This window comes from Centroberyx affinis, unplaced genomic scaffold, assembly GCF_046629955.1.
Source record: "Centroberyx affinis isolate AG114_WGS23_722 - 3 ecotype Tasmania unplaced genomic scaffold, CSIRO-AGI_Caff_v1 ptg004751l_1, whole genome shotgun sequence".
NCBI lineage: Eukaryota > Metazoa > Chordata > Actinopteri > Beryciformes > Berycidae > Centroberyx > Centroberyx affinis.
In genome coordinates, this window is record NW_027282300.1 from 249619 (window position 1) to 318333 (window position 68715).

A 68715-nucleotide genomic window follows, 5' to 3' on the forward strand; every position below is an offset into this window, starting at 1 on the left:
GTCCCTCTCTGATGATGTGGGGTTTCTTTTGTCTCGTGCCTCTGACCTCAGCAGGTTTGTTTCTCTCTCTCTAATCCCTCTCCTCTGGGCGCCAGCGTATAAAAGGGAGGGGCGCACTCCGAGCCGCACACACTCTCTGAGTGAGGCTCGGTATAGGCATCACACACACATTCAGGTAAGGTACACATACACACACATACACCTGCGGGTATGCACAGGTGGTAGTGGGGCAGATTACATCGAGATAGATCATTCAGTCTACTTAGTTTTTCATGTCTCCATTATTGGCCTTTCCTCCATTTCTGATTTCTTCTACTTTTCTTCTTCTACCTCTCATCCATTTCTTTACACCATCACGCCAGTTGAATTTGTCACAACTCACCCCTCTTTTGGTGTCTCTTTTTTTCTCTCTTTCCACCCAGCAATCATGTCTACTGGAGATAAGACCAAGGCTGCTTCCCAGACCGACGGGAAGGCTGCCCAGAGCAAGAAGTCCGAGATGGGCATGATGGCCTACAAGGTGGGTGGCTCTCACATGGGACTCCTGCTTCACAAAGAGATAAAAGTGGCTCTTACTACATCGACATATACTCTAATTCTACAATATCGTGGAGCCTTATCTTTGCTGTACTGACTCTCCTGTGTGCTTCTGCTCCCGCCAGATGTACGTGTTCGACCAGGAGAACTTCCAGGGTCGCATGATCGAGATCAGCAACGAGTGCATGAATGTGTGTGAGATGGGCATGGACCGCGTGCGCTCTCTGCGCGTTGAGTGTGGACCGTAAGTCTAAGGATATTCTAAATTTGGTTCAGAGGCTGTATTATTAGTGAATAAAAGTCACTTTCACATAAGGAAGGTGCTGTAGCATTATGCAAAAGCTCCACTGGCTGCTGTTGATCGTGAAGAGAACGTATGATGGAGTGGATAGAGTGCGTTCTCGCGTTACCCTGATGGCTTTGCATGGATAGTACGTAATACAAAATAATAACGCCGTCTCCTCTCACCTCCAGCTTCGTGGGCTTTGAGCAGATGAACTTCTGCGGTGAGATGTACATCCTGGAGAAGGGAGAGTATCCCCGCTGGGATTCCTGGAGCAACTGCCAGAAGAACGACTACCTGCTGTCCTTCAGGCCCGTCAGGATGGTAAAAACCACACTCCTCTGCTCCTGCTCTCTACACCATCCTTCTCAAATTCTCTCTTTCCCCTTCTCTTTCTTCCAAGCCCCTTCACTAAACCCAATGTTTCTTTCTCTCTCTGTCCCAGGATCCTGAGAAGCACAAGATCTGCCTGTACGAGGTCGGAGAGTTCAAGGGCCGCAAGATGGAGATCATGGACGATGACGTTCCCAGCATGTTCTCCTACGGCTTCACCGATAGAGTGGGCAGCATCATTGTCAGCTGCGGAACGTGAGTGGCTGCTATCATTGACACAGATAAAGTTTGCAATGGTGGAAGCTGAAGCATCAGCACAGAACTAGAATAAGTTCAATGTAAGTACACACAAAAAAGACTGACATGGTTCCTCTTTTCTGTCTGCAGCTGGGTGGGATACCAGTTCCCCGGATACCGTGGTAGCCAGTACCTGCTGGAGAAGGGCGACTACAGGCACTTCAACGAGTACGGTGCCCGCCATCCCCAGTTCCAGTCCGTGAGGCGTATCCGTGACATGCAGTGGCACCAGCAGGGCTGCTACACCATGGCCAGCAAGTGAGGCTCAGGGAAGGAGAGGAAGAGAAAGAGCGGAAGCGAGGGAGAGGGGCGGAGGAAGAGGGAAAGGGGGAGGATGTCTGAGGCCTTACCTCAATACTTTAAAGGGTCTTTGATCTGACACAGCGAGGGGGAAGGGGTGAGGATCTCGACCCACCTCTGATCTGAGAGAACACCTCAACGGAAGGAGCAGCTGGAGCAGGGAAACCACCACACAGCCCTCCATTCCTCTCTATCTCTACTTTTCTCTTTCTCCCCTACGGTCTGACCTTCGCCCCCCACCCCCTCCCCATTCTTCCTTTTTTCGTTCCTCACTTCTTTCCCCTCTGCAGTCCTTTGCAGCACCAAGGAGGGAACAAGACATCTCTTGCTGTTTTACACATGATTCTCGGCTCAGGGTACAATGCACCATGGGAAACTGAGTTTCTAGAGCCCCCTGCCCCCGACTTCCTACCCCTGTGCATTGCACACCCTCTCTGCTGTACAGAATCCTGGCCAAGTTTTCAATAAAAAGGAAAATTTTGATTTCAAGCATGTTGTCTTTGTTACTTATTACCATGATGGCTGAAAAGGGAGTGGAAAATGCTCTTAATCTTCGTGAAAAATCAAGGAATTTAATAAATTATTAAGATGGATGGATTTTGAAAAAGCATGACAGATTGGAATTATGGAAAAGAGGAAAGGAAATTAAAGTCATATCTACACTGCTCTCAGTGTCAGACCCTCCTTCAGCATGTCCCTTCACTCAAACTGAACCCAGACTTTATGGACCAAACTGTTCCTTTCATTGGACTTCTTGGATCAAAATGTATTTGTGAAAATGGTAGCTACAATAGCTACAAGCAAATAAGCGATCCTGTCCTGTCACCTCTGCCAACTGGGTTCTTGTACTAAACTTTGCATAGTCAGCTACTAAAATCCAGTGGGCAAAAAGGCAGAAAAAACGCTGCATATGTCAAATATTTCACTTGTTTCAAGAATTTTCTAGAAAGAATTTTGTAGAAAATCTGTGACATTATCTTGAAACTCAAACTAGAGATAACTCACTAGTATCACAATAATGTCACTTGATTCAAGAGAATTTTTGAAACTTGTTGATTTGCAGTGGAAACAAATGAAATTATCTTACCCCACCGGCAGATTCTTTCACCTGTTTTACAAAAATTCAGATTTTAAGACTCAATACTACAGACTTGATGACTTGTTATGATGTAATATTCTTGGAGGTCAACTCATGGCACGAAGCAACATCTCCAACCCCAAACAATGCCATCCATTAAACATGTTCATCAAACCAGTGTGGGTAGGTCTAGTCGAGTGAACAGCACCCAAATTCCCTTCAAGTTGCTTCATGCGTTCTCAGAGTGAAGATACGCAGCAGTAAACACACTCTTGTGCCAAGTTCGCTTGCTATAAATCCCAAACTTTATACAGATGTTTGTCTATAGGCGTCGTTAAACACATAGTTTATAGGCTACATGAGGCCCTGGATACTTGCTCTAGTAGTGAATGCATGAAAGAGTTATTTTTCTTTCTAATACAATAATGTAGGGACTGCTGTGTCTAAATATTGTCATTTACTGGTGATGAATTTGTTACCAATGTGATGCATTGTCAGCAACTTTCTTCGCATTGTTTACTTGGAATCATTTCACATTTTCAATTTTGCAGTTTTTATTAAAAAAGAGAAGAACATCACATTTTACAAACAAGGAGTTACACTCAAAAGACAAACATAAATATATCAAAAATACATCTAAAAAAACACAAGATCATAAATATTGTCTATGAAGCCTCTGATATGTTTTAGAGCTGCTCAAATGCCCGATCTCCGTGGCGCAGCTTGAGCCTAGATTTGTGCAATCATGTTTGTAAGTTAGTTTGTAAGCCCCAAACAAAGCAATTTTTTCCCCCCTTCTTTCTTTTATAAAAATATCATTATAAAATGCACGCTCCTGAGAGCAGATGAAGAATGTTCACTACAGTGTAGTGTGTCTTGTCCAGCAGGTACATCATGTCTGTCTGTCTCTGTCTGTCTGTCTGTCCGTCTGTCTGCCTGTCAGTCTGTCTGTCTGTCTGTCTGTCTGTCTGTCTGTCTGCCTGTCAGTCTGTCTGTCTGTCTGCCTGTCAGTCTGTCTGTCTGTCAGTCTGTCTGTCTGTCTGCCTGTCAGTCTGTCTGTCTGTCAGTCTGTCCGTCTGCCTGTCAGTCTGTCTGTCTGTCAGTCTGTCTGTCTGTCTGCCTGTCAGTCTGTCTGTCTGTCAGTCTGTCCGTCTGCCTGTCAGTCTGTCTGTCTGTCTGCCTGTCCGTCTGTCCGTCTGTCTGTCTGTCAGTCTGTCCGTCAGTCTGTCCGTCAGTCTGTCCGTCTCTCTGTCTGTCTGTCAGTCTGTCTGTCTATCTGTCTGTCAGTCCGTCTGTCTGTCTGTCTGTCTGTCTGTCAGTCTGTCTGTCTGTCAGTCTGTCTGTCTGTCTGTCTGTCTGTCAGTCTGCCTGCCAGTCTGTCTGTCTGTCTGTCTGTCTGTCAGTCTGCCTGCCAGTCTGTCTGTCTGTCTGTCTGTCTGTCTGTCTGTCTGTCAGTCTGCCTGCCAGTCTGTCTGTCTGTCTGTCTGTCTGTCTGTCCATCCTGACATCTGGACTGGTCAGCGTGACATCATCCGCACAAATTCTGTGAAAAAAGAAGAGAAAGGAGAGAGAGAGGGATTTATTTATAAAAGCACAAATGGGCGGACAGACACTCACTCTCTCTCTCTCTCCCTCTCTCTCTCTCTCTCACCCTCAAAGTCCACCAAGCCATCTCCGTTGAGGTCAACGTCTCGGAGGATCTCATCTATCTCTCTGTTGGTCAGCTGTTCCCCCATCAGCTTCTTCATGGCCTCCCGCAGCTCCGTTATACTGATCTGACCGTCCCCGTTAGAGTCAAACTGGGGGGAGGGAGAGAGAGAGAGAGAGAGAGAGAGAGAGAGAGAGAGAGCGCTTTAAAGAAATGCTTAAATAAAAAACAAGACTATTTTACAGTGAGTGAGATAAAAATACTTTGACAAAATCTCTCATTAAAGCTGGAATGCTTTAGAAGTCAGACTGGTGGACACACACACACACACACACACACACACACACACACACACGTACACACACACACTGAGCTTCCCACCTCTTTGAACGCGTCTCTGAGCTCTTTGACTCCGATCATATCTGCTGTCTCTGCCAGCATCTTGGGTCCCATCAGCTCCACGAAGTCCTCAAAGTCCACTTTACCGCCACCTGCAGGACACACGGATACACACACACCCACACACACACACACACACACCCACACACACACACACACACACACACACACACACACACACACACACACACACACAGACACAGTACACATGCTGTCAAGTCACTATTCAGGTGGGATGTGTTTTCCTGCTGCTAGATGGTAAATTTAATCACTGAATCTAAATTGATGAGTCATGAAGGTTGGTGGAAAATACACAGACAGCAAATTGGACAGAATTTTCCATGCTAATACAAATTCCCATGATGTCAGATGTTTGTTCCTGCTTTCTAATTTTCAGTCAATCCCCCCTGATGTGCACACCATCTCTATGAATTTAAAACACCCTCATTGGATGTTAATGTGCTGTTGTAAGTGCTGTTGTGCTCCTACTGTGCCCTTTAAATCCATAAACAGGACAGGACGGATTACAAAAGAACATTTTGACTGAGAAGCTATTCTATTCTATTCTATTCTATTCTTTGCAAAAAAGCCCAATGCTGTTTCACCTGTTCTCAAAATTATTGAAAGATATATTAAGATCATTTGAGAGATTTGTTGAATTGTTGAAACAAGTTATTTTGCATTGTAAAATCATTTCAAAGAGTCAAAGTCAAAGTGTTTTTATTTATCAAATGCACAGTATAACACAAGGTCATTCTGAACAATGAAATTCTTAGGACAATGGCAAGCAACAACTATGTAGTAGGCATAAAAAACAAATATATCAAATATTAAATTGTTAAAAAGGGTTACAAATAAAGACAAAAATAACAAAAATATACATAGTAGAAGAACATTAGCAGCAGTTCCAGAGCTAGTAAAGATAGTTAATATGGACAGTAAGAATAAGAGTAATAAAATATTATAAATATAAAGTGTAGGAGTGCCAATGGATATGTACAATATTTTTTGGTGTTGTACATTTAATGAACATAGGAAGTGTCAAGAGCATACATTGAGGTGATCATGTGATCAAAGTGATCACTGAGATTAATGTTGCTGGTTGAGAAGCCTGATGGCCTGGGGGAAAAAACTGTTTGTGAGTCTGGTAGTCTGTGCCTGGATGCTCCGGTAACGTCTACCAGACGGCAGCAGCGAGAACAGTCCATAGCCTGGGTGGCTGTAGTCTTTTATGATTTTCCGTGCTTTCCTGAGGCATTGTATATTGTATATGCTTTGCACGGAGGGGAGGTGGCAGCCAATGATGCGCTCCGCTGTCTTCACTACCCTCTGGAGGGCCTTACGATCAGCAGCGGAGCAGCTGCAGTACCAGGTAGTAATGCAACCAGTGAGAATGCTCTCAACAGTGCACCTGTAGAAGTTAGTGAGAGTTTTGACAGACATTCCAAACTTCTTGAGTCTCCTCAGGAAGTCTGTTCTTGAAAGGTGCTATATAAATAAACGTATTATTATTATTATTATAGGCGCTTTTGGGCAGTTTTTACTGCCGCGTCCAATTGCCTGGAGCAGGAGAGGTCATCATTGATGAACACACTGAGGAACTTGAAGCAGGAGACTCTCTCCACTTCAGCTCCATCGATGTGAATGGGGGTGTGACCTCCCCCCTGTCGCTTCCTGAAGTCCACGATCATTTCCTTAGTCTTGCAGATGTTGAGAGAGAGGTTGTTGTCCTGGCACCATGTTGTCAAGGCGCTGACCTCCTCTCTGTAGGTGGTCTCATAGTTGTTGGAGATGAGACCCAGGATGGTGGTGTCATCTGCAAACTTAAGGATGGCGTTGGAGCTGTGCGTGGCCACACAGTCATGCGTGAACAGGGCGGACACTAGGGGGCTGAGTACGCAGCCCTGAGGGGCTCCGGTGCTCAGGGTCAGTACAGAGGAGGAGAGGTTACCCATTCTCACCACCTGGGGTCTGCCCATCAGGAAGTCCAGGATCCAGTTGCAAAGGGAGGTGTTAAGACCCAGGACCCTGAGCTTGGGAGCGAGCTTAGCGGACACAATTGTGTTGAATGCCGAGCTGTAATTTATAAACAGCATCCTTACATATGTGTTACCCTTATCCAGGTGGGAGAGGGCGGTGTGCACTGTCAGGGCGATGGCGTCGTCCGTAGATCTGTTGGGGCAGTATGCGAAGGGGGTCCAAGGTGTCAGGAAGGGAGGAGCAGATGTGGGTTCTGACTAGCCGCTCAAAGCACTTCATGATGATAGAGGTCAGTGCTACAGGGCGGTAGTCATTCAGGCAGGTGATGGAAGGTTTCTTTGGTACGGGGACAATGGTTGTCTGTTTGAAGCAGGTGGGGACTGCAGACTGGTCCAGAGAGAGGTTGAATATAGAGGTGAATACCTCCGCTAGCTGGTTGGCACACTCTCTGAGGACACGGCCTGGAATGCCATCTGGCCCTGATGACTTCCGAGGGTTAACTCTTTTAAAAGCTCTCCTCACGTCAGCCGTAGATAGGGACAGAGTGCAGTCATCCTGGTCCTCAGCTAGCCTTACAATAGGGATGGTGTTGCTCGCCTCAAACCGTGCGTAGAAGGTGTTGAGCTCGTTGGGAAGAGAGGCGGCGGGATGGGCATCACTGCTATTTCTCCCTTTGTAGTCTGTGATGGAGCACAGTCCACACCACATGCGTCTGGGGTCAGAACTGTCGTAGTTAGACAACTTGTCTCTGTAGGCTCTTTTGGCATCCCTGATGGTTTTCCAGAGGTCGTATCTGGACTTTCTCAAGGCCTCCAGGTCCCCAGAGCTATAGGCAGAGGACCGTGCTCTGAGTTTAGCACGGACATCACCATTAACCCAGGGCTTTTGGTTGGGGAAAGTCCTAACATTGACTCTCGGGACGACATCATCAATGCACTTGGAGATGTAGGCTGAGACAGAGTCTGTGTATTCATCAATGTCCCCATCAGCTGCAACACAGAACATCTGCCAGTCTGTGGTTTCAAAGCAGTCCTGGAGAGTGGCAATGGATTCCTCACTCCAGTGTTGAAATGCCTGAAAAAATGATTTTTCCTGTTTTAGACATTGTCTGTAGGTTGGGAGGAGAGGAATGGAAGTGTGATCCGCCTTACCAAAGGCAGGGCGGGGGAGGGGTTTATAGCTGTCCCGTAGTTGAGAATAACAATGGTCCAGAGTCTGATCACCACGGGTAGGAAAGTTAATATGCTGGTGATATTTAGGCAAAACTTTCCTCATATTAGCCCTATTGAACTCGCCAACAACAATAGAAGCTGCCTCAGGGTGAGCGTTCTCCAGTCCATTAATCACTCTGTAAAGGTCCTCTAGCGCTAGCGTTTTATCCGCCTGCGGGGGTATGTAGACTGCTGTGATTATAGCGGAGCTGAATTCCCGAGGGAAGTAGAAGAGATGGACTTTTATAGTTAGGAGCTCCAGGACTGGTGAGCAGTGTTTTGTAAGTACTGCTATATCCGAACCCCAGCAAGAGTTAACCATCATGCAGACCCCACCGCCTCTGCGTTTACCTGACTCCGTAGTTCTGTCCTGCCGGTAGATGGAAAATCCAGTAGGGGTAACGGCCGAATCAGGTACCATCGGGTCCAGCCAGGTCTCAGTAAACGCTAGCACGCAGCAGTTCGCAATGTCCCGCTGGAAGTTAATCTGTGCGTGTAGTTCGTCTATTTTATTGTCTAGAGATTGAACATTTGCCAGTAAAATGCTCGGTAACGGCGGATTGCAGTATCTTGTCCGAGATCTGCATAGGATACCGGCACGTTTGCCTCTTCTCTTTCTCCTCCGTCGGCGTATTGGTAAACACAATGGTGGCAAGCCAAAGGAATCGCAGCACGTACTCCGGTAAGTTCAGGAAAAGTCTGTGTCCAGTGACGAGCAAATTTCCAAAAGTGCTTGTCGATCATACTGTATGAACGACAGTGCAGTACGTTCAAAAATAAAAACAATACAGATAATAATAAACAAAAAACTACGAGTTGAATGCGGAGCCATTGTCAGTGCGACCTTCCTACGGCGCACCGGTAAGGTCCCCTCACTAGCAGATTGTTTCATTTGTTTAAAGAAAAACTGGATTTCAAGATAAACTGGATTTCAAGACTCATCACACTTTGTTCTGTTCTGCTCTGTTCTGTTTTTCCAGGGGTTTTTGCTCTGTTCTGGCACAGCCCAGCCGAGGCCAATTCAGATCAGGCAGTCAGTCAGTCAGTCAGTCAGTCAGTCAGTCAGGTGACGCTTAGTGAGATGTCACTTCGTGAGATGGCCTCTAGAGGGCGTCTTTGTCTAAGAGATGGCCTTTTGCCTATGGACTAAACGCCCCATTCAGTCCCATACTGATAATGCCATTTTGGATCCCACACAGAGCCACAATCTTCGGCATCAATTTACAGACATCCATATCTTCTGCTGTCCTGCAAACCTTAACGGTAGGTCGTTAACGTTATTACCAGTGGTATTCAAGTGATGTTGGTGGAATAGGTAATTTAACCGCTAAATGTGTCACGCTATCTGAGCATTGCTCCCACACACAATGAGCCTCGCTCTCTACCGTTGATTTACATACATCAACATCTTTAGCTGCCCTACAAACCTTAACGGTAGGTAACATTATTACCTGTGGTATTTAAGTTACGTGAGTAGACTTAAATAATTCAGCCAACAACGGTGATGACCAAATTAGCATATTGACCAAAACCTATGTGATAATGGGAAGGGAAAAGACTGTAAGCCACATGGATATATGATATGATGGCTATTCTGTGCACTTAAAAGAAAGACAACAGGCTCATATTCAGTTAAACTTCATGGAACAATAACATCTACAGAGAGTGTTTCTCCAGGACCAATTGTAGCTTTTAGTATTAATATAATAATAACAAATCCACTTAATCCTGTCGCCACTGGATTTGCCCACCTGGTACCAAAACCTACACACATGCAGTTCTGCTTTTTTCTGTTCTGTTCTGTTCTGTTCTACTCTGTTCGGCTTTGCTCTGTTCTGTTCTGTTCTGTTCTGTTCTGTTCTGTTCTGTTCTGTTCTGTTCTACTCTGTTCTGCTTTGCTCTGTTCTGTTCTGTTCTGCTCTATTGTGTTCTGTTCTGTTCTGTTCTGTTCTGTTCTGTTCTGTTCTACTCTGTTCTGCTTTGCTCTGTTCTGTTCTGTTCTGCTCTATTGTGTTCTGTTCTGTTCTGTTCTGTTCTGCTCTATTGTGTTCTGTTCTGTTCTGCTCTATTATGTTCTGTTCTGTTCTGTTCTGCTCTATTGTGTTCTGTTCTGTTCTGTTCTGTTCTGCTCTATTATGTTCTGTTCTGTTCTGTTCTGCTCTATTGTGTTCTGTTCTGTTCTGTTCTGCTTTGTTCTGTTCTGTTCTGTTCTGTTCTGTTCTGTTCTGTTCTGTTCTGTTCTGTTCTGCTCTGTTCTGTTCTGCTTTGCTCTGTCCTGTTCTGTTCTGCTCTATTGTGTTCTGTTCTGTTCTGTTCTGCTCTATTATGTTCTGTTCTGTTCTGTTCTGTTCTGTTCTGTTCTGTTCTGCTCTGTTCTGTTCTGTTCTGTTCTGTTCTGCTTTATTCTGTTCTACTCTGTTCTGTTCTGTTCTGCTTTGTTCTGTTCTACTCTAGTCTGTTCTTTTCTCTCTCTGTTCCCAGGCTGCTGCTCCACTCACAGATCTGCTGGCTCAGTTCAATGAGCTCCATCTCAGTGGGCATGTAGCCCATCGTCCTCATACACTCCCCCAGGTCCTTATGGCTGATGTAGCCTTTCTTATTCTTATCAAACTCCACAAACGCCTCGCGAAGCTCTGGAAAAAACAAACACAGACACACACACACACACACACACAAACACACACACAGAGCAATATTTAACCATGAGAGGATTTACATTGTTAAATCAGTTCTGGTGCGGTGAAACAGAAACACAGTGAGGAAGTTATCTCACCGTCAATCTCCTCTGGTCTCAGCTCTCTGTCCTATTGGAGGGAACAGTGGGACACATTAGTTTCTCTCTTACAACGGCACAACACACACACACACACACACACACACACACACACAAACATATTCACACATGCATTTATCACACACACAAACACTCCTATCACAAATATTTAGACTGCTCAGTTGTCACGCTCTATGCACACACACTTAATCAGATTTACATACAACCAGCCAAGCATGTAGATTTTAAGGTACAAATAGGATGTTGAATCACAGATGCCATGTTATGAGGAAACACTGTACAGCACAGAAATTATATTCAACTATACACTTCTTTGAGAACTAGAGGAAATGAGAGAAAATGAATTATGAGTGGGAAACTGTTATTTACACATGTATTTGTACATGTAGCTGAGGTGTAAATAGGGCTGTGATGTCTGGCCAACTTTTTGGGTCAATGGAGTTTGGCTTTATATCCCGCAATGGGGATAGGGAATGGCAACTGGAGCCAAACAAATGCCAATAACTGTGAAATAATAGCAAAGTTGGCCAGTTAGTTTCAAAAAAATGCTCATGTATCATGGCTGGGATTTCATTTTTCAATATAATCTGAAAAATGTAATTTATAGTTATATCAGTTATATTAATTGAATAGTACATGCTCTCGTAGTTTTTAAGATAAGTATTAGAAAAACCAATGCAAACACAGTGTAGCTCGAGATGAAGAATCTAAATCTATATGGATTAAATTCTACGGGGCTTTCTGCATTATGATATGAATGGGCGGACAGTTCACCTAACATAAATCACCGTGGTAACCAGATTATTTGTGGGAGGTTGCCAGGCAACATCTGGAGATTAGGAGATTTGGGAGGTTTAGTTGGGAGCGAGACCCTTGGACACATGTCCACTGTTCACATACACGCACACGCACACACACAGTCATACACATATACATGTACTATGTACCTCGTTTGCACATGGTACATAGGTTTGCACGCAAGACCACCCACACCCACACCCACCCCACACACACACACACGCACACGCACACGCACACACACACACACACACACACACACACACACACACACAAACACAATGGTGGCCCCTGCACAGCACAGAGGATGGTTAGGCTAAGTGCTCTGGGGAGAGCACAATAATGGGGTGAAAGCAAATCCTCTTGGATAATTTTTATTTACTATGGCTGGCCTGTTGAAACCCTAGAGTGCACCATGCTACCACTATCCTCCCACTTCAAAGGAGGCACTCAGCTGCCAAAATACCCAATGCCAGTCTTTTTTAACTTGTAAACAGCAGATGTTTGAATGGGACACACCAGCTCACAAACAACCAGGCTAAATAACTAGAATTCATTCCAGTATGTTTCATATGAATGTGTATATATAAGTGCCAAAATAAATGAAATACTTGAGTAAAAGCGGGATACATAGCATATTGAAAGCTGGTGTGATCTGTAAAATAATGAAGCATTCCATCATGCTTAGCGTGTCGCATCCCTCCCACCAGACACATGTAGAATCTATGCCAAGGTGCATTAAAGCTGTTCTGGTGGCTCATGGTGGCCCAACACCCTGTTAAGGCACCCTATATGGGTGTATCCTTTAATTTGGCATTTACCTGTAGTCTATATGTCATACTTGGCAGATGGAAACTTACAGTTCTACTCTGTTAGTTTGGGTCGTCCCAGTGGGAATCAAACCCATAACCTCCACCGTACCTTGTGCTGCACATATTGCGCTACACTAAGCTAGACAATCAATAAGTTTCCATGGAACTGAATTATCGACCCCTTTGAGTCTGTCTGGTGCTGAAGGGATTTGATTGGCTGACCCAGGACGACTGATGCGGTGGAATGACCGGACAGCTGGTGTGCTGATGAAGATGAGGTTTGTGAGAATGCATCATGGGTGTGAATGGATATACCGTGTGCATACTATGTGTATACGTTTACATACGAGCGTCTGTGAAAAGCCCTGTTTAAGGAAGATGCAGGCGGGGCCCACGATGTTTTGCAGCATGTTGCAGTTCTTGACCAGTGCGCCAAAGGGATCCTTGAACTCCTTATCCTCGATCCCCTCATCCTCCTTTCCCTCCGGCTGCAGCCCCTGCTGGCCCACAGCCCCCGCCTTACCCCTGAGGGGGGCAACAGGCCCCTCCTTTGCCCCCTTAGATGCAGATCCAGCCAGTTAGCCCACCACACTGTCTATATGAGCGTCTCATCCACACACAAGACAAAATCAAATCCTCTCAAGGAACCAATGCTGAGATCTATCTTTTCCAGTCATGCAAACATTATACTCTATACGGCTATATGCCTGGACTGTGTAAGCTGCTTATTATTTCAAGGCAATCCACTCACATCAGAGATTATCCTTACCATGAGAAACTATGTTGATCTCTCTCTCTTAACATTCTCTTCATCTATCTATCCCCCTCCAGTCTCATTCTGCTGAGGCTCTGACAGTTAATTCTGCTAAGTGTCCCGTCTACTGACTGACGTCTTGTTGCAGCATTATGTAAGACTCTTACAGTATGAAGTTACACATTGTGTCTTTGATAAAAACTTAAAAACTTACACACATATAGTAAGGAGCTGACTGCCATCAAGGGAAACATTTTGTATCAACAGGCTCCAAACGAATAGTGCAGATATTTCAACAAATATTTTGCTATTTTCTGTATTTTAAAAAAAATCCAAGATGATAAAAAATAGCATCTAGGGATAATATAGTCAAGGCAAGTGGCTAAGGTGTTTTAGTTGAGAACAGAATCATGTAAAAACCACACAAATGCAGACTAGTAAAATCTATACCTACTGTACAGTGAGCAAATCAAAATCACACACAAGCTAAAGTGCAAAGCTCTTATGAGCCACAGTTAAACAAAGAGAGTCTGGGTCAAGCGCTCTTACCTTCTTCATTTTGTCTCTCATGGATGGTTTGGTACAGTTGCCCATTACCTAACCTCCCTTTGCTGGATACCAATCAATCTTACCCTCCCACTCTCCTCCCCCCTGCCTGTTCCCCCTCCCCTCCTCTCTTGCTCTCTCTATCACACTCTTCTCTCTGTCCCTCTCTGTCTGTCTCAGTCTCTTCCTCCCCTCTTTTCTTTCCCTCTTCCTCTGCTCTCCTCTCTCTTGGGATGTCTCAAAGGCCCAGCTCAGGTTTGAGTGCTGCTGAAGTTGGACAAAACCTCTATGGGTGTCCCATGCTGGTTAAGAGCCGCCACATCTGACATCAGAGAGATGAAAAGCAGCTCTAATCCATCCATAGGTGATCCCGCATGACTCCACCCATCCCTATATGATTCCAGGTCAAGAGATGTCGCAAAACAAACCAGCCCCAAAACCAAGCCAACCCAACCTAAACTAGCTCTCTCCTCTGCTGAAAACAGCTACAAAGTCACTCATGCGTCTCTTCCCGGCAATATCACTATCTCTTTCTCTCCACACTCATCAACCCCTTTGTTTAATCCCTCTCTCCCCCCCCTCTCTCTCCGTCGTTCACATGTTGCATCAGCATTTAAAAGACTTCATCTACAGTATGAGGAGTTTTAGAGAGAGTGAGAGAGAATTAGTGGGCATAGACACAAGGGGTTTAATCCCTCCGTTTTAGATTAAAGAGGAAGATGGGGTGGTGAACAGAGAAGGAGAAAGGGATACAGTAAGGAGATTTAGAGGAAGAACAAAAAAAGAGGAAGAAATTAAGTTCATGTTGAGTACAGGCTAAATCCAAAACCAGACAAAAATCTTTTTAGTAAACTGAAATAAATAAAAATACTTATTCACTTTATATACCTCTGACTGCAGGCTGAGTCCGGATGAGTGGTGTGATGAAAACCACTTAATTTTAAATTTAAGTAAGACCAAGGAGCTTATCATTGACTTTAGAAAGAAAAAGGCTGCGGTGACCCCTGTCCTGATTAAAGATGAGGCTATTGAGGTGGTTTCCTATTATAAGTACCTTGGTGTCCTTGTGGATAATAGACTGGACTGGAAAGAGGATACCAGTGCCATCTTTAAAAGGGCCCGGTCCAGGCTGTTTTTCCTCAGGAAGCTCCGGTCTTTTGATGTCAGCAGGTCACTCCTGCACGTGTTTTATCAAAGCATTTTAGCAAGTTTTCTATCTGATGCTGTTCTTTGCTGGGGGTGCAGCTTAAGCTCAGTGGACAGAAACAAGATCAACAAACTGATCAGGAAGGCAGGATCCATTATTGGCTTGACCCCTGACTCGCTAGAAGTGGTCACGGAGCAAAGAATGGGTAGGAAACTCAAGAGTGTTATGCAAAATGAGGATCATCCAATGTACAATGTTTTTTAGCGAACTGAAGAGCTCTTTTAGCGACAGGTTTGTTATGCCCAGGTGCTCTTCAGAGAGATTCAGGAAGTCCTTTGTACCTGCTGTGGTGAAGATTTTTAATGAACATTGTCGCTGACTGTCACTGTTGTTGATGACGATGATGATCTGATGTTGATGTTGATGACTAGGATGGTGGTTGTACTGAGGAGTGTGGTAATGTTGGTGTCCATGAATATGTTGATGTTGATGTCTTATATAACCACTAACATATACTAGTACAGTCACATTGATGTTTGCACTATGTATTATGGTGTTGTGTTCTCCCCTGATTTTGTACTGCCTTGAGATACATGCCTTTTCCTACTGTCCTACCTGTTGTCTGTCCTATATGTATGATGGCACTCAGTTTCCTATTACACTAAGTATTTCGTATCGTGTCGTACTGGAATGTGTAATTGAAACTATAATTTTAGACGAACTGAAATAAAAGTCTTGATTCATGGAAAATATTTTCTAAAAGGAGTGCTTTCTAAAAATATGAATAAGACCGGCATCTACTATCAAGAGACTAAACCACAACTAACAAAGCCTGTCTGAAATCAAAATGAATTATGCTTACTGTAATAGGGAAAGGGAAGGAGAATTGAGAAATGGGCCATATAAAGGAGCTATAGGCAAACACTTTAGATAGCACAGCTGGGCTATCTAAAGTGTTTGCCTATAGCTCCTTTATATGGCCCATTTCTCAATTCCGATTTTCTCAGTGATTAAAGCTGGGCTAAATAGTGATTAAATATATCAAAAAAACAAAAAAAACAAAACGCTAGCAAAAGGGCTTGATTTGCTTTATCACATATTGTCAGTTTTCAGGTGAAAACCTAATCTCTAATTTTGGTGATTTTCATGTTTTAACTTAAACTGAAGGATTACATTCTCTTCCACGGGTTGAGAAAATTCTACAACCCCTGGGCTGATGAAACCCTTTCAAAAACCCCACTGGATAAACTAAATACATGGTGGTCGGGCTAAAAACAAGGCTCTTATTCTTGTTCCTGAAAAGCTGACATTCTGGAGATACAAGGTTTTCACCTGACAACAGCGATATGTCTTCTGTACTTCAAATATTTGAAATGTTTCTCAAATGTATTTTTGCTTTTAGCCTTTACACTGCTGAACCCTAAAACGAATGAGGAAGTAGCATGAGTGAGCTGTGATGCCTCAGTGAGAGACAGCTTACGCAAGACGCCATGAGATCCACAGTGTTCGTGTGTGGCTGTGTTGGTGTGTGTCAGTGCGTCGGTGTCATGTGAGGACACACTTAGTGGGATGTAATGGCCGGTCAGGAGTCAGGGGTCAAAGGTGGCTCGTGCTGCACTCGTCCTCTTATAGCAAAGACTTAGTTAGGCCAAGTTGTCCCAAATTATGACAATATTAAATTCAGAAGCTGAGGTTACAAGTGCAGCGCTAAGTGGTCAGCTGAGCTCGTACATGGCATCTGCCACCAAATCTCTCCGACGGCAGATTTGGCATGCTTGCTTACTACAGTACATCCATATGGAGTGCACAGCTTGCGTGTGTGTGTGTGTGTGTATATGTGGCATGCACAGAAGTAAGTTTTACCCATCACAGATGTCAGATTTTTTACCTCCAAATCTTCCCTGCTAAACTGCTACACACACATATGCATGCATATACATGTATACTGTATGGACACGGTATGGAAACTATGGAAACATGCAGGAACACACTTATGTGTATTGCTGTATTGTAAGACTTTTTTTTTTTTTTAACTTTATTTTAATGAGAAAGTAAATGACAAAAGCACAGGTAGTTGGAATAGCCAGTGTTGTTGTGGGGAAATATGGGGCTGCAGATACTAATAAGTGAAATGTTCAGCCACAGTGAAATATCACTTCGGCACATGGTCACATAGTCCGTGTTGTAGAGTTCATTGATGAGTTTTATGGTCCAATGGATGAAGGTATTTCCATGAAAACAAAATTCCAACTGGAGTGTATCTCTTATCTCCTCCTATGCTTAAATGCACCAGAACAACGTAAATGTTATAAATGAGAAATGTCTTGGAGCTCTTTTGTATTTCTTCAAGTTAAAACCCATCCTTCTCAGAAAAGGGAGCATAAGGAGTCTTACCAGAGGAGCTCATAAACCTTCACGCTCAGCAGGATTATAATGGCAGAGAATGGTATAGTGGGATGGAAGCATGGCCTAAGCTCCGCAAGATGAAACACAACAGTGACATCTAACCTCTCTCTCTCTCTCTCTCTCTCTCTCTCTCTCTCTCTCTCTCTCTCTCTCTCTCTCTCTCTCTCTCTCTCTCTCTGTTGCAGTAAGCAGCAATCCCCACTAGAGGCCAGCTTTGGGCCAGTCTAAGATCTATTTGGCTGCTGCGTCGATGGCCTGCGTCGGTCCACATGAATGGAAATGGTAATGCTCAAACAACTTCTATTTTTAGCCAAACTTTTCAGGCAAACTGAGCCTATAAGCTAAAAGATGCACAGCTTAAGAGCGACCACTCTAAGTGATAACATTACCGGGGAAAAAAATAACTTGGAGACCCTCCTTCAGTGACCATATCCCTCTGTGAAAGGTCAAAATGGGACCTGCTCCCAGCCTGCCAGCACAGACTTGTTAGCTTAGCATACAGTATCTTCTGACAAGAGAATAATGTGCATTTACTAAATGGAAATTCCCCCTAAAACAGAATTCACTACATGTACATAAATCCTGACTAAATTGTCCAATATCAAGTAAATAATATTGTAATTAGTGTTTGTATTTTGTAATTTTGTATTTTATATATTTTTTTGTAAATGCATTTTCTAGTCCTTACAAAAAAAAAGTCACGTGTGAAAATCCACATTCGAATTCAAAGTACATTTGCTTTTTAGACATGTTGGTTTTCATATGCGAACGTGTGAAACTTCCCATTTCCCATGTGAAAATGGCAGTTTTCACCAGTGAATTGTCCCTTTTCATGTGAAATTAAGTTTTCACTTTTGAAAAAAAGTTCCACCTATGAACTGAAATGTTCACATCTGTCACGTGATGTAAGAAAATGTGACTTTTTTGAACGGGAATAGCTATGAACGCTAAACATCTCTGTAAAATCACTCACTTGCTTACATCCATGTTCCTTTGTATTATGATGAAGTGTATTCAGTACTTCTGTCTTGCTTACAAGCGTGTAGCTTATTGTCAAATCTTTGATACACGATCCTAAACCTCATACACCTAAATGTCTTCACCTCTCTATTGGTTAAATCTCTGGGACAGAGTATATCAGCCTCAACTACACATAACACACAAAACAACTCCATAAGTCAGTCATTATATCCCTTACAGCAGTGGTTCTCAACGTGGGTTCCAGGGACCACCAGGGGTCCTTGAGAGGATTCCAGGGGGTCCCCAGCAAATTGATGAATTGTTCAACTTCAGCATTATTTCATTTACAATAAGTTAACACAATTAGAGAATGTAGAAGAATGACTGTTCTGATCATAGTTTCTCTGTTATCTCTCTACCTACAATACAGACAGTCATGGAATTCTAGACAAAATCATATCTAACAATAAAAAATATTCTCAGATTTGGGTCCGAGAGACAAAATCTCATCAAATGGGGGTCTGTGGCTAATGTGGACTAAATTAGGGGTCCTTGATATGAAAAAGGTTGAGAATCACGGCCGAATACGGCAGAATATACCACCCCAGCTATATACAATACAATACGTCTCTATCAGTATTAATCCGATCAATTACATCAATTAAGGCCCATCAACTCCAAACAACATGATACAACACAACGTTATCAGTCACTCAATCAAATGAATCCTGCCTTTAAGTAGGCTGAGGCCTGCATAAGGACTTCCTTCATGATTCAGCCTTGATGATAGTGTGCTAGACAACACTGATACCAGGGATAGGATGAATAACCCAAGACACACCAATACCATTAAGCCTGATTCATTACCAGGTTGACTCTCCCCTACTGATGGTTGCAATTAATCGCGCAAATGAGACAGTGTTGGTGTGTGTGTGTGTGTGTGTGTGTGTGTAATTGAGTATATGAGTCTGTTTTGTATTGCTTTTTTAATTGCTTGTCCAGTCATCCAGGTATCAGCATTGAATGACTGTCACTCTAGCATTACTATTTACACACACACTGGCGACAATGAGTAAGCATGTCTATTGTGTATGTGTGTGTGTGTATGTGTGTGTCAGGTGGGGAGTGCTCAGGTAACGTGACTCGGATCGTTGTTTGGGACTCAGCGTTCTGTTGTGCCTCCGTGATGAAATTACGTGTGTGTGTGTGTGTGTGTGTGTGTGTGTGTGTGTGAGCAGGTAAACCAGTAGACATATCATGTGCTGATCTGGTGTCACATATACTTCTACTAGTGTCTAGTGACAATAGCTGTCTGTCAGAGAAAGACTAGAAGTGAGCTAGGGGAGAAGAGACAGAGAGCGGGAGGAGGGAAGGAAGGAAGGAAGGAAGGAATGAAGGAAGGAAGGAAGGAAGGGGGGAGCATTGACGATCGTGCCTGTGTTTGTGTGTGTCATGAGTTTGTGTTTTGTGAAATATGAGTTTTTGAAAGCAAGCTCCGTCTGTTCAGTTCAGCATGAGGGGGCTGGGAATGCCACATGCTTGCTATTTAAGACTTAATTTAAGACATGCCTGTTACACACAATTTACATGCTATAATGCACTGGTTCTCAAAGTGGGGTCCGGGGACCTCCGAGGGTCCTTGAGGGAGTTCCAGGGGGCCCCCAGAAAAATGAGAAATAGTTGAATTCACTATCATTTAACTACCCAGAAATCCTCTTCTCTTCTCTTCTCTTCTCTTCTCTTCTCTTCTCTCAGAGACCTCTCCTTTCCCTTTCTCTCCGCTTGAAGATGCAACGACGCGTCTCTCTCCCTTTCTCCCACTCCCTCAGCCAGCCCGTCTCTTATTTTGGATCACTTGCATCACCACTGACATCACAATTTTTTCTTTTTAGATTGATGTCCCGCTGCTCTGATGCACCCGCCACCTCCCTCTGTGTTCTGCTGACGTGACCAGGTGGATGTGACACTCTCTCTCTCTCTCTCTCTCTCTCTCTCTCTCTCTCTCTCTCTCTCTCTCCCCCCCCCCCCTCCCTGTCTGGTGTGTCAGAAAAAGACGGAGTGAGTCACACAAGCTGAGGTCAGCAACAGCGAGGGAGTGAGGGAAGTGACTTGGGTGTAATCTGTTTTTATTTCCCCCCTACATACACATATAAATACACACACACACACACACACACACACCACTCTCACACCACTCTCCCATACTGACCCCGGGGTGACAGATGTTGTAATGGTGTGGCCTAGCGTGCCGTGTCGTGTGTCGTGGCTTTTACCGCGCGGGTGATGGGATGTGATGCGATACCGAGCTGACACAATGGCTGGAGGGGCGAGGAGTTGGGATAGGGTGTTCATCAGATCTGTGCGCTGACTGATTGCGGCCGTATCCGTTACGGATTACACTTTCGTAATGGCGCCCAAAGTAAAAGAGCTTAAAGCCTACACACGCTATCTATCTGCGTCCTTAGCTTAGCCCCGCTTTGCTGTTAGCACCATTTTCGCAAAGTATTTGGGGTTAAACGCAAATGTTAACGTTTGTGTTTAAAAAAAAAAAAAAAAAGGAGCGGTGCAGGTTGCTGTGGCGAACGCAGCTTTACGCCCCGTTTGGCCTGTGAGGTCAGAGGGGTCAGAGGGGTGAGATGGGAGAGACGGCCAGAGCAGAGCCAGGCTTTACTTTTAAAATGGGGGGGCTTAAGGTTTCAATCAAGCCTGTGGAGAGGCATTCAATCAGCTGGAGAACTGGACACAAACACACACACACACACACAAACGCGCACACTGGCAGAAGCGCACGAGACACTCACAGACACTTGTGCCCTGACGACACATACATACACACACACACACTTGCCCATGCATACACACACAAAGGCGTGAGACACACAGACACTCATATCCTGAGTGCATACATGAGCACATACACACACACATACACACACACAAACAAAGGCATGAGTCGCACAGACGCATACATGAGCACACGGACACACACACATAGACACACGCACACACACACGCACACGCGCGCGCACACACGCTCTCTCAGCCCCTACCTGTCCGAACACAGAGTCCACGATGGGCAGCAGGTCAGTGGGCTCCACCTCCTTCTCTCTCTCCTTCTCCCGGCGCTGCGGTCCCTCCATCATCTCCTCCAGCTCCTCCTCCAGCGCCGTCCTGTCCTCCCCTGCCACCTTGTGGGGGATCTGGGCGGCTCTCTGGTGGCGAGGGTGCCAGGGCACGGCGGCCTGGACCTCCCCGACACCCCCCCCTTGCTCGTTGGTGCGCCTCTTCTGCTTCTCCACCTTCCTCTTGATGGCCGCCTGCACCTGAGGGACGAGGGGGGGTGGGGGTGGGGGTGGGGTGGATGGTGTTAGGTGCTGCTGCCACTGTCTACAGATGATGTTACAAAGCGTCTGAGGAATTGAGTTCAGACACGTCATGTCTGCGTTCAATCTCACTTTTTGACTTTTGGCTTTCTAATTCACCTGATAATGTACATAACATGCACAATGTGGTAATGAGTTAGTAGTTTGGGTATCTTGATATGAATAGGGTATTTATCTGGTACACTGCTGGGTTTTTTTATAATGTGTTAAGATTAATCTGTATGTATCACATTACAGAAAAGACTGATCAGATAAGGACTTATAGAAATACCAAAAAACACTGAATCCTTAGGTTTATTTATATATTTTATTATTGGACCAAACCCCAGTGGCAGCTTTTTTTCCCTCCCTTCACCTTTTGAGTTACTCCATCTCTGAATTGACTTTATCTGACACAGTGAAACACCATATATGTACATATCCATACCATATCCATACATGAACCTTTTCTGAAATATAAAACTGCTGTTTCCATGCATGATCATTTTAAAAAACAAGGTATGTAAAATTCATATGTAAGTAGTTACATTGTGGTCCTAAAACTTCTCAATTCTAGCAACATTTATCACTGCTTAAATTGAGCCAGTTACACACATTCACACAGACAAAAGCATAAGAAAAGGCATGTAGATGGACACAGACTGACAGAGAAACACACATGCACACTCACACAAACACACACACACACACACACACACACACCTGCTTTGCGGTTTTCTCCTGTGGCGCGCTCATCGCTCCAGTACCGCCTCCTCCGGCGGACGTCTCTCGAATGATCATGAACATCTCGGTGTCACTGGCTCTCACACACACACACACTCTCTCTCCCTCTCTCGCGCTCGCTCGCTCGCTCGCCCTCCCCCTCCCTCACCCTCTCTCTTTCCTATTCCCTGCTTCTCCTCTCTAGCGTATCGAGCAGTTGTTGTTGTCTTTTTTTTTTGTTTTACCTGCTAAAATTCCCAACAAACTGAGCAGTGATCTTAGAACTTCACAATATTCCCCCAAATTCCTTAAAAAAAATCAGCTCCTTCGATGAACTGACACTTGTTCCTTTTGTCCCAGGTACAAAAAAAACAAAAAATCCCAGAAACAAAATGCTGAAATGTTCCTCTCCTCCTTCCCTCCTGTCTGCTTCTCTTCCTCTGTCCTGTAGTAGCTGGTGTGAATTAAAGTATTGGCTTCACACCGTGCTTCTCTCCATATCTCTCTTTCCCTGCGTGTGTCCAGGTGAGGAGGTTTTTATCATCAGCTGCCGTCTTGGCTCGGGGATTGAGTTCCTGCACCTCTGCCCCCTCTCGCTATCTCCTGTGCCTTTAGGTGACACCCTATACCTCCTGAACTTTACCTCCCTCGCGGTATCTACCTGTAACACGCCGACCTCTCTCTCCTTCTCTTCCTCCCCTTTTTCCACCTTTTTGCCTTCGTCACAGGTAAACACTCCTCTCAACACCGTCGCCTCCTCACCTTCGCCCATTGTGCTTTTGCTCCTTCCAACTTTTCCTCATACCTTTATTTTTCTGTTGTGTTGCCTTTTACACAGACACTTCATCTTCTGGCCTGTTTTTCCTCTCTCATTCCCCATTTTCTCTCTTTCCTCTCTTTCTCTGACCATTGCCACCCCTCCTCCCATACTCTCTCCCCTCTTTCTTGTCACCCTCATTTCATTCGGACAGTAATCCCCATTGCTTTCCACTCTCTCTCTCTCTTTCTCTCCCTCTTTTCCTGTCTCTCTCAGTCTATCCGGCCCCAATCCCCTGTCACATTCCCAGCCTTTGTTGTAACACAAATTGGATTCTTTCTGGAGGTGCCCAGGTCAGCTATTCATTTACTGCGTGTGAGAGAAAGACACAGAAAGGGACAGAGAGAACGAGAGAGAGAGAGAGCGGAGGAGTGGAGGAGGGGGATGCAGATTGCAGACTCGGCTATGGTGTGATGATGAAAGACTTCTATGTATAACGCACCGCCGCGATGCTGTCCTCCCTTCGCAAATCACACACATGCATACATGGATAAACCCATCCAGCAGGCATGACTGAGCACACACACAGGTGAACATGTCATCATGACCTCCATTTTTAGACTGTTCACACAAGCGTGTACACATACTAACATGTTATCGGGCCGTTCAGGTCTCTTTAAAGCCTTATTCACACTCATGCACCGCATTGTAGCTCCAGTCCAATTCTGCTTAAAGTGTCTGCTTTCTATAAATAAAGTGTCCCGTCAAATTGGTCCCCCCCCCCCACCCCATATCTTTCAGCTCTCCCTCTTCTCTTTCTGTCTTCACCTTCTCTTCTCCTTCCAATGTCCAATTCTATCACCGCTTTGGAAATGGGGACGCTGGCAGGTGTTTGGCAGCTTTGAGCAGATAAAGCGTCTCACTTTCCCCCCCTCTTTTTTTCCCCTCTTAACTGCCTCCCCATGCAATCTCCCTCCATCTCCTCCTCTCCTTTCTATCTGCATCTCCTGTTAACCCGCATTAAACTTCTCTCTTTCAAACTGAAACGGACCTTGATAGTATATGTTCTCCAGTCTGGGACGTATAAGCTGACTTCTCTCCAATTGCTAATGAGGTTTCCATGAATCACTTTAAGCCTATCTTTCTGCCCCCCTCTCCCCCTCTCCCTACCCAACGGTCTCCTCATTGATTATTAATGGGGGGGGGGCGAGGGCAAATTCTCGAGAGGAGGGAGAAAAGAGATCAATTACAGAAAAGCTGAGTATAGACTCACTGACGGTAAAAATAGAGAAGGGGCGTATTTTGGGAATAGATCAGTCAGAGGCAGCCTGCATAGGGAAGAAAAAAATCTGATAGGAGGGATGGAGGGATGAAAAAAAAAACATCAGAGAGGAAAATGTAGAGACAGGACTCTCAAGACAATCATTTTTCTATATTTGGAATAATCTTGCTCTGCCATCACAGACTTATCGACGTTCGTAAACTGAAGGAAGGCAGGAGTGAATGGAGGAGGGAGTGGCAGAGCAGTAATGTAGAAGTGAAGGAGGCTTGTGTTACGGCATGTAGATCAGCCTGCAATAATATCTAATTACAGATCAGGACAGTTGGAGGAGAGAAGGGTCGGATTAGACATAGCCTTGACAGGTATAGTCTTGAGACCAGTCTATGGTTAATGTATAGGCAGATGACGCAAAGAGATTAAGCGGACATGGATAATGGATAAGTTTTATTTGGGTCAGACTAATTCTCATTATTTATTTGTTTGTAACAGAAGTCACAGATGACCAAATTGCACAATTGGCGCAAGGGAACTGTGTGCAAATGCACAGGTTTATGATGAAGATGAAGATTCAGAAATGACTTTATTGGCCACTGACTAATAAAAATTGGCCTTTGTGGATAAACATAAGGCAGGTCGGCCCGGAGGTAGAGTGGCTGATGAAGAACCGGTATCAAATCTACGCTGCAATATACAGTGCAATACTGCCAGAACAGAAGGTCAGTTTGTACAGGTTCATTCAAGGATTGATTATGATGAAAAATATCAATTTATCTAGTCATTTATAGTGGCGCTCCTTCCAGAGACAGTTCACACAGGCATCCCAAGCACTTTGTTGGTTTACAGGCAGAACAGGAGTGACAGCTAATTCCTACCAGCTGAAACAGGCACATGTGTACCTCCCCTCCCCTGATGAACCACAGGAGAATCCTGTAACTGGTGGAAGAGACTATATACTGAACTATTCCCATAAAGCTTTGAAAGGAGTGGTGAGGTTGCTGGAGGTTGGTTTTAATATGGCTTTGCAAAGCCTCAAGTCCCTCTCACCAGCTGAGCGTAGAGCAGAGCAATGCTGCAACACATTAGATCTGGACGCCCTCCAGTGGAATCACAGGTAACAACAAGCTCAGCAGGAAAACACTGATCTACTGGGGCTGCTATTGGGCTATAACTACATGGCAAATGTCTAGAAACTGCAGAAGACATTTTAAGAGTGAACAAACTCTTGATGAAATAAAAAAAAGTCCATGTAGGACAAACATGAGGTCAGTGACAATGTGTGTGTGTGGTTACCGTACGCAGACTTGGCTTTTTTGGAGTGGGAGATTATGGGGCAAGTGTCCATTGTAGAGGAAAGGCATACAAAAGTGATAATTTGTAGGTAAAATCTATAAACATAATAAATTCACTTTAGAGACATATATGCATGTTGTTAGAATGTCATTAGAATATCAGTATAAGATATATAAAACCAGTACAATACTTTGTTATATGGTTAGATATGGTTATAATATAAAACATATAGATAGAAAATGCAATGCATATAATGATTATAATGATTGTAAGGCCTTTCTCATGGCATTATGAGGTTCACTGGATACTACTGTAGACTTGGCTACTAATGCTCTTCAGCTTTTTACTTGCTGAGCTAAAATAAAGAAAGATTAAAGTTAAGTTAGTCTACAGTAGTATGCAGTGAACCTACTTACATATGGACATTTGTTTGGTGCAATATTATCAGTGAAGTCTTTGGTAATTTATTGTAAAGTAATAATTGAGGCCTTAGCCCTTTTCTAATGAATTGCCCACCCCAATACAAACATTAAGCTGTGCGTCGTCTTGTCCATTGGCAGTTTTATCTTCTTTTTTCCAGTTTTACAGGAATATTTCTCAAGCTGGGTCCTTAGTTGCAGCGACACCAGAGTGTTCATCATCACCTTGCCACTAATTTGCCACTAATATAGCAAAGGCTTCATGACAGTGTGAATGCTAATGTGTCGAGTCGAACTGGACTGAGGAGTTCGCTGCATAGCTGCACCGTTAATATATGTTCAAACTCTTTGTTCAGTGTATTTGTGAAACTACTAATGAAGAATGACAGTGGAAAGGAGGATGTCATCACAGCGGCGTTACCACGGTGAGGGGACCGCGGTTGCGTCCGTTGATAATCGGCCAGGGATTGAAGTACGGGAAAACGGGCTCTTTGAATTCTGCATCGCAGAAGGTGAACAGGTGGCTCATGTCTCCTGCATCATAAAACGCCACTTCGCCGCGGCCGTAGTCCAGATACACCCCCACCCTCCTGGGGGGCCGCGCGGGATATAACAAGCTCTCCTCGGCGTCCGTGCACGCTTCGTACTCGCTGGTGCCGTCGCCGTTGTCCCGCAGCACCAGGGTCCAGAAGCCGTCGTCCGGGCAGAGGCTGATCTCCTCCTTCCTGTTGACAGAGGACGTGGCCACGCCCAGACCCCAGGCCGTCTTGGAGCCCACCTCCACCTCCCAGTAGTGGCGGCCTGAGGAGAAGGCCTCCAGGCCCAGGACGATGTTGTAGCGGGTGAAGCGCTCGGGGTTGTCGGGCAGGTTGGGCTGGATGTCGCCCACGCGGACGCTGGTGTGACACGGGGAGACCCACAGGCGGGGGTAGGCCGTGTCCGGGTCAAGGGTCACCGCCGAGACAGCTGGGGGGGAAGGGAGCGCAAAGGGAGTTAGACATGGGGGAATGAAAGATGACAGGTTTGAGTCCTTGATATTTTGACATGTATCCTGTCAAAATGTCCTTGAGGAAGACACTGAACGCCAACCTGCTCACTTACTGTAAGTCGCTCTGGGATAAGAGCATCAGCTACATCCATAAAAGGTAATATGTAAATTATATAGTGCCTCATTGAGAGGAGGCAAACTATGATGCAACTCCACTGAGCTTCATGACATCCAGACCTGTTCTACACTCAGCATTCCTGTCTGAGGTTCCTGTAGTGTTACACCCTCAGGGCCAAGGATTGATGGTATGACAACGTCCTTATTTACACTGACGAGAACTATGGTTTTTACCTCGTGGCTCTGAAGAGACTTCTGTCCAATGAGAGGTTTATTATGTTGGGAAAGCAGACACAAGCAGGTTTTGAATCTTGCTTTAGTCCAACATCTCCAGACAGAGCAGGCAGACGCTACAATCCAAATAACATTCTGCCTGCTCACTAAAAATGTAGGTAGATGTCTCGCTTGTGTAGATAGAGCCAGTTCTTTTAGGTGTGGTGCTCTGTCTTTAGGTAATGTGTGTGTATGTGTGTGTGTGTGTGTGTACCTGGCTGAAGAACAGAGCTCATCTTCCTCCAGGTCCTGTACTGCAGAGGCCCCATGAACTCTCCTTTCTGCAGATCCACACTCACCTCTGGGGGGCACTCAAATAAGTTCTCAGCCCTGAGGGAGGGAGAGAGAGAGAGAGAGAGAGAGAGAGTTGAACCTTTCACCTTGTTAGCTAACTCACCACATGAATGAATTCAATCTATTTAAAAACAGATGGCAAACAATTGACAAAAATGTTCTCTCATATTTTTATAGGCTATCAAAATTCCATTACGTTTACTTCCTGGAAAACAGCATATTTTTAACAGTTACTTCATGGTGTACCAGTAGTCGTTGATCAAATCTGCAATTTCACAACTTTCAGAGTAACAAGAGTGGCAACATGGTATGATGATGCATTTTGGGGTTTTGAGCTCAAGATTATGCACAAAGCACCAAGCCACTTTCCATGTTTGTTCTGGTCCAACCCGCCCACTTTTATCTTACCCCAACATCCTGTTTCAACCAGAGATACGTTGCATTACGAAAGCAAGAAACCATTTAAACGCCTTTTCATTGTGACTTCAGGCATTTGCTTTACAACATCAAAGTCGTTTAAAGAGAGAAGGAGAGAGACAATAACAGTCACTAGCATTCTAGAGCAAAAAGAGATGATTGAATAACTCAATAAGAAATCATTGTAGTCATGCGGCCCCTCAAAACTTAGATGGCTGGATTAGATAAGGATGATGGCTTTTCCTTACTCACCCTCCGATGAAGTCTTTGATTCCCTGGAAGAGAGCAGAACAGATCATATATGACGCTCTCTGCTGAAACATGCAGATATTCCCATTGAAAATCTTTTCTTCCCCGATTTTTTCATTTAATCGATTCTCCCCACTCTCCTTCTTTCCATCCATCGATCTCCTACCATTCAGCCATACCATACCACCCATTCTCCTCCTCTTTCCTCCCCTTAATCCCTCCATCCTCCCTCTGTCTCTCACCTTGAGCTGCTCTGGGTTCTCCTCCTCCCTCAGTTTGAGGTGGAGCTGGTCGGCCGTCTTCTCCAGCCGGCTGATCTGCTCCGTGGCTTGGGTGAGCGCCTCCTCCAACTGGTTGAGCTTCTCCTCCTTCTCCCTCTGCAGCTTCTCCTTCACGCGCTCCTCCTCCCGGCGAAGGAACTCCCTCAGGCGGCCAAACTCCGCGCTCACCTGCTCCTCCAGGTCGCCTGCTCGCTCCTGAAGCAAAGGACAGGAACACATGCTGTAACCAGGCTGTAATATACGTGAGGGTAAAGGAAAATTCCACCCTAAGATACTCTTACATCTTTAAATATCATCATTCAGTGAATTCGAGGAGTTATTTTGTGTTGTAATTTACTTTTTTGCTGTACCCACTTTCCTCCAGCCTGCCTCCTCTACTTCTACTACAGTTAGTGAGTTCCTAGATTTGCCAGAATGCCTTTCAACAACCATGAGAGAACAGGCATGTTCCATTCAGCTGTGGGTTACATGTGTAGGTGGAGAGAGTGATCATATTAGTGTAGTAAGAACTAAAGAGCAGGGGTTTTTCCAGTAAAGACATACTTCCAGTAAAGAGTCTTGCCCCTTACTCAAAACACAACATGTCTTGCTGCTGCTGCTACATTGCATTCTGGTCTATTGAGGCTACTGTCACTGGAGAAATTTGTTTCTCTGCCTCTTCTACGATGGATTTCTCCCTGTGTGATTGTTGAACGTCGGGGCAAAATGGCGGCTCTAGAAAGAAGCCCTCGCTCTTTGATTCTGAGTGACTGACACCAAAACCTGACATTCACTGTTGATGTTTTAGAAATTGAAAATATTTCTACTATTAAACTCCTTTGTAGCTGCACTGGAAAAATCTTAACGTGACGCCACATTGTCTATGTTTGGCCAGTTATCCACAGGAATAAGAAAAATAAACCACCAAACCATAAAATTGATCCAGAAATGCAAGGTCCATCACCAATAACTGTTTTTTTTTTAAACAGTGTTAAAGTGTTTTAGGGTGGATTTTCCCTTTATGTCCCTGATGTGTATAAATAAACATTTATGTATTGCATTCATGAAGGTGAGGCAGATAAGCAGGTAGGCAGACAGGTAGAAAGACAGGAACACACACACACACACACACTCAGCCATACACTGCAACATTGCGTAGGAAGAGAACTGGCACACTTCCTCTCAACCTCGTTCACCCACATCCTGTCATTCTGTGACACCGACAGAGAGAGGGAGAGAAACAGAGAAGTGAAAGTCGAAGCTTGTGCAAGTAAACGAGAGACAAAGAGAGACGGACAGCTAGAGGCAGACAGACAGAAGCAGCACAGGCTGCTCGGTCAGACAGACAGACAGCCGCAGAGCCGCAGAGACACACTGAGGGCAGTTTCTAGTAAGACTTGGTCTGTGTGCTAATCTGCTGCAGCAAGGACGCTCCTCCACTGAGCAAACATCCTATACATGCTCATATCTCTGTCTAACACACACACACACACACACACACACACACACCTCCATTTGAGATGAATGCTGCCATAGTGGAAAAAGCGACCAAGCCTAAATTCTGTCAACTGTTCTTATCTCTCTCTGCTAGGGTGTGTGACATAACCAGCCCCCTGTTGTATATTTGGTCACTGTTTGTGTGTGTGTATTTATGTGTGTGTGTGTGTGTGTGTGTGTGTGTGTGTGTGTGTGTGTGTTTGAACTTGAAAATGAGAAAGCGTGAGAAAGACAAATGTGTACGTGTCTGTGAGTGTGTGTTATCCACCTATTTAATCGTGAGCGATCCTTACCTGTGCAGTACATGAGAGTCATCACAGTGTACATGACACTGACTGACTAACTATAGCGTCACTACCAGTAATTACTGCGAGTCATGCACCAATTCAGCTCTGGGAGACAGGTCAGTGTGGAAGCATGCAGGTGAATGTTGCCTAGCTACCAGAAATTCTGGTTCTATTCAGGAGACACCACTCACACACACACACACACAGCCTCTTCTTTTTTTTTTGCTTGGATTATAGAGTAGGTGTTTGGTACATATCCTCTCTTTCACAACCCAACACAGCCCACACACACACACACACACAAACACACACACACACAGCTAATACCTTAATAAGGAGGATCTTTTCATTGGTTTGGCTTTGGAAGAGCGAGGCCTCCTCGGTCTGCAGCTGAACCCTTTCTAGAGCGACAGACAGCTTATCCTGTGGGGCGGGCAGAAGAAATAGGTCAATCACACACACAATATTAAGAAGTAGTGTCGGCAAACCAGATTACTCAGATGAAGAGTTAATTTGATTGGTGCCTCGGTCAGAAAACAACAACAGCCATATGGGAGTCATATGATGCACAAACTTCCCAGAACCCTTTCACCCAGCGGCACTGCTGGAACATGTTAAGACACAGTCAGGCCGCTTGAGCACTGATGGCCAACTGCAAAGGTTAAAAGTGTAGGGGAGGTAAGAGCTGACACCGGCCTGCTGAATTCCTGTAAAACTCAAAGTACACACACTGCCGGGGCAAACAGGCAGCCTGCTCTTAAAGTGACTGCCATGTCACGGGATCCGCTGTGTGAAAGCCCCGTTTGTCCCAACAGTGAAGTCCGGGTGGAATCAAACACATAATTCGATTCGCTTTTTTAAAATTATAACTGGAAGCTTGATTTGATTTCTGGGAATAATTTGGCCAACCTGAGGTGCCCTGAGGTTTCCCTTGCAGATTCAGGGAGAGGTGTCTTGGGGGTCAATTGGGCATGGCAAGGCACTCCCCATATTTTAGTCCAAACTTGATGTTGTAGGTTTTGTCATTACAATGTAGAGCAAAGATCAAGCAGAAATAAGCAGAAATTTTACTTGGAAACCATATTTTAAAAAATCACATCAGGGGACATTCAGGACCGGTTTGGTCTCAACTGAACTCAACTGTCTAATAATTAATCACATTGATCAAATAATATCCTTCTAATTAGCATCAGTTGCTTCACTTGTACCCAGAAGTTTGGTCTGTAGGAGTAGGTTTTGGTGGCAAATGATATTAGATGCAGAGGCTTTGCCATGCCTCGAGGTTAAGTGAATTGACGCTTCGGAGAGAAAGGCCAATCAGTGAGAAGAACAGATTTGTAGCTCAATACCTTATAATTCTCGAAAGCTTCGTTAATGGGGATGACATTGTGCGTCTTGTGGTCCCGGGACATGCCGCACACCAGGCAGATGGGCAGCTGGTCGTCCTCGCAGTACAGCTTCAGCTTCTCCTCATGCTCCTCGCACATATCGGCGACCAGGCGCGGCCAGTACCCGATGGACGAGGCGACGCTGCTCATGCTAGACCCGGGCTCCCGCTCCTCGGGCTCCTCTGGCGCACCGTCGTGGTCCCAACCGGTCGTCCCCCCGGCCGCGTCCATAGTCCCGGCTTTGCGCACGCTCTCCACGACGTTGCACAGGAGCGAGTTGGGCCGCAGCTTACGGGCGCACGACTTTCTGCACTGCGGGCACGTCGGCAGCTCGTCCGCCTTGGCCTCCCAGCACTGGGTGATGCACACGCGGCAGAAGTGGTGGCCGCACTCCAGGATCACCGGCTCGCGGAAGAGCTCCAGACACACCGGGCAGGTGAGCTCCGAGTGCAGCTCCTCAAGCGCGCTGGCCTCCGCCATTCTCCGCTGCGCACATACTGAAAGGAGTCCCCCAAAAAAACTGCTGATGGCAACTCTGTGGAAAAGTTAAGACCAGGCTACTCTTCCGTACCGACGGGGAGGCAGAGGGAGAGGGGAGTGGTCTGAGCGCTGAAGTTGACAGCAGAGCAGACTGTTTTCACGGAAGAGACGGAAGGCGTGCGTCAACAGGCTCGGTGCCCCCGCAGGCGGTGGCCCTGTTCCATTCCAGGACGCAGTTACCCTTCCTTAGCCCAGGATGCTAACCCAGTCAGCAACTCACTCATTATACATGTTCTCTGGCAGCTAAGTGATGATGACATTATCTCTGATTTGGAGCTGCACTCAGTTTATTCTTCTATAGAGTTTAAGTCTCATCGTCTGAGCTGTGCCTTAACCAATCCTTTTGTTAGAAAGGGAAACACTAAGGAAAAATCACTAAAATATTCTTATATGGACTCAGCAGTGAGTTTACAGTACCATTATAATATTCTTATTGGGTATAAACTGAATACTAAATATTAAAGAAATCTTCCTGATATTGAGTTAGAGCCAATTTTGCACAATCCACATCTCAACTGTCTCCTCCTCTGACTCATCTGCTTCTCTTTATCTACATCTCCTCCTTTGTGACTGGTATAGATTTAATAAGGGAAATCAATAAGGGATTATGACTTTTACCTGGATTCACGTCATCAGTGCACTTCATGAAAAGAGCAAGTCTCCTAATATTTTGTACTTTCAGTGAACATTATAGTTTTTCTGTGATATTTGTATATTTCCCCTCTAAATGTATTAGGCTACAGGATTCTCATGTATCATACAGAAAAGGAAGCATTACTTCTAGTTCAGAGTGGAACAAGGCCGTAGTGTTGAGACTTATTTCAACAGGTAAGTGAGCCAGGTATTCAATGTAAGAATGTCAGAAAAGATCCAAAACACACCCTGCAGTCTCTTCAGCTGAGTCAGCAGCATAAATTTAGGAAGAAGAAAGGAAAGTGGCTGACACACACACACACACACACACTCACACAAAATTGACTAAGACTCAGCAGCTTTCCTCCCACTGGAAACCAAAAGTAGTTTCATGGTCATCTGCAGGTTACTGCTCGTCATCACTGACAGTAAATGCAGCCTTGCTCTCTTTCCAACCAGTTTCAGTGACCGGACCCTGACTGGTTTGTGTATCCTGGAAAGTCAGGCTGCTGCCAAGTGTCATGTCTCTGATTGCTCACTAGATGGCCATGATAAGCAGAAGGACGCTCTCTATCATCAGCATCTCACAATCAAAATTCACCTTAGGATTCATCTGTGATCCTTTGACCTTTGACCCACTCCTGGAGCTGCACATCTGGTAACAAATTTGCAGGCTCATATCATCTTCATTTGAACTTTTCCATCCAAATGAGCTTTATTTAATTGTAGAGCTAAGAGATAAGAACTGTAAAATGTGACCACACGGCCAGTAAATCCACAAAATGTGTCTCCCAGTCACTGTAAATGGAGCAGTATTTCTCTTCTGGTGACACTGTAACAGTCTTGGCTCCCTGCTTTCTAGCTTCAGCAGAGACTTGTCTGTGTTCGCACATCAAGACTTTTCAAGATCTTAGGAATCACAATTTGTACTTCTGTTTTAAGGTGGGTCTTCCATTTAAGATGATTATTGATCTAAGATGACCTCATTCACTTACAAGAACATCTCACTGCTGACAAAGATGATTTTGGGCGTTCAGACCCAGATGTGTGGCTGAGGAGTAGCTAGTCTAAAATAACTGACTGGAACACAAGGTTTCTCCCACCAACAGGTCAAACTTCCCAGGCATGTATCGAAACAGAGAAGTCACGGGCTTCACGGGATTTTTCATGACAGATGAAAAATAATGAAAGTATAGAGGCGTTACATCTTGTAGAAACATTTTTATGGTTCTCAGTTTTAGTTAGAGGGGGAAGTTTTATCGCAAGAAGAAAACAGAAAATGGAGAGAGATGAAAAGGGAAAGAGCCGACTCGTTCACTGGAGAGCAGCGTGCGTTTGTGTGAATTTGATCTCAATGAACAACTTCTGAATGCTTTGGTGCTGCGCTGGGAGGAGGAAGCCAGATTAGGACGGTGCTGTGAATGCGAGACTTGCCAGCTAAGTATATCAGACCGGTGTTTGTTCAGAGCTACACAAGCATCTTGCCGCAATACACACACAGAGGTACAGAGCCTGGCTCAGTATCACGCAGGGTTTCACAGGGACTAGACTTGTGTTTTCAGCACCTCCGCGTCTCCCAAGATGCTTCATCTTTTTGAACAAAGTGAGGGAAAGCCGGGGACAGATGCAAACACGGGGGAAACACAGCAACACTTCAAGGGGTTCTATGGTCCTTCTTCCAAGCCAGCCTCAAAAGCCCGGTCCTGAGGGGGATGCAGGAGACTTCTACACATCTTCTACCACTTCTTTCCAATGCCAGTAACTGTATCTGTCACTCTCAGTGGGTTTTCCTTCGGTTTCCTTTATGTTCTTTACAGCTAGAGTGTAGTGACAGAGCGTCTCATGTCTCAGAAAGCGCGCTAGATGGATGCGACAGAAGAATGATCTCTAGCGTCGGACCTGCTAGGAAGTGTAATTGAGGAACAAGTGTCCTGGTCGAGAGTAACCAGCCGCCAGGGTCAGTCTCGATGCTCAGTTTAGCCTTCAGAGTGCAGCTTCTTTTTCTTCTATGCTGGCCACATTCCAGGCAAAGGATCAAAGATTATGAAAGAATGGACTCAAATGACTAATGAGAGAAAGATACACACTGTCATGGGTTCCCAGAAGACAGCTGGAGTGGTGGTTAGTGGGGAAAGTTTGATAGCGAGCAGGAGAGGGGGCGGGGTGTGAGTTGAAACTGTCACTCACATGGTTTCTTGCTGTCAGTATATATCAGAGTAAATGTATGTACCAGCCCACAAATGCCTACACCAGAGGCTGAGGGGAGAGAAAGGAGATACAGGGTTTAGTTCACCGCAGATGTGTGTGCATGTCTGTAATCTGTGACTCAGTACACAGCTGATAAGGTTATAGTACTCAGCTTGGAGGAGAAGGACATTAGATTAGTTTGCACAGCAGTCAGATTTGTCTGAGAGGACGTCTGCCAGTGAAAGTGTCTGCTAATAGGTGTCTCTTTCTTCAACACACACACACACACACACACACACAGAGGTACAGTAGATCCAGGTAGTCTGGTGCTCTGCTGTGCAGGATGCCACAGAGGAAGATGCTGCAATCCTCCAAGGGGGCTCTTCTGCTTCTCTTACCCTGGCTCGGCGGCTTGGTCCTGGGAGAGGTCGGGGACTTCTCTCCCTGCCTCCGTTTCTTCTACCAGAGCACTCCACCAAAGGGCATTGATGCTGAAGGGTACCAGCCCATTTGCCAGCGCTACCGCAACCAGTACCGCTTTGCCAGCCTGTACCACCGGCAGCGTCGCGCACCATTGTACTCTGCCTACATACTCACTCCTGCGGCAGGCAAACGGCCCATCAACTCTTGGAAGTATGAACCACAGGTAAGCAGAGAATGTGTGTGTGAGAGGTGTGCAAGAGCAGCCAATTCCTGTTAATCGTAGCTGTTAAGTAGAACTGCTAGATAATTGTGTGTGTATATACTGTAAGATTGTGGGGGAAAAAAGCTATTGGCCTGACAGGTGGAGAAGTGGAGCAGATCCCCCTTGGAGGATTACAGCAACTTCCTCTGAGATGGAGGTGCAACAACAACAGAACAGCAAAGTGCTAACCATACTCTGTATAGGTTGAACAGATGCTTGTCCATCGCAAACAACACACAGTCCATATCTAACTAACCTCGAATGCAAATGAACTCACAGCTGTTTGTTTGTATCATGGTGTGAATGCCTATATGTTAAGCGTATTCAATAAATCAGCAGATGTATCTCACAGATAGAATGCTGCATTTGCATGTAGACCTCATGGATATTTGTGTTTGGGTTTTAACATGGTGATAGAGGATGTGAGAGAGAGCAATAGGAAGTTTCTGTGAAATTGAAGTGTTAGTGTGGTCAGTGTGTGATTGGCATAGGCAGTTTGCGCGCTTCTCTACATCAGTGTCTCCCCAACAGTAAATATACAGTGTGAACGCCATCTGACACAATCTTTTGTCTGGTGAGGTAACAAAGAACTGAAACTAACACTTCAGAACTTCTGTTTTCATTTTTCTTTTCCAAACTGCATGACTGGACACACTCATTCACTCTATGAACATACACGTGTGCGCGCTCACATACATGCCTCGGGTTCAACTAATAAATAAGGCTGCAAAACACTCAGCTGGAGCTCTTATACAATGATATCTCCTCTCTCTCTCTCTCGCTGCTCTAAGCTGGCGTTCTCCGGTTCCAGCCCAGAGATGCGGTCCTTCCCCAAGCGTGGCCCCATCAGCCAGAATGTGATTGAGAGCCAGGCGGTGCTTCTGGACTACAAAAACTCCACCTACACCAAGGGCCACCTCAACCCCAGCTCGCACCACCACACAAAAGAGGACCGGCAGGCCACCTTCACCCTGACGAACGTCGTCCCTCAGCGGTCGGGCTCCAACTCCGGCCCCTGGGCTTTGCTGGAGGCCGAGGTGAGAGCCAGGCTCGAGGCTTTCTGTGACGGGCCCATGTTTGTGATAACCGGCGCCCTGCCTTACGTCTCTGGAGAGCGCCGGATCAAGAACAGGGTGGCGGTGCCCGAGTACATGTGGTCCGCCTACTGCTGCCCGTCCTACAATGCCAGCCTTCCCGATTCTGCGCAGCCCTATTTCCCCACGTATGCTGCGGTGGGAAGAAACGACCAGCAGAGCGGGGAGGAGATCGTGCAGGTGGATCCCAAGGCGAAGGCGTCGGTGCGGGGGTACGATGTGAGGCGGATGCCCTTGGAGACCCTGGAGGCTATCCTGGCACAAAGGCTGGCCATGCCCATCAGCCTGTTTCATGGGCAGTGTCAGTGACAAGGCTGACGAGCTTCAGTTCCTTTGTTGAAACCATAGACTGTAAATAATAGGGGTTGAAACCAGATGGCAGCCACCTAAATTGATTACACACACCTCAATCAACAGCTTCCCAGTTTGTGATCGCAACACACTCCCCCTCTCCACTGTTTCCATGCCTACCTGTGGCTCCTGGGTGGGTGGAGCCACCAAGGACAACGCATCCTCTGGAGGCCTAAACCAGTCTGCTCCCAGTTCCTCACACTTACACCCTTTCCTTAACTACTGAATAAATCTTTCATCCATTCAAATGCCGTCCCGTCTCATGATTTTATAAAATGAATACTTGTCACCCGAGAGCCAATAAAACATGATCTAAAGGAGTCAGAAGAGCCATCTGAAGAATTCAAATGTTTATTTCTCATTGGTATGACCAAAAAACAAACATACAAAATACCCAAATGTCCATGATATTTGCAGAAAAAAACAAGGCCATCATATTAACATTAAAATGAATTATTGATACAAAGATAAAAATGTACATATTTTTTGAGAATCATAAATAAGTACAACAAGCTTTTTTCTATGTACAAATGAAAACACCTCCAAACAAAATGTCTGAATGTCTGAAATTGATTTCATTTATCTTCTTTTAGGGAAATGCCATGTACAATTGACTTCCTGTCAACTCTGGACATTTAATTTACCTCTTTTTAAAAATATCTGCATATCCATCTCCTGCTTTATCCTAATGTCAACTCAAGTTTTCATCCTGTCTGTAAGAAAGGCAACTCCAGATCACTGAGAATAACACGAGCATCGACCTTTCACATTCATCAAAATCCTGCATTCTACCACATTCACCTCATTTATCTGCTCAACTGCTCCTTCTTTCCAGTTCCATCAAACATTTTGATGAGAGACTCTAAAAGCACTGGTGGGTTTTCAACTGCTCCACATCGCTGAAGCTCCTTCCACAATGGGAGCACTGGAGCGCTGCCTTTTCACTGCTGTGAATGAGCTGGTGTCTCTTTAGATACTCCACACGACTGAACCGCTTCCCGCAGGCCTCGCACCCGTACGGACGCTCGCCCGTGTGGATCCGCTGGTGGCGTTCCAGGTTGCCCAGACGACTGAAGCTGCGGCCGCACTGCGGGCACCGGTGCGGCCTCTCGCCCGTGTGCACCAGCTGATGGCGTTCCAGCGAGCGCGAGTGTGTGAAACGCTTCCCGCAGATCTCGCAGCAGTGCGGCCGCTCGGCGGCGCAGGCGCACTCGTGGTTCTTAAGCGCCCAGGCGTGGCTGAAGGAGTTGCCGCATGAGGCGCAGGGGAAAGGGGTGTCCTCTGCTCCGCTGCCCTGTAAATGGGCACCTCCTAGCGGACAGGGGTGCTCCTCCAGCTCGGCCTCGGAGGTGAAGCCTCCTCCGCACTGGGGGCAGAAGTGCAGCAGGTCCCCGCCTCCCTCTTCCTCCCCTCCGCTGTCCCCGACGCTCCCCGGGGCAGACAGGTGGGGCAGCTCGTCCGGCCCTCCCTGCTCCTCTGCATCTTCTGCAGCCATGACCGCGGCCAAGTCCCCCTCTCTCAATCTCTTAGACCAGCCTGAGCGCAGCTCCCCTCTGACCCCTCCGGCCCTCAGACTGTCCTTCAGCCTGCCTTGCTCCAGCAGGTCCTCTCTCTCCAGGGTCGGCGGCTCGGGCTCCAGCTCCCCGTCCTGCTCCAGCCCGTCCAGACCGATGTACTTGGGGGCCAAGCTCATCTCACTGCCCGGTGCCGTCTCTGGGTCAGGGGTGACCGGCCCGGAGGCCCTCATGGCGGCCTGCTCGCGCCCCCTCTCAGCTCTCAGCGCCGTCTCCAGACCCCTCAGCTCGTCCATGGTCATGCCGCCCTCTGATGGCTCCGTTGAGCCCACCTCCCAGTCCTCCTCCTCCTCCTCTTGGTCTCTTGGATGAAGGGCCGGGGGACGATCTGACAGATCTCCTGAGGAGAAGAGACAGAGAGAAGAGAAGAGATATGGGAAGAGTGAGATGGCATGAGTGATCATTTCCACCTTCTTTCATAGTATGCCTCCCTGAACATTTCACCAATTTCCCCTCCCTCAGTGAATGTGTCCCTGGTCTCATTACCTTCGCTTTGGGCTCTGGAGCCGGTGTGGAGGTTCTGGTTGGGCAGTTCCATCTTCAAAGCCTCCTTGATTAGCCGGAGGGAGGCAGGTTGATAGCCCTCTAGGTGACCGAACTGCATACACAATCATAGAAAGTTGAAAAATAAGTTGGTTATCAGGCCTGCTTTTATTAGAGGCCACACAATGGAAACTCAAAGTCAACTGAATTTATTGTCTGCTTGCATACGCTTTTTTCAAAAGTTGTAAAATCAACTTACAAACAACACCCATTACAGCCACATAACATAAGTAAATTCCATGCCCATTCAGATGTTTACAATGTATCTGAAGATAAAAGGTAATAAGCCTATATCTTACTCCCTCACTCTGTGATTCAACCCACAAATGACATAAGGTGGCTTTTAAATGGATGTAATTCTTTACAGCCATTTTATTAGCCATCATAAACACCCTGTAAAGACTTGACAATGAGACCAATAATGCATTCTGTATGCTTTGAATATTCAGAGACAGAAGTGAAGAGTGGAGCTGTGCCCTCCACTTGGTCATGTGGTGGAATAGCAAAAAGCTTTTCACCCCTACCAGTAGTATTTCTGCCTAAAAGCTTGCTGCACTTGAGATTTGGAGAGCCCCACTCGACGGGCTCCTCTGGAAGCTAAATATCAAATCAATAGCTTTCCCTTTATCCACAACATCTCTGCAGTGATTCAGTGGCGGAAAAAACACAAGCAATACTCCGTCTCCCTCTGTATTATCTCTCCCTTTCTCTCTCTACATTCTTTTTTTTTTCCATATGAAGCTGCTGAGCGGTGCAGAGATGCTGTGCCACTTTCTCCTCCTACTCCTCCTCCTCTGAGAAAGCCCGTCTCCCTCACCTCCTCTTTGATGTTGGCCGTCTCCTCCCCCTCTCCGCTGAGGCTGCCCTCCCCTTCCTCGTCCTCCACCATCCCTCCCTCATCCTCTTCGTCCCCGGGGAACTGGATGAGGTACATCTCCCTGGCCTCCTTCCCCCCTCCTCCACCTCCTCCTGCTGCTGCTACCATCCCCACAGCTCCTCCGTTTCCTCCTCCTCCTCCCCCCCCTCCTTCTCCTCCTCCTCCTCCTCCTCCTCCTCCACCGCCGCTGCCGCCTCCTTCCTCCCACACACCTCCAGGCCAGCCCTTGCCATAGGCTGCCGCCGGGCCCTTCTTTGACTTGCCTCCTGTGGAGACGAGAGGAGAGGAAGAAGAAGGAAGGGTAGGAGGGAGGAGAGAGGAAGGGAGGGAGGTGAGAGAGGAAGGAGAAGGGGGGGGAGGGAGGGTGCGCGGGGAGAGACAGGAAGGAGAGAGAATGAAGTATGAGGGGGAGGGAGAGGCACAGAGGGAGAACGGGGAGAGAGTGAGATAAGTGGGAGGAGATGTTGGGGGGGTGTGGGGGGCAGAGGAGAGAGAGAGAGATGAAGGAGAGAAGAGGGCGGAGAAGTGGGAGATGAGGAGGAGGAGGAGGGGGTGCGGAGAGGCAGAGGGGAGCAGGAGAGAGGCGGCGTTGGGGGAAGGGAGAGAGGAAAGGGAGCAGGGGGAGGAGGGAGAGCGAGAGCATGATGAACGAGTGAGGAGAGAAGGGGGCGGAGAAGGACAGACAAGAGAGCAGGAGAGGGTGGGAAGGAGAGGAGGACACGTGACAGAGAGGAGAGGAGAGGAGAGGGAGGAGAGGAGAGGGAGGACGGGTTGAAGGAGAAAGAAGAGGGGGGAGGATGAAGAGGCGAGAAGAGGGGGGAGGGAGGGAGGGAGGGAGAGGAGAAGTGGAAGTGGAGAGGGAGTGTGTAATTATGGAGGGTAGTGGTGGTGGTGGGGGGGGGGGCGGAGAGGAGCGGGAGAGGAGTGGAGTGGAGGAGGTGGGGGGAGGGGAAGAGGAGAGGGGGGAGCGGGCGCGCAACGTGATGAAGGAGAGAACAGAGCAGGAGAGCGACAGTGAGGAGGTGGGGGCAGGGAGAGAGAGGAAGGATAAGGAGAGTGCATGAAGGAGAGGAGGAGGAGGAGTTGGAGAGAGGGACAGAGCAGGAAAGAGGAGGGAGGGAGGGAGAGAGAGAGAGAGAGGGAGAGAGAGAGAGAGAGAGAAAAAAAGTGGAGGAGGTGGGGGCAGGGAGATGAGGGAGAGAGGAAGGGAGGGAGGGAGAGAGAGACAGAGTGTGCAAAAGCACAGAGGAGTGGGAGGGACAGAATGCAGCGGAGAGAGGAGAGGGGGAGGTGAAGGACGGAGGGAGCGAGCATGAAGAGGAGGCGGAGGAGGAAGGGAGGAGGGAGAGAGGAAGGAGGGAGGGAGGGAGGGAGAGATCAGCTCTTGCCAGATGGTTTCCAACAAAACAAGTGCGTCTTCACATAAGCCCTGACTGCGAAGCATGATTCCAATTCCCTGTTTCTCGCAGTTAAAAGAAAATAAAAACACACACATGTATATTGTAATAATTTGTCTATTAGGCTCCTCTTTGACCGTAGTGACAGTGTTATACACAACACAGACTAAAGGTGACGCCAGCTACCCTGAGGCTCCTGAAGCCATCACACTCACACTAGAAATACTTACGGGCTGCCTGAACTTTTCTCTTCTTCCGCCCTCCGGCTCCATCCTCCGCCGCCGCCGCCGCCAGCCCGGCACTGCGGCGGTTGGCGGCCCACCCCATGCCGTACTTGCGCTCGTTCCTTAGCTTATTCTCGGTCAGCCTCAGCCGGAGTTTCAGAGCCTCGTTCTCCTTCCTGTTGAGGGACAGCTCCACCAGGTAGTCGTTCACCGTCTCCTGGAACAGCTTGGTGATCTCGCACACCGAGGCCCGGATGAGACTGTCCATCACGGCCGTCAGATGGGTCTCGAAGGTGGTCACGCATTCCTCCATCATGGCCAAGGGTTCAGATGAAGTGGAGATGGTGGGGGGTGGGGGGGGGGGGTGGACCTGATGATTGTGCAAAAGCAACATACATTACTGTGTTAGTGTATACTCATGATATAGCCTAATCAATACATATATGACCCAATTCATATGACCCAGTTTCCCCACGGGGATCATTAAAGTTTCACCTTATCTAATCGAATCTATTTAATATGTCTGATTATTTTATCCACAACGTCAATTGCAACATTAACCAAATTAACTTACTTCCAGCTGTAATACACTAGCCACAACAAGATAATCTCAATAGTAAAGTGTGACAGGGCTCCATGAATCCACACAGTATCGTTAGTTTTCCTATTCCATATCTGTTATCAACTTATTGACAAGGCTGCCGCTTGCCAGTGTATTTAAAGAGTAGTAAAGCGGTAGTGTAGTTTGTTAAATACCAACCTGCGTCACGTTAGCTTGCTAGTTAACTTGCTGACTTGTAATATTGATCGACATACAGGAGACTGTAAAGCGAAGAGGAGCAGAAACCTCTCCGTAGCGTTGGAAAGTGGTCGTGCTAGCAGACTGGCTAATTTAGCTCGGATACGCACCGTTTGTTTGCTGAAAGCTGGAGAACAAGACGTCAAACGGCGAAAGACCGGGCGATTTCACGGATCACGGATACGTCTGCCCGCTGTTCATGAGCACAGAGACGGGGTGACAAAGGAAAAAGACATCCAACTTCTGCCCTCTCTCCCAGGCACTGTTTTCCTTCTCGCCTCCTTCAACACTGCTTGAGGATGCTTGAGAGAACTGCGCATGCGCAGTACCGTAATTACCCTACACTCAAGAGCGGCCGCACCCTAAAAAACCCTTTATGAAGGCTTTCTAGGTGATGTGATCCCAGCGGCGGTGGTATTAGGAAACAATAAGACAATATATATCTTTTCCATGGGGTTGGCGTTTTGTTTAGCTTACACCAACAATACATGGATACTTGTAGATGGCAAAAGCTATATCTTCCAGGATGGATGGAGGCGCTGTGGTCATCCACGTTATGTGTCACATGATCGCACGCTCCCGAGGAAGACAAGTATAGTTCCTCCCTCTTTCTGCCTGCAAGCAAACAGCTGAATCGCACACGCGCGCTCCTGCTCCTCCGTTGACAAGAGAGTAGTACTTGGAAAGGAGCAATCATGCCGATGTTCATGGTGAACACTAATGTGGCCAAAAGCGACGTCCCGCCCGCGCTGCTGTCCGAGGCCACAGAGGAGCTGGCTAAAGCGATGGGCAAACCTGCACAGGTAGGCCGGGGGGAGGGCGAATTTACTTCTGAGCATAACATCATATCTTCACATGGGTTGTAGCTGATGGCTGACCACCACCTTCAAGGAGATGTCTCCAGCTTAGCTTCTGATGAGTGCGAGACGATGAGCATGCGCAGGCGCAGTCAGAGTCCCAACAGACCGCAGTTGCAAACTAGGACACTAGCAATTGTAGCAGTAATGCGTCTCCATTCAATCTGAATTAGTGAAGCCGGCCTCATATGCAAACTTCTTTGACTGTTGTTTGTAGAGAGCCGTTTTGGGTAGATGATTTATCAGGTGCGTCAGTTCACTCAACCCTAGCTATAGCAAAGTCTCTGCATCTGCTATACAATCTGAAATAATAATGGAACTACATTGTACTATAACTGATATATTTTAAAATAATTTGACACCAAAACTTTGAACCCATCTTATAGCCACTACATTTTGGAGGCGAGTGGAGCACTGACTGACTAACTGAGATATTGTTATTGGGTCACTGTGATAGATTATTAGACATATGTCAGTTAACTTGTACAGACTTATCCAATTTAAAGGGAGCATTGGTCCAGAATGCACTCTATTGTTTTTTTGATATGGCTCAAAACTAAGGAACAAGGATTTTGCTTTATCTTTGCTCTCCATTATAAAGCTAAAAACTACAAGATCACATCTGGGCTCACTTAGGCTGCGAATATATTGAGTGTCACACCTTGCCATACCCAGTTTATGCCCATATGTGCTCAATCCAGCCACAACTTTGGGCATGTGATGACTGACACTCAAAAGCACCATGTAGATATGAGAAATGAAGCCATTGTGTGTGTGTCTTCTGGGCTGACATCTGTCTTGTGTATCCTGTTCCAGTACATCGCTGTGCACGTCGTCCCTGACCAGATGATGATGTTCGGAGGGAAGGGCGACCCCTGCGCCCTCTGCTCCCTGCACAGCATCGGCAAGATCAGCGGCGCTCAGAACAGACAATACTCTAAACTGCTGTGCGGGCTGCTCAACAAACACCTGGGCGTCTCTCCTGACAGGTAGCAGACAGCAGAGCACATGAATTAGATAGGTGACATGTTGCATCTCACACACACATCAGTGTTAATGTCCAACCTCATTAACCGAGTGTCTTCGGCTCTGTTGCAGGATCTATATTAACTTTGTGGACATGGATGCAGCCAATGTGGCCTGGAACAACTCTACCTTCGGCTGAGCTGGAGGTCAACACACTTGAACTGAAGCGCATTCCCGTATTTTCCTGTATGAGCGTAGTTAAAAGGCTAAATGAAGAAAGCAGAGATCCCCGGCGATCCACTGGGCTAACATAACAGTATAGTCTTAAAGCACTTAGCTGGACCCCTCGCTTTGCACTGGACCTTTCACCTTGACTTAATAAAGTGAACCCTGCAGATCCCAAGTTGTTCTGCGTTTTCCTTGTTCGCCTGGTATTCATAGACGTAGCAGGACGTGTTAATTTGACACTCAGATCTATTCGCATGAATGATTTGCTACCTGTTGGGAAGCAATAATTATATCCATCATAAATACAGTTTACTAGATGTGTCAAGCTGATGAGCGAAGCGCTTTATTTTTAGACATTTCTGGTGTTATTGAGTCCACTTAACATTCCTACACTGCACAGCTTATTTCAAAAATTTACAATACACTGTGAAATATTTTTCCTGTTTCTTATCAATTGGATGCTGAATTATTATTTTAAAATGACAAAAAAGTTAAATAATGACGAATTAAACAGCTTTTTCATTATTGTTAGCATTATTCAAAATTGTATATCTACATTTGACACACCTGGTACATCTATGAACTTATACAGAAGAACGATGAAAATTTATATTGGGTAGCTTTCCACTGATGGATGATGATCCCTCAATAAATAACAGTAAAAAATAATATACTTCAGGATGTCTACTTCTGGAGCCGAAGGCAGATTAAATACAATGCACATCACTATCTGATTCTGTTAATTCACATCTGTGTTGTAAAACAGAAAGTTATACCAGACTGTTCTACCACTTTTTTCTGTTATCTTGCTTTATCCTTTATCCTTATCACATCCTGGGCTCAAGCAACGACCTTTTGGAGAAAGTTACAGTGAAACTAACTTCATTCTCCATGTGAATTATCAATGGAGTAACTAACCCAGAGTATATTGGGGCCATCAGCACAGATAACAGCACTGCAAACTACTGTGTGAACTGAATAACAAGCACCTTCCCATCCACACTACACACATCAGCATGTGTGTAGTTAGACTGACCCATACACTTGTCCCTGTTTTAGGATGTATATGTGAACTCAAAAATACTGTAATTAAGTTGTGTGTCAAAGCTGCTTTTGAATTGAATCGCTTTGATGAGTTTGAATGAAGTGAATGCCTGATTTTTGTAGATATTGTCTAGTTTTGGACATCAAAACATTATTGGTGACATGAATCAGTTTTATTCTAGCATCTGAGCTGCTTGCCATCTGTTATGAGCAACACACACTGTTCAGTCAGCACACATCGGCTATGAAAACAGTTTGTAATCATGTTGGTCTTGTAGCACTGACAAAAATGGTAATCTTTTGAGAGAAAGAAGATAACATGGTCAGACATCATTATAATGTTATGTAAAGTGTTTCGGCGGTGCTTAGCTGTCCCAGATCATAAAGTTTGGAGGAAACACAGAGCCTCGTGCCCACTAATCCCTCCACAGGGTTGACACTGTCGCTGAGGAACACACACACACGTTTGAGAGGGAAAAATATATCAAAGAATCATCTACCTTTGGATGATCAACAATGCTAGACTAAGTGAATTAGTAACCAGTGCATTGATCTTTGATCTGTCATGCCATACAACAAAGTTAAAGGAATCAGTTACTCTGGTAAAACAAAACAAAATATCTATCTATCTATCTATCTATCTATCTATCTATATGATTTACTACAGGTGGCTATGGAAGTGGGCCCAGCCTAGGACACTGAAGAATATTTAACCAAATTAATATACAACTTGTCACACATTGAAGAGCTTTTGGCTAGAAATAATGACAGAATAGACCCTGCAACAAAAGCAGCTGTTTCGGTCGTTGTAATTTTATTTTAGAACTAAATCTGCATAGAGCTTTCTGCTGCAGCATCTGCAGGGGGAGGATGAAATGCAAATCAGGCATGTAAATGATGTTTTCATTAATTATTCCTACACGGTTCCCCCCCACCGCCACTTCGTGGTCGTTCAGCCATGGCAGCGCTTTAAAGGCATTATATATTTCTCTCGACGGATCTGTATCTCTTCACCTATACGTCTGAAGCATGGCCTGAATTAGCCTACTGATGGATGAAGTCAGTTTGGACCGAATGATGCCGCTAAACAGACGTGGATCACACAGCGTGGACCCGCTCTCTGCTGAGAGGAGGAAGCGAAGAAGTCCGCTCTGCCTCTACTTCCGGGGACCGCAATACGTCATCACGATGTGCGGCAGGAAAGTTACAGACCCGTCTGCTCTCAGGCCGGTGTTCCGCTCCCCCCCGCACATGCGTGCCTCCCCAGTGGACACTGTTTACTGCAGGCTTGCTGTACAAATGTGTTTGCCGTGGACGCTTGTCATGTTCAGTGGTCATAACCTCATAAAGTATTTTCTGTACACGCTAGCCTACTTCCAAACGTCAAAAACAAAATTCTAGATCTCTAAATATAAGATGGATTGTAAAAATATAGGTTAATGTTTATTAGTAATTTAGTTTATTAGTCCTGAATTTCTAATTAATAAAGTGCTATCCTAATAAAAAAAATCTAAACAATCTAAACAATTCATGACTTTACAAATAAGTGGGCCTATAGGCTATATACGCTATCTGACATAATGGGGCTGACATGCAACAAACCAAATAATGAGCAAGTATTGAACCCATGACCTTCACTTCTGCAGCCTATACTGTGAGCCAGCTCCTTAAAAACCGTTCGGGTAAAATCTTTCACTTCATGTAGGTAAGGTTTCTATGGAAGCCCATTTCCGCCAGTGTGATGAAAAAAACGGTCCTGTAAGTCATTGAGAAACTTTCTCAAAATAATGACTTAGTATCTCAAACTAATGAGAAACTTTCTCAAAATAATGACTAAGTATCTCAAAATAATGCCTTATATAATACAGGATAGGGGCCTCTGGAAATGTTTGGGCAGGCAGATACGGACGAGATTCCGGTCAGAGAGGATGCTCAGTTCAATGGACTTTATTACAGGAAATAAAGTAGACTGTTGTATGTGTGTGGTATACAAAGAGAGAAAACAATAACAAATGTATGACTATGTGAATTAACGGGCAGGTATAAAGATGTTTCAACCTTTACAATAATAAAGCTATTTAACATCAGCTTTACTTTTAGCAGCAACAATGAAGCTAAATCTTAATTAACCATGGTCAACAATGAGCCTATACAATATTAAATGATTACAACCTATGGAGTCTATCTCAAAATGAGTTAGTATCTCAAAACAATGAGTTAGTATCTCAAAACAATGAGTTAGTATCTCAAAAATAATGAGTTAGTATGTCAAAATAATGAGAAACTTTCCTCACAATACTGAGTTAGTAGCCTATCTCAAAATAATGAGACTTTCTCAAAATAATGAGTTAGTATCTCAAAATAATGAGAAACTTTCTCAAAATAATGAGTTAGTATCTCAAAATAATGAGTTAGTATCTCAAAATAATGAGTTAGTAGCCTATCTCAAAATAATGAGAAACTTTCTCAAAGTAATGACTTAGTATCTCAAAATAATGAGAAACTTTCTCAAAGTAATGAGTTAGTATCTTTGAGATACTGAGTCATTATTTTGAGAAAGTTTCTCATTATAATGACTTGGGGCGTTTTCACACCTGCGCTTTTAGTCCAGTTAAATCGGACTCTGGTTCGTTTTCCCCCTTGGTGCGATTCGTTGGGCAGGTGTGAACACAGTATTCGCACTCGGGTGCGGACCAAAACAACAGCACCGAGACCCTTTAGAAGAGGTGGTCTCGGTCCGGTCCCAAACGAACTGTTCAGTTCGTTTGTGGTGGGAACGTGATCCGACCTCGATCCGACCCAACCACCAGTTGCACTCAATTTACTCCGCAAGTTTGAGCTAAACGGCTCCTGTAGCCAGGTAGCAGGTATAGCAGGTATAGCCAGGTAGTCTATAGCCAGTATAGCATTTTCAACACGTTTCCTCAAATTGCATTCCGCATTCTGCTGGTACAGTTTTGCCTGGTATATTGCCCAGATAATTACAACAGTTATGAGCAAATGCCAACTCTGCCGTTGCTCCATGTTGCTTAGCAATGTGCACTAGTCCAGAACACAGGACCTTCTCCTATTTACTTTCCTGCTCCCGCCCCAGACACATGTGACCAATTAGCGGAGTGAACGTTCTCACCTGGTTTGTAGTGTAGTGTAGTACTGTAGTGATGCATTTTGGTTCGCTTGGATTTTTCTCCGTGTGAAAAGAAACCGAACCAAGGAGAAAACGCTACAAGTTTACAAACTCATCAACTGATTCGGACCAGAGCAAACGAACTATAGGTGTGAAAACGCCCTTACAAGATCTTTTTTTTCCCATCACACTGGCGGAAATGGGCTTCCATAAATATGGAGTGATACATCTAACCGATAGAAAATCTTTGCAGAACAACGGTACAGATGGTGACGTCGCAGTGACGTGTCCTGTAGTCCCGCTTCTGGTCCCGGTCCTCGAGGAAAAATGGCGGAGGGTGATGTTGACTATGTGGTCGTTGCACAATAATTAGTTGTTAAAAGCTGATGAGACCGCTTATAGTTCATGCAATTGGGCGTTTCTTGGTTCCAGAGGGAAGATATAGACCGTTATCATCTTGGAGGAACTACAGGGGTTGCTGCTTGTGCCGAGTGGTCAGTATTTAGCTTGGACTATACATACACACATTGCATGATGGTCAAGTGACCGCCATGTCTACCGTTAACGTTAATTACTTAATGTTTTAGCTTGCAGTTTGTCGGTCCGTTTTTCTCTCCTAATGTTTATAAACTGTGAGCGAAGTAGTTCACATAGCAGCCAAAGCGGTACGGTGCTATTCTTTTGTTGAATGCGAGTATTTCCATTCAGTCAGCTGCCAGCCATTGATGTGATTTTAAAGATCAGCGATTTTACCAAATGCTACTCGGCCGGGCTTCGTTTCTGTCAACGGCTCTGGCTTCGTTCTAGCCAGTCGGCTAACGTTACCATGTAAGGTCGTACTGGGATTTGCTGTATAAATGTTAGATCTTAATGGTTCTTGCTGAGAAGGTATTGTTCACATCTTAACAGTTAATTTGTTGGAATTTGATTGCCTTGGATGTGTGTGTGTGTGTGTGCGTGTGTTTGTTGTTGTGTTCATGTCTTGCTAATCAAATTCTTTTGTCTGACAGATCAGCAGGAAACAGTATCACTTCCACCTGAGCTTTATATACCGGAAGGCTATAAGCAGTAGGTTGGCATAGTGAGTAGGGAGACTGTTCTTCAACCACAAGCCCTGTTTCATCAAGCTTTCACCCTGCTGAAGTGTCCCAAGAAACTGAACCCCTACCAGCTCCAGGGGTGCTGGTCTGTCACTGATCCTGACCTCTGACCTCTGATAAGAGAGTTTCCTTAAGGGGATCAGTAGAGTATCACACACCTGAGGCAGCAGCTGTCAGTCATCTACAGAGATGTCAGACTACCTGAAGAGAGGGTTCAGGGCACAGGTGACCTTAGCCATGGACTCAATACTGAGGACAGCTGCGTTTGAAATCACCAAGATCTTTGAGAACAGCCTACATGACCATCAAGTGGAGCTGGTACAGAAAGGAGAAGAGATATCCAGACTACAAATAAAGCTGGAGAAGGTGGAGAGGAAACTGAGGGAAACAGAGGGTGGAGACGACGGGAGAGCGGAGAACGACGAAACGCAGAGAGAGTCTGAAGATTGGCTGAACACCCCCGGACAAACCTCCATCATTCCTGAGATTGATGTGGAAGGTACAGTGTGTAGACACAGTTTGAGATGGGTAACTTCACAGAATATGCTGTTTACTACTGTCGAGGGTAGTTTATGTTGGGATGCAAGCACAGCTTTTTGAGTGGTACCAGTAAACAGAAAAACTCTTATCTGTGTTTGTATTCACCGAATTACAATATTGTTGCCTGTTATGGATATGGTTTAATTCACTCAGCTGTGAATTACTGCAATCATATAGACTGGCTCTTGTTTTGGATTGAGCCTTCTCTATGCCTGTATTGACCAGTAGGGCTGCACAGTCGCAGTACCAAGAAGATCAAAATCCAACCCTCAAAAAAGTTATTTCCAAGAGGGAAAGGTGTTTCAAATGAATTCCTGGACAGTGTATTTTGGTCTTGTGCATATTTCCTGACTAACATACTGCATATCCATGTTGGAAAAGCCTTTTTAGAATTTTCCAAATTTTGACAAAACGTTTTCCAGTTGATAAGGAAAATGATGCAGAAAATCATAATTTCCACAACATTATCTCTTTGTTAATATCCTGCAGCCCCGTTCAACAATGTTATCATTTGTGTGTTTTTGCAGTACCTGATGACTGGTGTGCTCCTCTGGGCTGTGACAACGTGGCGGTCCAGCCCTCCTGGACCAGGCAGGAGGATGGCGGGTGTCCCAGTGTAACCCTGCGCCCACTGTCCATCTCTCTGTGGCACATTCCAATCATCAAGCAGGAGGTGTGTGTGTGTGTGTGACCGTGTAGGAAAGTCTAGACGTGGTGATGTTAGAATTTAGCACCAAAGACCAGCAGAGGAAACCACTGATGATGCATGTTGTCTAAAGATGCAGATTAGAAGCATGGACTGCAAGTCTCAAATCTTAACAAGGAGATTGAAGTCTTTTGAATACTAGGAAAGCTCAGTGATACAGTAATAGCACGACTAAGTGAATTTACGTTTTCCTCCATTAAAGTAGTTGGTGGCAGTGGCAAGAACCTCAGAGGGAGGGGGCAAGCAGCAGTGTGAATAATAAATAATCATAACCAAGGAGCTGTGTCAAACAAGGCTGGGTAATTGGTGTGATGTGCAATTAGCAGATCTGATAAGCCATTAGAGGCATCCAAATCCACCAATGATTGCCACATGCTCCACGGGAATGGACAGATCAAATGCATCCTGGATTGACAAATAAGGAAAAAAAAGTATAGAAACAGAAATTTGTGTTCAATATAAAAACCCAGTAAGTTCCCTGCTTTTTCCCTGACAGTGTTTTACTGTTCTAATGAAAATTGTCACAAGCACATGATAGGTAGGCCTAACCAATCAAATACATACTGGACACACCCTGTCTCACATTGTCAGGATCAATTTACGAGGCCTGAACAACATGTAACACTATAGCTAGAGCTGTTGTGTATTTTTATTTCTGGAGGTAGTCTGAGTTTTTATTTTTTATTTAAAAAAAAAAAATCTAACATTTGTGGAGGCTTACTGTCTATCACTGTGTTATAACAGAGCTGATAGGTCTGCTCTTTCACATTTGGAAAAACAAACATTTTATTGAAATTATATAGGTTTTTATGGCATTTTGACAGAATCATCTGACAGTTCATCTCATTCATTTCTGCTGTTGCAGATAGTGTTCCTTATGAAGCTAAACCATATCCTTTGCACTTTGTTGCATTGTTAATTCTTGGAGATATAACCAATGATATCTATATTTTAGGTGGAGGATGATGACTTTGAATCCCACCAGCCAAAAGCTGTCGACAACAAACCCAGGAAAAGTGAGTGCTGTAAATGATTATTGCTATTGTCAGCATGTGTGCTGTAATCCCGCGCTCACACCCACATTTACACTCAGACTCAACTACAATCCCCAAGACGGTTGCTGTAAGTAAGAATGCTGTCTCTGTCAACTTGTCTGGTAAAGTCTGTTTAAAATGCATGATATTGTTCTCTCAAGAGCGACCTAATATTATGGCCCAAATTCCGGATTCTGGATCCTGCCCCCTTTCAGTCTAACAAAAATAAAATGATTGCCTTTAACTACTTCTAACGCTCATATGACTATTTTTTGCTTTCAAGGGTTCATATGCATTCCTTTATTGATTTGCTAACAAGGTAAAAAAATCTTGGATCCAGATAGAATCCGAGAGGCCGAAATGACGATAACACTTGAGAGGACAGTGGGTAGGGTTGAGAGTCGAGACCTGTTTCAATGCTTCCAGAACCGACTGATCAAAACCTCTTTCCTAAATTCAACTATTTGTGCAATTTTTAATTCTCTATCAAATGGTCTCACTCTCTTTTCTTTCCTCGTCTGCTGTGTGTCAGTGACTGTGAGGTTGTTATGTAGTCCGGTCACTTCCTCACTCTCAACCATCCTTCCCATCTCCACGGCACACTGCCTCACAAAGCAATACCATAAACGCTATAAAACCGGTTTTAACACTTCTAATATCAGTTTCGTAGAAATTACTAGAAACTAGCATAGTGGCTATTCTGTCTACCTTGTGCAGTCATTTTGATAAATAGGAGACTGATGGGTGTTGTATCCGTGCCACCTCTCCTCTTTCACTTGTCACAGGTTAATCTCTTTCCAATCTTCTCTCCCACAGCTTCGTCATCAGGCAGGAGGCTCAGACACATCCAGGACCAAAGCTTGCCTCTCCCTGTCCCAAAACGCTGCAGTCGAGGTCGGCCACCACAAAGAAACAATGCCAAAAATCTGCTCCAAGCCATTAAACAAGAGCATTCTCACCAACCAGTCACTGTGGGTCGGAGACGGAGGCGGAGAGATTTACTAGGGACAGAACAAGGAAATGTAGTGACAAGACAGAGCAAGACAAGAAAGGTCCCAGCGACTGAATCTGCAGCAGATGTTGTAAAACAGGAGACGGCGGTGAATGAAAGTGGAACGTATTCCTGCAAGTTCTGCGATAAGGTCTTTGATACAGAGTTTGGCCGAAGTGTACACGTACGATCACACAAGAAGTGCAAAGGGTGCCGAAAGATTTTCCCTTTCCCAAGCGCTCTCGGTGTTCACAAAAGGTCTTGCAGGAAGTTAAAGAAAATGATTGCGTCCAAAAACGCCAAGGCTGTCAAACCCCCAAAACCAAAACTTGAGTTCAACGAAGAGGACAAAGCAACCCCACCAAGCAAAAAGGAAGTTTTTGTGAACAAGAAAAGCATGCCTACCTCCGACGACCACAGTCCAGCTTCTCTCCTGAAAGACACATCTACTTCCACGAAAACCAGACGGCACTCCTGCCAAGATTGCCACAAGAAGTTTTATTCTCGCTTCACACTCAGAGACCACATGCGCCTTCATACTGGTGAGAAGCCATTTGCTTGCACCATATGCCCACAGAAATTCCGCATCAAACATTCGCTGAAATCGCACATGTTCAAAGCCCACAGAGAGCAGCAGACGTACGGGGAGGCTAACGGAGAACTTGCATGGACCAGGCCTTTAGAGGGGTCCGAGGATAATCAAGTGGATTCGAGTTTGCTCGGCCAAGACCCGAGCACAACAGCTCATCATAACGATGTTCAGTTAGCCAGCAGCCAAGACAAAAAACAAACAGCTATGGTTTGGCAAACCATGGGCACAAAAATCTCTGAAGGGTTCGCTTGCTCAGTGTGTGAGAAGGTCTTGAGCAGCAAGTACTTACTGATCGAACACTTCCGCATCCACACAGGGGAGAAGCCCATCCGCTGCGAGAGGTGCGGCGCGACATTCCGGTGCCGTTCCCAAATGAGCATGCATAGAAACAAGTGCCGCGGTTCCCGGGTGATCTCGTGTCAGAAGTGCAAGAAGCAGTTCCCCACGCAAATGAAGTATAACAAGCACATGGTGGAGTTTCACAAGGACTGGCCGAATGTCTGCCAGCTCTGTGGCAAAGGCTTCTTCACTTCAGGACGCCTCAGGAACCACTATGATCGTGCCCATATGTAGGCCAGTGTACAGTTAGCATCGTGACTATTTGGACGTTGACACATTTGATGTTTTGGCCCCCTGCTCTTACTGCGCTGGATGCAGGGCTTTTCCTGCATAAAGCATTCTTAGGCGGCTGCCTCGCTGATTTTCTCTGCCACTTTTGACAAATTGTTTTTAAAAAAAATAGTACTAGTTTCATCAGTGTGTTCACTCTTGGGCCATACTTCTGCAAACTATAAAGATTACACAGAATGGAAGATATTCTGTCATGGTTCTAGTTTATCTTAATAATCCTGATTATTCAGTAATATCAGTATTTTTTGGAGCTCATTTTTGTCTCAACTGAGGCCACATTCCCTAGCTCCTCATGCTGACTCTCTCTTTCCCTCAATTTAAACTGTCACTTATTCTGCAGATTTTAATCATTGTCATTTTTAGTCAACAATTGTTATTCTTATAATAGGTATGCATAAAATCCCTCAATGCCCAGTGTAAAAGCCTCAGCCTTTATAATGAGGATGGAAATAAAGAGCTGGTCGGTCACCATCTATTTCAAAATACGACTATATAAATATTCACATTACAGTACTGTAAATATGATCAAGTGAGGTTTTGGGTTTCAGGCAACAATAAATGTACAATAATATTTTTGATTACAAACTAAAAATGTGTACTTTATTTAAAGTAATTGTCTAAATACCTTTGGCACCCTGAAATGGGAGGGCTGTGGACAATAAGGGCTGCAGGTCTTAACCTGTTCTTCTGATATACCTGATACCTGATATACCGACAGACTGCACTTTTACTTCACATTCACTGTCAATTCACATCCAAAGTAATAAGAGCCTGGAGGCAAAACATCAGTGTGTTGCTGTCCAAATACTTACAGGGGTCACTGTTTCTTTTTATGTTTTTTTTTATGTTCCATGCCTAGGTTACATTTTAATAACTTGTCACATTCAAACATTGGATAAATCTGAGGTTTGTGTTCTGAAACAAGATAGGAAAAATATATATATATTTTTTTTTACAATATTCCAAACTGTTTACTTTGTATGGGGTGTATGGTTGTTTTTACAGTCTTCTACATGGTTGTGGTTGTATTGGGTGAAATAACTACCCCACTGTATCATTTTTCTTTAACACATTAAAATAGAATTATTAGAGTCATCATAACGTTTTCATATTACCTAAATAAAATGCATTTTATTACATCGTGACTTACGTATTCTGCATATTTTTTAAATGTGTGTAATATGGGTGTGATAGAGCCTTTAAGTCATTTTTTATTGTGAGCAATATGTACATTTTATATTAAATAGTAACAACATATCCGCATTATTATTAGCCTATTAATTGAACATGTAACATAATAATATAATATAGCTTGACAACATCACTTTATTGTTGTCATTCATTTTGTTAAACTGCTTTTTGCTTTTTTCCCCTCACTGCAGTATCTGGAAATGTTTCTTCCCTGTAGCTTCGTTATCGCGAGACTTGCCATCATCATCGCATCACGCTTACCTCGACCTACTAGCTGTAGCGAGACGAGTCACCACATCGCTGACTATGGTTGCTAAGTATATGGGCTGTATTCTTCGGTTTAAGGAAAGCCAGTAAAGATATTTGGTCATCGGGTTTGAAGAACTATTTCTGACCGAGGTGTCTGGTTGTTTTATCTGCTTTAGCCAGTTAGCTTCATGACTAGCCAGGACACTAACTAGAACGAGCCAGCACTGGCTACGCTTCGTTGGCTCCCTTGTTTACACGTTAGCCAGAGGTAGCTAGCATGCTTACAAGCTAACGAACATTGGCGACTTGGCAATAACACTTCTATTGTTTGCCTGTAGCTACGCAGATAAGTGTATCACTGGAATCGGTATATTTTATTAGACTATGCAGATGACTACCACTACACTGACTGCGTCACTTGTCATTGCTGTAGATGATAACATTAGCTTTCAAGCGAAAGTAGCTTGCTTTGCAATCATTGATTGAGGTATTTGGACCACGCAGGTTAACTCTCAAGAGTCTCTCAACCACAGGCGTGACTTTAACAATAAATGTAATTTGCAGCGAGGTGGTTGCTGAAATGGCATAGTTCTTAACATGGCATAATCTCAGGGCAATTCATCAGATATCAGGACAGACAGGTCTACATCTGGTGGTGGTCTTGGCGAGATCGATCGTCCCACAGTTGCCTCTGGAGGCCTAACAGGAGCAAAACAGAGTAGTGTCAAGTCATCTTTAACATTACCATCATCACTGAAACAAAGGACAATGGAGTCTGTGAGGAGTGCCTTCCATGCTCAGCTGGCCACCGTCATGGACTCGTTGTTGGCAGCTGCTGTATGCGAGATTGCCAAGATCTTTGAGAGCAGCCTGTGTGAGCAGCAGGCGGAGCTGGCGCAGAAGGCAGAGGAGATCTCCATGCTCCGAGGAAAGCTGGAGAAAGCAGAGAGGAGGCAGAAGGGAAAGGGAGGAGGAGGAGGTGGCGGCGAGGAAGGGGAGATGTCAACAGCAGACAGAGAAGGAGAGGGCAGCCTGAGGCAGCAGACCGTGACAGGACCAGGTGAGATAGCTGACTTGGTCTCAATCACGCCAAGGCTTGAAAACATTTAATGTTTAATGTCCGTGTAGAATGCCAATAAAGGAAGAACTTACTGCTTGGAGACACAGGCTTACGTTCCACGATCCTGTGTCCCAAACACATTTTGGATTCAAATTGACTCTCTATGAAGACTCGGTCCTTTGTTGTGTATCATGTAAGAATACTTTAACTGAACTAGTACCAGATGCTTTACTCATAAACCTTTCTCTCTCTCTCTCTCTGTACAGGACTGATTGTGGGGAAGGATATGTCCTCTCATTCAGACCCAGTGGAAGGGCTCAGTCAGAGCCTCCGCAGGCTGAAAGAGGAGGCTACAGGCCAGGATGGAGCCTTAGTGAAGCATGAGGTCAGACCCGCTCATGCCTCACCACGGTCAAAATATGATTCAGAAGTTGGCTGTCAAATACATCTTTGTAGCTTCTGAACAGCCAGCATCACCTGACATTATAGCCACTCCCTGCTCTTGCTTTTTTTTTTGCATTTTACAGACCTAATGCTACTTGTTCTCCACAGCGTGCAGGATCCCGGCCCACCCCGGGGTCTGTGGCAGTCCAGGCCCCAGAGGGAAGCCTTGCTGCTGGGGACCAGAGGCAGATAGACCCCTTGTCTGCCACACAGGCCAAGGCTAAATGTAAGAACTCTGTGCAGATAGTAATCTTTATCTGTTCAACCAAACTAGTGCATCCACAGAGAGCTTGTGATCATGTTCTTTAGTCACTTATTAGCAATACTTTTTGCAATACTAGAGCAAGATAACCTTAAAATATTTTGAGTCTGTACAGGTGTTATAACAAAAGATGAATTGCAACAGCTGTCTTTTCCTCTGATCTCTCTACAGTATCTCTTTGGGATCAGGGCAGTCGTAGTGCAGACCACAGACCCCTGCAGGAGCAGGCCTCCACCCCTTTTCTGTCTATATCCCAGAGCGGGCGCTGTTCCCCCAGGCCTGACCCCAGCCTAGCCCAGCCCGGGGAGTGGTTACCCGGGTTGGACGCCAGCCGAGGCGGGGTGTCCGGTCTGGAGAGCCTCCAGGCGGAGGGCACCAGCTGCTCTGGACCCGCCAGCAGCAGCACCGGCACCGACACGCCCTGCTTCCGACCCGGCTTCGTTTCCGACGAGACCAGCAACGAGGACGACGATAACTCTTTCCCTTTCCTGGACCAGGAGCCCGAGAACCAGAACTCCAACCAGAACCCGGTGCAAGGCCAGGTGGCAGGGCAGAGGGAGGCCCGGCAGGATCAGTCCCAAGCCCAGTCCGGCGAATCGCCGTGGAGACCCAGAGACGACAGGGGCGGGAGGGTCCCCGTGCCTCAGACCAGGCGGGCCACTTCCTTCGCCAACAGAGACCCTCTCCGACCGCAGTCCAACACGCAGTCGCACGCGCTCCGACACACCAACGCCCTCAGCCACCCTCCGGCCCCCGGCGGAGGGAACGGACGGCCCTACACCTGCCCGTACTGTACCAAGTGTTTCACCTACCCCTCCCACCAGCGCAGGCACCTTTTACGCCACACGGGGGTCAGACTGCACCCCTGTCAGTTCTGCGACAAGAGCTTCCTCACTCCCTCTGAGCTCACCGTGCACACTCGCACACACACAGGCGAGCGGCCGTTCGGCTGCGCTCAGTGCGGCAAGCGCTTCGCCCGCAGCGGGAACTTGAGAGCCCACCAGCGGGACGTTCACATGGGGAAGAGGCCCTTTGCCTGCACAGAGTGCGGTAAGAGGTTCGCCCACAGGGGGAACCTGAGGGTGCATAACCACAGAGTCCACCAGGGGGACCCCTACTACATGGATGATCAGCAGGAGCCAGACATGGGCCCCAATCCCATTTGAAAACACAAAAAACGATGGTCCTGCAATTTAATTTAGTTGTGTTTAGCAAAACAGACCCTACTGATTTGCTCCAGGATTGCTAATGTGGTCTGTCTTGTGTTCTATGCCGATTTTTAAAGCCCTGGACAGATAGAAAGCATCAGAAGCTAACAGCAACAAACGCACCAATCTAGAGGTGTTAAGTGGTGAGTCAAAACACTTGGATCAATTTTGAAGCATCAACGCAGTGAACAGACCACCAAAATACAGTGTTTTCTGGCATCCTGTAGGAGTGACCAGCCGATCTTCTGTTGTTGTGTATCCACTGAGGCTTCCTATCTCTCCAGGGTTTAAACTAACACTTCAAACTGTTGAAAGTATTGCAATTTTTTTTTACAGCCTTTGTATTTCAAGTTCAAGTTTCAAGTTCAAATTTGATGTTGAGCAATCATAAAATTAACCACCATCAGATTTTATTCTGTGGTATTTGACAACGGATGGGGTTAAGGAATAGAATTTTATTGGGCGTGTTAGTGTTATTTTATGTTTTTTCCCCAATGTGGGTCGGTGTCAGAATTATGGAGCATGCTAAAGGGGAAAGCCCCTTGATGGTCCATTCCATTTCTAGCTATCTATGCATTACACTGTACTGTAAGTGACTTTGGATATGATTATCCATGAAAAGGAAATGTTGGCTGTTGTTGTAAAAGGAATTATTTTAATCCAGGATAAGCTTATCTCTCTCCCCGTGTCATTCTTCACTGTCAGTGGAAAAAACACTGAACAGATCTGCGGACAGTTTTGTGAAAGAACTGCAAAACAATGTATTTCATAAAGCCAATAAAGGAACACTAGTAGGTATTAGGTCGTTTTATTGTGTGGCATGCAGAGGTAGGATAGTGCGTCTCTCCCTTGAATATTGTGCTCATGTACTACCCGTCTCCTCTGACTTCCTTTTATACTGACTGTATTGTAAAACGGAAAAACGTTTGTTATTGAAAGTACAATAATGGTGTTGCTAAAGAACAACGGTACGTTTCTTATTCATCATGTTTCTGTTCATGTAAAGTGAAATAAAACAAGGCATTCATTCTCAAATTCAGATACATACAGTTCCCTGTCTCCAGTCTTAAAGACACTGTGCTTGTTTTTCCACGTGTTTGATCTCTCTGCTAAACCATGACTTATTGTTGCTGTATGTAATCACAGACTTAGATGGAATACACATGTTCTCAGAAGTTAGTATAGGAAGTGGTCACATCGGTGTATTCATCAAGGTCATGACATGACATGATTAATAATCCTGTAAAGGTAATGTGTAGGAGGTCCTTGAGGGGTACAAAGAAATTGTTTTAGGTACTAAGGTCAAAATTGGTGACAGACTTATTCCTCTTTATTTGTAGCCTCTCTAAAGCTGCTGGGGGTCCTGATACAGCTCTCAAAAATGTGTGCAAACATGCATTTTATGGGAGCCGAAGAATTGTAAGGGGTAAGGGGAAATATTCCTTTAATACACCTGCGTTAATTACAAAACACTATTATTCACTCAGTTATTGTTTTGAAGCTAGGAAAAGCTGTTAACAGGGAGACAAAATCAGCCAACACTTCTTCGTATATTGCATTGTTCTAAAACGGCGTGCATGTTGTACTGTCTTGACTGAACCTTCTGATTCTGAGGAAAGTTAATCTACAGAAACATTGAAGTTCTAACATTTCAAAGAAGTTATATTTCATAACTTTAAAGTTGTTATATTTTGCTACCTACTAGAGGATAGTCAATATGCATACAATTCAAGGCTTGTGAGTTATTCAGAGATTGAAGTTACTTAATGTAGGAAGTGTAGGAAATTTTATTCTCAAGCCTGCTTTACAGTAAGTATGAATTCTGGCATTGACAATTCTTTACTATTGTGTTCAAGATCCCATACAAAACAATCATGAGCCTTTTTATATGAAGGACCTAAAATGACTCAAAATGATCCATTTCTAAATTAATGAATGAATAATAAAAGATCCTTAAACTTTCTAAGCTCTCTGTGGGCCAACCGTAGTTAAAAGGGAAGAAGAAGAAGCTCTCTGTGAATGCGGGATTGCATGCAATGGCGAGATGAACTTCTTCATCTGGATTCAGAAGGCCCCTCTCTCTCATGATTGGTGAAGATTGTGTAGAAGAGATCAAGAGCTCTCACATAAACGCCCCCCCATAACCTCTCAATTCTCAAAAAAATATGAAAAAACTGTTAAGTAAGTTTCTTCTGCCTATCAGTTCAATAAAATCACCAGTAGTACTAGTAACACAATCCAGCAGGGTCCCAAACATCCTTGTTTCCTCATCAGGATGAGATGAATGAGTGAATTGTGCAGTCCTGTCTAATTGTTGCACCACACTCTGACAGCCAGCAGGAGGCAGTGTCAACACGCAGCAGCAAATCACAGAGTGTCGGACAACACAGCAAATAGATCTTTTTGAAAGAAGTGTGCTCTCAGCATGTTTTAACTATGTGCCCTAAATTCTCCAACCTTTTTTTCCCTGATGTATGCATTTGTGTCATCATGCCATCCCCTTTCATAGAATTGGTGTGTAAGCACGTGCTTTTCGGGCAGCGTCAGAAAGTGGGTGCTACACGTCCTGCAGAGAGGGGGTTGGAGAACTGGGTCACTCGCTTTACCTGCCCAACGCCCCATTTCTCTCCTGCTGTTTGGCTTGTATGTAAGTGTATGTGCACGTGTGTGTAAAAGAGTGCAATTTCAAAGTGTCACTTCCTTTTACACCTTAACAGTTCACCACCACATTTTCACCCCCATGCCTCTCTGCCTTCTTTTCCCAGGACATGACCCATATGTTGCTGTCTAGCCGAGGGATTTCTCAACTAATTGCATCCTATTTCTCTGCTATCACCATACTACTACTACTTACACTCCTATTTGTCCCGCATAATGCCTGGGGTATGTGGGTTATGGAGGTCGATGGGACATTTGTCTCTGTCTCTCGCTCTCTCTCTCTTTCACACACACACACACACACACACACACAGTCTCAAATGCTGAGCAGGGCTTGGCCAAGCTGCGCGTACGTATTCCCCAGGCTGCTGAGTCCTTGGTTTGCTCATTGGAAGATTACATTCAGTGCCCCCCCTCCACCCCCCAATGACCCCCCCTCCCCCCAAGGTCACCTGTGTCTGTCTCTCCCTCTGGGTTTTTATGCTCTAGAAATGAAACACGCTCGTTTTTAACGGTGCGCAACCTGAGGCCGACCCCGCGCCGGCTCCAATATAGGGCATGGGCGAGTATTAATTGAAAGGGGATGCAGTCTGTGCAGTGTGTGTACGTGCGAGTGAGACGTATACACACACACACGCTATTAATGTCGTACAGATTTCCTGTTTATGGATTTGTGAGTCAGAGGTCAGGGCAGTGTGTGTGTGAGAGAGAGAAAGAGAGAGACTACTGATGGGAGAAGATGGGATTCCCACTGAGTAAAAGCCGCTCTCGCAGACCTTTTAGGTGCATGCATAAAAGTATTTATGCAAGGATGAAAAGAGTCGGGTCAGACAGAGCTATGGACAGATTTGGGTCTCAAAATAGAGCTGTTTGTGTGTGTGTATGTTTACAGGCTAGGGTCACATGGGCTTAGCTGTGTTTTCTGTTTATATATTTGGTATGTGTAATCTCCTTTCTGGCCTAAGCAGCTTTGGCCCTGAGGGAAAGGCAACAAATGAACAGTTGACCAGGCTGGCTGGACTCTATACAGTGTGTATGGGTGTTTTGAATTCATGAAAGAAAGGTGCATATAGACCTTTCCAACAGTATTTCACAAACTCAAAACAGCAGCTTGAATGAAGGCAAAGTGTAAATAAAATCCCATGTTATGCCGGTGTGGGGAAATAAAGGGTTTTGCCTGTTTTTGCCCTCAAACACCGGATAAAGTAATTTGACCCCCAAAAAAACCAAATGGCACCACATCCCATTCCTCCAGTGCTTTGATTTGGTCTGTATTAGAGCATTCTGCCGGTGTTCACGGCAGGCAGGTCATAATAACCATAACCCTGTCAGGTAACCGTGTCCTACTCAGTGTTTTATCACGGGCCGATTGTGTTATCGTTCTGTGTTCCAGCAGGGATCAGGCTATAATATGCTGTTTACCTTTTATGTTGCCCTGTTTCAGTTTATTTCTCCCTCCCCTCAGGCTGCCGGGTGAATTTGCTGGGAAACCCCCCCCCCCAAAAAAAAAAATACTCTCAACCCCCCGCCGCCTCCCTCCCCTCATCCAAAAGAGTCATTCCATCACCATCCCACAATCCTCCAGGAGTGAAATTATCCCCCCGACACCCCGTTCCTGTACCCTCCTCCCCAAATATGTCATACAGAAGTAAACCAGAGAGGAAATATTTATCCCCGCTCAGCAGGGGGGACTCAAATTCAAATATCCAAAGGGCTATAAAGTCAAATTATAGCTCTGGATATTGTGTGTGTGTGTGTGTGTGTGTTTGTGTGTGTGTGCATCTGCCTGTCTTACTACATCTGTGTATATCCGTGTGTTTTCATTTTCAAGGATGCTCATGTGTGTTTGTGTGTTTGCATGCATGTTGCGGTCGTGTTTGCGTGTGTGTACACTTATCAGGTTCTTTCTGTGTGTGTGTGTGTGTTGTGCGCCTCTGTCAGCGGTGGGGCTAAGGGGTTTAGCGTCGCCCCAAGGCTGCTCATAATCTAGCCAGTCCCACCGCTCCCCAGGGGCTGCGGTTTCATTCGGGTTGCCATTACTGTAGTGAAACCCCCCTTTAGGGGATTACAGTGCTGTCTCCCGCTCAAGGCCCTCTGAGATGATCCATCGTCTGCTGACTGTATTTAAGCACTCACTTAATGTGCTAATAGTGTTAGGCTGGGGAGACGCTGCCGAGCTTTTAACTTTCATCTGCTAAAGCCCTTTGTCTGCTGGAAATGGAGATTTCATGGCTGCCGGCCTTAAATCCATCGCAAATCATTCACGATCAGAAAACAGTATTTTGAGGGTTTGGGTGTAGATATGACATGGCAGACACTGACTGGATGTATATGTATGTATGAAGCCTGCAGTTGAATGCTTACAGTGCAGGGAAAGCTTTTTTTTTTGCTCAGGCATTGGGCTTTGCGTGTGCATGTTTCTGTGTGTATGTGCACACGTGTGTGTATGTGTGTGTATCCAAGGCACCGAGGAGCAGTCACTGGGTCACGGTTACTGGGTTGAATCTCCTCCAGGCAGTGGGGTTGCGGATGACTGGGAGTGTGTTTCCCAACCTTCCCTCCGTTCCCTCTCATGTTTGGGGAGCACAGAGCGTGATGGTGGGGTGGAGTGGGACTTCATTATCTTCCTCCTTCAGAGTTGCTGGGTTTTCCGAGTGTGTGTCTGTGCGAACGAGCACACGCATGTGTGTGTGTTCTCCATAGGCTGCTCTTGGGTTGCTAGGCAACCCCTGTGTCTGCACGGTGGAGTGGGGGTGGGAAGGAAGAGGAGCACCAGGTCAACAGAGACAGACAGTCACAAGCATCGCCACATCTGATTGGACGCATCGGTGCTCCTGATGAATGATGACGCCTGATCATTATCATGCCGGCTGGGTGTTGGGGGTTCTCCATGTGCACTCCCTCCCTCTAGGTAAAGTCCATTTATGTGTATCAGAGGCTGAGACTCTGATTCGACTGTTTCTGTGCACATATGGACAGTTTGAATTTCTAGAGTTCAGTGAACAGTCATTTGCAGCCTTTTGTTTCTGATGTGGGTCAGCGCCTTTTGATATGTGACAAGGCAACTGGTCTGTGAATCAGTCGTGAGTCATCGGTGATTCAACAGATCAGCTGTGAATCACCCCTCATCGCATTTCATTTCATTTTGTTTTCTTGTTTCTGTTGTTTGTCTGATAGGAGTCATCTTTGTGCTGGATGTGTGTGTGTGTGTTGGGCAGTGTGTGAGGCAGTGTGTGGGGACTCTGGAGGCAGGCCAGTCCATCAGCTCCGCTCACTGATTCTTCTACTAATCTCCCCGGTCAGGACACTACAGCCATTCCTCAACAGCAGACTGCTGTCTCCTCTCCCAGTCTGACCCTTTTTCATACATATACAGTCTCATTCTCATCCACATATGTAGATTTGATATTCTGGATAGATATAAATGAGTGATGGATTTCTCCCTATTTGTCCCCACTATCTCCACTGAAGGAGGTGACTCAAGGATACATACAGCATTGAGATTCACCCCAGTGCATTGGGTCCAAGCAAGGGTGGCGGCGCTCCACTATCACCACGGCAACAGGGCCGGTCCGGGGCCAAGCCTTTCACGGATGAGTGGCACGGTCGTTATGGGAGACAGACCCGGGGTCGCTGCCACTCAGGCCCTGGGTCAGGGATGGCAGCTTAGGAAGGACAAACTGAACCGGACTTACCTGTCACGTGTGAGGATTATGATGATGATGATCAGGATGATGACGATGAGGATAATGACACTGTCTGTTAGGAAAGTGTGTGTGTGTGTGTGTGTGTGTGTGTGTGTGTTTGCCTGTCTTTCTACCTGCCTGTCTTCCCTCTTTTTCTGTCTGCAGGTGCCCAGTTGCAGAAAACATCAAAGTTTTTCTGATTAAAATTTCACTTAAAGTCACACTGAAATGAAAAATAACTTTTTCACCTTTTTAGCTTATTCTATGATACCGTACATTTATTTGACAATTCATGCCAAACGATAATTTTATTGTAATTGTATATCAAAATCTCATTACTTTTACTTCCTTGAAAACAGACAATCTTTAGTGGTGACATCATTGTGTACCAGGAGGCGTACATAATAATTCCAACCAATAAAACCATCACAGATGTTTGAACAATCCCACCCCTCCGCCCCTCCCATCAAATAAAACTGCCTTTCTCTCCCTAACTGATATCCCATTGGTTAACACTTTTGAATGATTCCTCCCTGCATTATGTCCCGCCCCAATATTCTGTTTCAATATAAGCAAATAAAGGAAGCAAGAGGCTCTCAAAATGAGGTTTTATTGTTACTTCAAGGTCTTATTTTTCCTACCTAAGGAAGGATGGTGCAATAATCATCTCAAACGAGAGAAAATAAAAAAGAGAAGATATTGAGTCTCTAATCTCTATTCAGCTGTTGATCAGTTAATGTATCCATTGGGTTTTCTCTCATAAATAAAAATAAACTCAGCCATTTGCAGTTAAGTTGAATTTAAGTAGCTATTAGCGGTACCTTAAGTTTTCTCATTTTTATAATTGATTTTAATGATTTCCTAAGTTTACAAACTCCACTTAAAGACAAAAAATTATTTAAGTATAGTTCCTATAGGATAGGACATAAGTTAAATTTGTGCCACTAAATTTTCTTCTAAGGAATTCTGGTGTTTACCTTCATGATTGTTATCATGCATGCAAATGTGTGTTTGTAGGCTAAAGCTACAAATACATATTCAAATACTAGAAAACATTTGCAATATTTTTCACTTCTCACCCTCTGTGCTTGGGGGGTCAGCATCCGGGCCAGAGTTGGCACTGATGGGACTTTGAATAAGGAATGAACGCCACACCTTACGGGTTCATAAATATGACCATAAGGGATTTTGGGGGGCATATGGTTTGGGGTGAATAGGTGGGGGAAGCATGGGTGGCTGGGCATGTAGACAGTAGGTGTGTACGGGGTACAGTGAGTGGGGGGGGCTTTGTGGTGGATGTTAGGCTGGCGGGGGGCAGTTAGGAGGGCAGATATGGAGGTGGCGTGTGTGTGGAGCATGTCATTGGTAAGAAAGGAGGGGTGGGGGGCTATGCTGGCAGTCTTGGGGTAAGTCAGATAAACAGCTCTTCTTGTTCCCTGCTGTGGGGGGGGGGGGGTTAAAACCGGGTGGCAGACAGCCAGCGCTAGAGATGGCACCAACTGTCACTGGCACCCCCCCACACGCACACACACTCTGCCCCCCATCTAGTGAAGCCTCTGTATATGTGTGTATGTGTCTGTGTGAGAGTGTGAGTCTGTCACTGTCTGTGTTCATTTCTGTCCCCCTCTATGCTAACCTGCATCCTAAATTCAGAATTATGTGTGTTTTCTGTGTGTGTTGAAATCTGTATGTGTGTGTGTGTGTGTGTCTGAGGGTGTGTGTGTGTGTGTGTGTGTCAGTGGTGTGTCAGTGTGTCTCTGTGTTAATAGAATTATGTCTCTAGGTGAATCCTCCAGCAGTCACTGTGCCATGGTTCTCATTCGCCGCTCAGTCAGCCGAATCCTTCCCCCTTCTCTCTCTCTCTCTCTCTCTCTCTCTCTCCCTCTCTCTCTCTCTCCTGCTATCTCCCCTTTTCCTGCCTCTCTACCTTTAATCACCTCCTTATACCAGCCACTCAGTCACTTCCGCTCTACCAGCCTCTCTTTCATCCCTCTCTCCATCTCTCTCTCTCTCTCTCTGTTTCTCATATTTAATCACCTGCAGTCAGTGGTCAGGCAGATCCCAGCTCCTCTTTGATTGGTCGGGGCCGGGGAGTAGGCGGGGCCTGCTCTGATGCATCACACACGTACCAGCACAGCAGGACAGATCTCCCCCCCCCCCCCCCCCCCCTCCCCCTCTCTCTCTCTCTCTCTCTCCCTGTCTCTCTCTCTCTCTCTCTCTCTCCACCTCTCACACTGCCTTTCACACATACGCCAGAGCTCACACTGCAGCAGAAAGCGAGGCCGGTAGGATTTTCCTCCTCCTTACACTGGAAACAGCAGAGGGAAGACAGAGAGGGAGAGATACTTACCTACCGAGAAAGACGGAGACGTTATTCATGGAGGATCCACTGAGGAGTACCTGACCCAGAAGCTGCCGCGTGTGTGGGTGAGTGTGTGTGTTTGTTAACGTGCTAGGTTCCCGGTGTGTATGTATGTATGTATGTGTGTGTGTGTGTGTGTGTGTGTGTGTGTGTTCACTGCAGAAGCAGCAGCACTGCAGATATACACAGACCAGGGGCTCTGCTCATCCCTCTCTCCCCTCCCCCCCTTCTCCTCCTCCTCCTCCTCATCTCCTCTCCTCTGCTTCTCTTGGAGCGTCCGTATGGAAGTAGGCACCCATCGCTGCCCAGCTCTGTGTTGTGTGTGTTGTGTGTGTGTGGTTGTGTGTGTAGCAGAGAAGAATTAGCCTGGCCAGACCTGGGCACAGCAGTAGCAGGGCGGACATGAGGAACGTTTGATTTATGTTAGCTCACGAGTGGCATGTCCTCCTGTGAGTGCCGGGGCAATAGAAATGAAGCACAGCACCAGTAGTGTTTATTCTCTTTATATCTTTGAAATCATATTCAAAATACACCTCTTCCGCTCAGGTTTGCATCTGGCCTGGTCTCTCAGAAGCGGCCGTGTGGACTCCACCGCCCCATCCACCCTCCTCCGGGACAGGCCTTACCCCCTTACCCCCACCCCCTACCTCCCCCTCCCCACTCCCACCCTCCCCCAGCCCACCCCCCTTCGTCCCCCACAAGGATAGGATGCCCGGCTCTGCGCCCCTGTGCTGAGGAGGCGTCGGCGGGCAGCAGCATGGGCGCTGTGCTGGCCGGCATCCCCACCACCCCCACCGCCACCGCCACCGATCTGCCACCACCACGCTGCCCCCCCGAGACGGGCGCCCCCCCCAGCCCCGCTGATGGGCGAAGACACTGACGCCACCCCGACGCTCAACCACCGTGGCTTCCTCCCCGACCACAACTATGTGACTGAAGGTAAGCGGGATGGGGTGTGTGTGGGTCACTATGAGTGTGTATAAGTGTACC

At 45.7% G+C, this 68715-nt stretch overlaps 8 protein-coding genes across 8 annotated transcripts; 5 read left to right on the forward strand and 3 right to left on the reverse strand.

Moving 5' to 3' along the window:
• Positions 1-144: 144 nt before the first annotated feature.
• LOC139665951 (beta-crystallin B1-like) lies at positions 145-1712 on the forward strand. Its single transcript, XM_071545014.1, has 6 exons — positions 145-175; positions 423-520; positions 663-781; positions 1012-1144; positions 1266-1408; positions 1541-1712. The coding sequence occupies exons 2-6, from the start codon at positions 428-430 to the stop codon at positions 1710-1712; spliced, it is 660 nt and encodes a 219-aa protein (XP_071401115.1). The 5' UTR covers positions 145-175; positions 423-427.
• Positions 1713-4284: 2572 nt separating this feature from the next.
• On the reverse strand, positions 4285-13818 carry cabp2b (calcium binding protein 2b). Its single transcript, XM_071545015.1, has 6 exons — positions 13774-13818; positions 10840-10870; positions 10565-10699; positions 4858-4967; positions 4480-4627; positions 4285-4371 (listed from the first exon to the last, which is right to left on the reverse strand). The coding sequence occupies exons 1-6, from the start codon at positions 13816-13818 to the stop codon at positions 4346-4348; spliced, it is 495 nt and encodes a 164-aa protein (XP_071401116.1). The 3' UTR covers positions 4285-4345.
• Positions 13819-24002: 10184 nt separating this feature from the next.
• LOC139665954 (zinc-binding protein A33-like) lies at positions 24003-32450 on the reverse strand. Its single transcript, XM_071545016.1, has 6 exons — positions 31848-32450; positions 30826-30921; positions 28697-28930; positions 28458-28480; positions 27709-27824; positions 24003-27082 (listed from the first exon to the last, which is right to left on the reverse strand). Exons 1-6 carry the CDS (start codon positions 32364-32366, stop codon positions 26523-26525), a joined length of 1548 nt encoding a protein of 515 aa, XP_071401117.1. The 5' UTR covers positions 32367-32450; the 3' UTR covers positions 24003-26522.
• A 3118-nt stretch (positions 32451-35568) lies between these two features.
• Positions 35569-37566, forward strand: LOC139665970 (endonuclease domain-containing 1 protein-like). The gene is made up of 2 exons (XM_071545039.1): positions 35569-35892; positions 36723-37566. Exons 1-2 carry the CDS (start codon positions 35590-35592, stop codon positions 37332-37334), a joined length of 915 nt encoding a protein of 304 aa, XP_071401140.1. The 5' UTR covers positions 35569-35589; the 3' UTR covers positions 37335-37566.
• A 186-nt stretch (positions 37567-37752) lies between these two features.
• On the reverse strand, positions 37753-42349 carry LOC139665968 (uncharacterized). The gene is made up of 4 exons (XM_071545037.1): positions 41998-42349; positions 40311-40636; positions 39437-39548; positions 37753-39290 (listed from the first exon to the last, which is right to left on the reverse strand). Exons 1-4 carry the CDS (start codon positions 42305-42307, stop codon positions 38239-38241), a joined length of 1800 nt encoding a protein of 599 aa, XP_071401138.1. The 5' UTR covers positions 42308-42349; the 3' UTR covers positions 37753-38238.
• Positions 42350-43374: 1025 nt separating this feature from the next.
• On the forward strand, positions 43375-45035 carry mif (macrophage migration inhibitory factor). The gene is made up of 3 exons (XM_071545026.1): positions 43375-43593; positions 44464-44636; positions 44746-45035. The coding sequence occupies exons 1-3, from the start codon at positions 43486-43488 to the stop codon at positions 44810-44812; spliced, it is 348 nt and encodes a 115-aa protein (XP_071401127.1). The 5' UTR covers positions 43375-43485; the 3' UTR covers positions 44813-45035.
• A 4307-nt stretch (positions 45036-49342) lies between these two features.
• On the forward strand, positions 49343-55745 carry LOC139665964 (zinc finger protein 260-like). Its single transcript, XM_071545033.1, has 5 exons — positions 49343-49506; positions 50023-50611; positions 51180-51325; positions 52314-52374; positions 53209-55745. The coding sequence occupies exons 2-5, from the start codon at positions 50302-50304 to the stop codon at positions 54546-54548; spliced, it is 1857 nt and encodes a 618-aa protein (XP_071401134.1). The 5' UTR covers positions 49343-49506; positions 50023-50301; the 3' UTR covers positions 54549-55745.
• Positions 55746-56083: 338 nt separating this feature from the next.
• LOC139665965 (zinc finger protein 213-like) lies at positions 56084-60035 on the forward strand. The gene is made up of 4 exons (XM_071545034.1): positions 56084-57105; positions 57372-57490; positions 57658-57775; positions 57983-60035. Exons 1-4 carry the CDS (start codon positions 56814-56816, stop codon positions 58975-58977), a joined length of 1524 nt encoding a protein of 507 aa, XP_071401135.1. The 5' UTR covers positions 56084-56813; the 3' UTR covers positions 58978-60035.
• Positions 60036-68715: the final 8680 nt, after the last annotated feature.

Coding starts and splice junctions, on each gene's coding strand:
- LOC139665951 (XM_071545014.1), top strand. CDS start 428: ATGTCTACTGGAGATAAGACCAAGGCTGCTTCCCAGACCGACGGGAAG. Junction 521..662: donor TGGGCATGATGGCCTACAAG/GTGGGTGGCTCT, acceptor TGCTCCCGCCAG/ATGTACGTGTTCGACCAGGA. Junction 782..1,011: donor CTGCGCGTTGAGTGTGGACC/GTAAGTCTAAGG, acceptor TCTCACCTCCAG/CTTCGTGGGCTTTGAGCAGA.
- cabp2b (XM_071545015.1), bottom strand. CDS start 13,818: ATGGGCAACTGTACCAAACCATCCATGAGAGACAAAATGAAGAAG. Junction 10,700..10,839: donor GAGACCAGAGGAGATTGACG/GTGAGATAACTT, acceptor TGTTTTTTCCAG/AGCTTCGCGAGGCGTTTGTG. Junction 4,968..10,564: donor TGAACTGAGCCAGCAGATCT/GTGAGTGGAGCA, acceptor TGTGTCCTGCAG/GTGGCGGTAAAGTGGACTTT.
- LOC139665954 (XM_071545016.1), bottom strand. CDS start 32,366: ATGGCGGAGGCCAGCGCGCTTGAGGAGCTGCACTCGGAGCTCACCTGC. Junction 28,931..30,825: donor AAAAGATCCTCCTTATTAAG/GTATTAGCTGTG, acceptor CCTTTGCTTCAG/GAGCGAGCAGGCGACCTGGA. Junction 27,825..28,457: donor ATCAAAGACTTCATCGGAGG/GTGAGTAAGGAA, acceptor TCCCTCCCTCAG/GGCTGAGAACTTATTTGAGT.
- LOC139665970 (XM_071545039.1), top strand. CDS start 35,590: ATGCCACAGAGGAAGATGCTGCAATCCTCCAAGGGGGCTCTTCTGCTT. Junction 35,893..36,722: donor CTTGGAAGTATGAACCACAG/GTAAGCAGAGAA, acceptor CGCTGCTCTAAG/CTGGCGTTCTCCGGTTCCAG.
- LOC139665968 (XM_071545037.1), bottom strand. CDS start 42,307: ATGATGGAGGAATGCGTGACCACCTTCGAGACCCATCTGACGGCCGTG. Junction 40,637..41,997: donor GAGAAAAGTTCAGGCAGCCC/GTAAGTATTTCT, acceptor TCGTCTCCACAG/GAGGCAAGTCAAAGAAGGGC. Junction 39,291..39,436: donor CTCCAGAGCCCAAAGCGAAG/GTAATGAGACCA, acceptor TCTTCTCCTCAG/GAGATCTGTCAGATCGTCCC.
- mif (XM_071545026.1), top strand. CDS start 43,486: ATGCCGATGTTCATGGTGAACACTAATGTGGCCAAAAGCGACGTCCCG. Junction 43,594..44,463: donor CGATGGGCAAACCTGCACAG/GTAGGCCGGGGG, acceptor ATCCTGTTCCAG/TACATCGCTGTGCACGTCGT. Junction 44,637..44,745: donor CTGGGCGTCTCTCCTGACAG/GTAGCAGACAGC, acceptor GCTCTGTTGCAG/GATCTATATTAACTTTGTGG.
- LOC139665964 (XM_071545033.1), top strand. CDS start 50,302: ATGTCAGACTACCTGAAGAGAGGGTTCAGGGCACAGGTGACCTTAGCC. Junction 50,612..51,179: donor TCCTGAGATTGATGTGGAAG/GTACAGTGTGTA, acceptor GTGTTTTTGCAG/TACCTGATGACTGGTGTGCT. Junction 51,326..52,313: donor TTCCAATCATCAAGCAGGAG/GTGTGTGTGTGT, acceptor TCTATATTTTAG/GTGGAGGATGATGACTTTGA.
- LOC139665965 (XM_071545034.1), top strand. CDS start 56,814: ATGGAGTCTGTGAGGAGTGCCTTCCATGCTCAGCTGGCCACCGTCATG. Junction 57,106..57,371: donor GCAGACCGTGACAGGACCAG/GTGAGATAGCTG, acceptor CTCTCTGTACAG/GACTGATTGTGGGGAAGGAT. Junction 57,491..57,657: donor GAGCCTTAGTGAAGCATGAG/GTCAGACCCGCT, acceptor TGTTCTCCACAG/CGTGCAGGATCCCGGCCCAC.